This window comes from Callorhinchus milii, unplaced genomic scaffold (assembly GCF_018977255.1).
Source record: "Callorhinchus milii isolate IMCB2004 unplaced genomic scaffold, IMCB_Cmil_1.0 Scaffold3, whole genome shotgun sequence".
Taxonomy (NCBI): Eukaryota; Metazoa; Chordata; class Chondrichthyes; order Chimaeriformes; family Callorhinchidae; genus Callorhinchus; species Callorhinchus milii.
This window is the reverse complement of record NW_024704744.1, coordinates 15,723,067-15,775,572: the sequence shown is the minus strand read 5'-3', so window position 1 is coordinate 15,775,572 and position 52,506 is coordinate 15,723,067. Positions and strand designations below refer to the sequence as shown.

The window sequence follows — 52,506 nt, the reverse complement described above, 5'->3', positions numbered from 1 at the left end:
AACAGGAATAGATAGTGTACAACCTTGAGAAGGTTTTCAGTTGAAAATACTTGAAAACAGTTTGTTCAGGTGTCAGCCCAGGGACTGAGTACATTATAATCTGGAAAAAAACCTGCTAATTCCAGTCAACCTATTATAGCAACCCACCTCCTTCAGTTTTTTCCTATTTAATAAAAATAATTATTGTATTTGATACAGCACCTTATGCATTGAAACACCTCTCAGTGCTTCACAGTTTTCCTTAAACTGCAATGACTGTATGTTTAGGTGAATGCAGCTGCTAGTTAGTGCACAACAATGTCCTAGAATTGTGTGTCAGTCTGTCTTTGTGATAGCACTCTTGCCTCTGAGTCAGAAAGTTTTGGGTTCAAGCCACTTTGCAATGCAGTCCTGGGAGGTGGGGGTGTTGCATTATCGGAGGTACTGTCCTTCGGATGAGTAGATAAATCTGTCTGCCTAGATTCATGAGGCGTACAAACTGGCACAGACTGGTTGGGCCCAGTGGCGTGATTCCATATTGTAAATTCTTTGTAATCTGTATTGAAACAGCCATAAAGTGAATGACCAATTATTTTTATCAAGGAGTTTGTTGGCCAGGCTTGCTGTGGATTCCCTGTGTTCTGCCACCATTGGTGGCCAAGCCTTCAGATTTTATGCCCCTAACTTCGGGAATTCTCGCTGTCTCCCCTCTGTCTCACTGTCTGCTTTTAATCCCACCTTAATACCTACCACTTTGAATGCACCTATGCCTAACTTCCCACTTCCCAAACCTCTGCTCAGCATCCAAACCAGATTTGTAACTGGATGTTACACTATGTCAAAGGCACTATATAAATACAAGTTCTGGTTAAAGCACAGTGCACCAATATGTTATGTTTTGTATCCTAGCAAAACATTTTTATATGCCAGATAATAATAATCACTGCATTTGATATAGCGCCTTATCACGTCTTTGAGACGTCTTAAAGCGCTTCACAGAATATACTGCAATGTGTTGTGACTATATTTTGTGGATATCATAAACAAATTACCTCTGTAAACATTTTCGCTTTTGATTGAAACAGTTATATAGGATAACTGAACGTAATTAATTCAATTAGGATACATTGATTGTAGCATTGAGTATGTTATAGTAGCCCAGGGTTGTAGCCTGTTGGTTGATTAACATTGAAGCATTAATGCTTGTTTTCATGGAGTGGAACGAAGGTGGGCCAAGTGGTGTGTTTCCTCCCACTCATCATAATAATAATAATAATAATTACAATCCTTGCATTCTATATAGTAGCGCCTTTCAAGTAAGGAGAACAACAACAACAAAATTACATTTGTATAGCGCATTTCACATCGGGAGGACGTCCCAAGGTGCTGAACAGAGTTATGGACCCAAGCTGAGGGTCAGGGTGGGGGAGGGTGGAGGGAGGAAGCAGGGAGATCAAAAGCACGGTCGAAGAGGAGGGTCTTGAGGTGGGTCTTGAAAGGGGCGAGGGAGGTGGCAAGAGAGGGATTGCGGGATGGAGTTCCAGAGGGTGGGTGCAGAGTGGCGGAAGGCCTACCTGCAGATAGTGGGGCGAGCAAGATGGGGGACGTGAAGCAGCCCAGAGCCCACTGAGCGGAGGGAGCAAACAGGATGGTAAGGGGTTAGGAGGTCTGAGAGGTAGGGGGGAGCAGGACCATGGAGGGCTTTAAAGGTGAGGACCAGGATCTTGAACTGTATCCTCTGTGTGATGGGAAGCCAGTGGAGTTGGGTAACGATGGGGATAATAGAGTCGAGGAGCCTAATACTGGAGAGGATATGGGCTGCAGAGTTCTGGATGATCTGCAGCCTGTGGAGGGAGGAGTTGTGGAGGCCGACAAGCAGTGAGTTTGCATAGTCGAGCCTCGATGTAATGAAGGCGTGTATGAAGGTTTCGGCGGCCTACGGTGTGAGACAGTGGCGGAGCCGGGCGATGTTGCGGTGGTGGGGGAAGGCAGGGCAGGTCATGATGCAGATGTGGGATAGAATGGGTAGTTGAGGGTCAAACAAGACCCCAAGGTTCGGGACTGGCTTAGCGAGGTGGGGTGTGCAACCATGGATGGTGATGCTGTCAGCGCCTGAGGTGAGGACGCGCTGACGGAAGCCAATCAGGAGAGCCTCGGACTTGTTGACGTTCAACTGAGAAAATTAGCTCTTATCCAGGACGTCCCAAAGCCATTCAGAGGAATTCCTCTAAAGTGTAAATACTGCAAATAATCTGAAACTGGAAAAAAACCCTTCTACCCGGTCCCCCAAATAAAATTGGTCATTGACTTCATGGTTGTTTGCGGGACATTGCTGTGTGCAAATTGCCTGCCACGTTCACCTACAAATTCAGTCACTACCCTTTACAGTAAATCCTCTGAGGCACTTTAAGAAGATTTAATAGTGTAATGAGTACACTATCAAATGCAGGGATTATTTTATTTTTCACCAAGGAAATTCAATTGCCTTTCCTTTCCCAATTATAGTGCAAGCTAAGTAATGTGACACCACCCCAACGTCTGTTCATGCTATTCCACTTGCTGGCAGACAGCTATCAATTTTCACCCACAGCGGTTATAATAAAATAATACAGGAAGTTTTGTAGACTGCTGGAGGATTCAAAGGCTGAGCGATCTGCAACACCACATGAATCTGTGGAATTTAAGTTCCTGCAAAGATGTTGAAAGTTGTACCACATCTTAAGTCATTGGAAAAAGGCCATGAGGAAAGAACACTTAGTTGGTTAACATAACCGACTGCAGAGTTAATTTTGGAACAGGTTTGGCTCTGAGCCCTTGGTGGTTTAAGCATTCCTTATTGGAGCAAGAGACAATTTTCTTTCAATTGTAAATTTAGAAAGGTTTTAGATGTAAATTTCACAATTGTAGCTCATCTGCCGGTTCTGTTGTTTGTCTGAAACACCGTTTAAAAATATCAAATTAGTAATTTTTGGCAATTGATCCATTCTGTATTAACTGAATAATTCTGTGTAGATAGGGAGATGCAAAACATTCTGCAAATATAATTGAGACCTAATTATTTAGGGAGTATAAGATTAAATGTTTCAAGGTGTGGCTTGGTGCAGAAGGAATTACCAGGGAATTCAGGGAAAAGTTATCCAGAAGATATGAATTACATGTAAATAAAGAAAAAGTTAATATTTAATCTGAATTAGATGCTTATTCACATTCTCTTTTCATATTTTTACTCCCAGATTCACCTTCCAAAGTTAAAACTAAAACAATACACATGTTAAGCATTTCATCCTTCTCTTCATTTTCAACAAAAAGATTATCACCTTAAGTGTGTTGCGATGTATCCAGGACTTTTTAGTTAATCAAAGGTCTAATGGTAAAGCAAGTGGTCTGGGATCTACTTCTGGAAACAAACCAATGAAAGTAAGTGAAATTCGGTCTTGCTCTCAGTGGATACTTCAACTCTAATTAGTCTCATTCTCTGTCTTACTTAGTCTTTTTAATGTGGAAGAGAAAAGCATTTGAAGATAGATGAATTCTGGCTGAAAGTATTGGAAATAAAGTCTGTGAACTAGAGGTACCAATTAGAATGAAGTGATATAATGTTAAATCTTTGACAGAAACTTGGTATCAGCTGGATAACTGCAGAATTTTAAAGACTGCAAGAAGTTAAAAGTAAATTTGAATTGTACTGTCAAGTGTAGTGACTTTTAAAGACACTCATTTGTGCATAGCAAGGTCTCACAAACATGAGGTGAATGACCAGTTTCATCTGGATAAACTCTTTTTTCAAGTAAAGTTATGGGGTCTTTTAATAATCACTGGCGACAGGGAAATAAGACCTTGTTTGAATATCTCACCTGAAGGATGCCATCCTTTCACAAGGCAGCATTCCTGGGATGTGGATCAAAGATTGAGCTGAGAGAGTCAGAATAGATTTAAGGGCAGGTCACGTTGAGCAAACTTATTTCCATTTTTGAGGACATCACAGAATACATAAAGGGAATGCAATTAATTTTGTATTCATGAATTTTCAGAAGGCATTTATTGATAAGGCATAACTGATTCACAAAGGATGATGAGTGGACTTAGTTATCAGGTTTAGGCTTGAGAGCTTGTCTATTTTCATTTGAACAGAGATAATGCAGGAATCTAATACAACTCTTCAAAATCCTGCAAGATTATGAGTATAGATAGCAAAGAGTATTCCCCCTGCTTGGAAAATCAGTATCCAGAAGATTAAAGTCATGATTGTCACTGGAAGAGTTAAGGGGAGGTTAGAATAAACTAATTAATGCAAGGGTCGAATGTCTCCTTACAAGATTCTATTTAGATTCATATTCTAACATTTCAAAGGGAATTGAATGAACATTTGAAGAGGAAGAGAATAAAGGGTAACCGGTGTGGGAAATTAAATTAGAGTTGTTCACTGGATGAACTAGCACCATTTGAGATTGATGTGCCTCCTTTTATTATGCAAGTTCTATAAATTTATGATTCTTATTTCCCATAAGGTTATTCTAAATGTAATTGTTGATGGCCGCATCAATTGTAGTACATGTCAACGTGAAAGGCCCTATACAAATGTAATTTTGTTGTTGTTGTTAATGCAGTAGTTGTTCCTATCCAGAAAAGTATTGTTTCGACACACAATTACAGTTTATAAAACATACACAATCCATTCACTCATTACCTTGGCTCCTGTCATCTTACAACCCAAAGAAGTGTAACTTATCTTTGTGTGAGCTCCCACCAAAAAAAACTACCAAAACACAGAGTTGGATGAGAGTTGAGTCCGTCGAGAGTTAGGGCTGAGACCTTTTTAACAACAACAAGATTACATTTGTATAGTGCCTTTCACGTCGGGACGACGTCCCAAGGCGCTGGACATTGTACAGCATTAACCTAATTTAGTAGCATAATGGAGGCAAAGCTGATGCCTGTTTTGTGCAGAAGTGCATGATCTAGGAGTTTCTGGCCTTTTCAAGCACCAGGGACAACCACACAGTGTGAAGTATGCCTGACTGTGTTCACCCAAACTCAAAAGTTGTTGAGCTTGAGCAGCTGGACACACTGTCACAAAGGGGAGGCTGAGGGTCTCCTGGACCACACACTCCAGCAAGTGGTCACCCCACATGCACAGTGAGGAAGGGAGGTGGGTGACTTGGAGTCAGAAGAGCAGACAGAAGATAGGGTGAGAATCCACTGAGGACGTTGTCCTAGTAAACAGATATTAGGAATTGAATATCTATGAAAAGGACAGCAGAAGGCAGCAATGAGCATTGCCTCAGCACCATGGAGCAAATTACTGCCAAGAGGGGTGTGATGGTGATAGGAGACTTCAAAATCAGGGGAATAGACAAGTGATTCTGTAGTCAAAATCGTAAGTACCAAATGGTGCCTTGCCTGGAGTTCTGGAGCAGAATTGACCAGTATGGAATGGAAGAGCTTCACCTGAACAAGGCCGGCACCAAATTCCTTGCTGGGAAAATAAGTAGGGCTCCAACAGGGTATTTAAACTCATATGTCAGCTGGGAGGGAAGAAACACGGTGCAAAACCGAGGGAATGGAGAGGCAGGGACTTGCAGTAAACAAAATAACCTTGAATTATGTGGAGTTTCAATACCAGCACGGACTGGTTGGGGCGAATGGCCTGTTTCTATGTGGTACAATCTTTGTAAATCTTTGTACCATATCCTAAGCTCCAAAAGACTCCCAAGATTAAACAAAATTGGCAACTGAAGCACCTCTAATCATTCAGTTGTTCGTCTGTGATAAACCTAATCTTAATCCAAACAGCACAGTGCTCAGTCCTGTGAAGATACCCTTTCGTTACTACAAGGACGGTTGATATATTCAAAAACAATTAGCCTTGGTTCAAACCTACCTAAGGTGGCACATAGAATGCTTTCTTTCCAATGAAGAGTTTCATTGGACAGAATCAATTTATTGTTTGAAAAATAAAATTTGCCTCCTTCAGTTTTCTCCTGTCACTCCTTTACTCAGTGTGTTTTTGACTTTCCTCCCCTGCCCCCTTTCTACTGGAAAAATGTTCCATGGGCAGTGGGCACCTCCCCCAATACATTATGTTATGCCATTATTCAAGTGTGAGCCTTCACTGTGAGCGATAACAAGATAAGCAAGCGGTTGTCTCTGGAGTAGCAAGAACATGGTTTATTTAAAACCGTCAGAGTGTTGGGAAATCTACAACTATCTTTGCCCTCAAGGCCTAATGCTGCCCATAAGACTCTTGAAATGGATAAAAATAATTTGTTGTAGCACCTTATATCAAAACAATTCAAAGTACTTCAAAGTTTTTCTCTGTGAAGTGCAGTGACTGTGCATCTATAGGCAAAGTCCCACAAATAGCCAGAAAGTGAATGACAAGCTTTGTTAGGGGGATTTTTTGGCCGGACACCGAGAGAAACTTATTTCTCTTTTCGAATAGTGCCATAGGATCTTTGGCCTCCGCCTGAATAGGAAGACGGGACCTTGGTTTACAATCTCATTCAGAGGACAATCCCTTTGACAATGCAGCTTGAACCCACATCTGACTCAGTGAGTTGTGACTCAATAAGTCTCAGTAAGTGCTACCAACTGAGCCAGTCTGACACCTAGAGCTAATGGCTAAATTAACCAAGATATTGTCTACTCGTCAATGACAATACAAGTCATAGGTGAAACAAGATGAGATCAGAATGATTTTTCTTTTATTCAGGGGATTTGAAAGAGGGCTGTTGCTATGAAATGGGCTTCACTGGAAAGCACCGAATCTGTTGGCTAAGGATTCTCCCACATTGCAGTGGGAGAAGGACGTATTATTCCAAACATTCCACAGAATAGTTATGGCTTCTGTTAAATTTTTGTGCCTCTTCTCCCTAAGGACAAAGCATTTCCTGACAACTATTGCCCCTTTAAATGGAGCACTGCTGATACGCTGGTGGTAGGTTGTTGAAACATTGCCAAAAGACAAGTGACCTTGCAACTCCAAACTCATGGCTCTCACTCACACATGAGCCACGTCACTCACAGCAATCAGAAATGTGTCTGTAACAAAGTAGCACAATGACTTGAACTTGGTACTTTGGATCTGTGAAGGGGTAATGGTTCCAAGTCATACCATGCAATGAAATAAAATGCTCACAGCGAGGTCTTGAAATCTGAAATGAACCAAGAAAATGCTGGAAACACTTAACGCCCAGTTGTCTATAATTTGATCCAAGATTTAACCAGCAGGGTGTCTTAGAACTGCAGCCTTCCTATTGCTGGTATGGCTGTTCAAAATCCTCGTCCTCGCTATCAAGGCCCTCCATGGCCTTACTCCTTCCTACCTCTGCGACTTACTGACTCCATATCAACCTGTTCACTCCCTCTACTCATCAGGCAGTGGCCTGCCTACGTCCCCCATTCAGCCTGCCCCACCATCGGCAGTCAGGCCTTCAGCCTTTCTGCCCCCACTCATTGGAACTCCATCCCACAGTCCCTTCGTCTCCCTCCCTCCCTCGCCTCCTTCAAGACGTGTCTCAAAACCCTCCTCTTCAACTGCACCTTCGGCTGTCCTCCACCCTCCCTGATCCCAACCCCCAGCTCGGATCCAAATCCCTGACTTTCCAGTGCTGTGGGATATCCTTTTGATGTGAAAGGCGCGATACAAATGTAATTTTGTATTGTACAGTGTGGCTGAAAGTAAAAGGAATTTTTGGAGGCACCATAACTCAACCTGCTTTGCCTTTGGGTGACATTCCTGGCCAATGGCAATGCTCCTGCCAGCTAAATGCCGTCATCAACGGCAAAACAAGCCATCACCATGTCACACGTTCAAATGCTATGCACATTTATGCGTATTTTACATAATGTGTCACAATCACCACATGTGGGAATCTGGTGGCCCTTTTCTCAGACTACTCTCCATCTAACTTGGTAGCAGAAGCAGGAGAGTTGCAGAAAGCAAGATCATCTGACATCTAGACACAGCATTTGATCTCCATTTCCAACAACTATAAAAAAATTACATTTATACAGCACCTTCCATGTCAGATGGATGTCCTAAGGCACTAGATAGCTAACGGTTTGCAACCTAGCTGGGGGTTGGGATTAAGAGGAATGTGGGGGGGGGGGGGGGACATTGAGAGGGTGGCCATCATATAGGTAGGTCAAGCCGGTAAAGGCTAAAAATCTCCAAAGTATTATCTACTTAAGTGTGATGCAATGGCTGCTTTACTAGACCCATTGTGTAGGGCCAAACATTTGAAAATAAAAAGCTAGCTGCACAAAGAGCAATGTTCAACTGTTAGAAACCCTAACTTGACTGACTTTCAATGCAGCCCAGGCTAATCCAGCATTATATTAAAAAAAGAGTTAACGTTTCCAGCGTGACTTTCATACCCAAATGATAACTGATCTTTCAGATGCTGAGTAACCTTTTGTATACTGCCACTCCTGTTTGTATTTCAGATTTTCAGCATTCACAGCTTTTCTTTGTCCCTCTGAGAATCCGTGTTAGTTTAGCTGAGCTGCACTATTCAAAATAATCAGATATTGCAAGGGGAACGGGATGGGGTCGGAAGGGAGAGTAAAAGGATAGTAGGCTCATCTGAACATATTTTAAATCTCTCAGGTAGCCACAACCCACAAACTTCGGAAAATATTAGCCTTCAAAATGTCTAGACACCAGTTTATAAATTAAAATCAACTCTTGGATTTTCAGATGTTTCAGGGTTTAAATTGCTCTGGTTTCATCAGGATTTAACATGCTGGATTAGCAGAAAGTGATGCCGAAAGCAAACAGTCTTTGCTGCTGAGTACAGGGGCTTTTCAAAGCTCTTGGCCTGTCTTTGTTCAAACCTGTTGAAACCAGTAATGGGCAAGAAGTTGTGCTGAAATAAATTATTTGATTCTAAGGGCTCATTGTTTGATGGCACTAAAAGGAGAGGCAGCAATTTCATCCTGTATGTCTTATAACTTTGTTTGTTTTCTTCTTTTGAAATGTGAAATGGAAACTCGCCACCAATCCGCCTGAAACAGTGTGAGGCAGCAATTAACCAGACAAACCGGAGGTTTGGCTACACTGCCAAGTCAGTTGCATTCAGATCCCTGGAAGTTATAATCAAGCTGGATGATGCTTTGTCACGCACGTAGAGTACTAGTCACCATGACAAACAAAGGGTACGGCAGGGCCGAGAGTCAGTGCAGAGGAAAGCAAGACGATGTGCTCCAGTGTTAGAGGAATGAGCCATGAGCAATAAGCTAGGGCTTTTCAGTCTTGAATGGTGACAACTCAGAGGACCTTATAAAGATGTGCAAAATTTTAAATGGGATCGAAAAAGTAAACTCAGAATAATATTTTCAGATGCACCAAGACAGTAGAAAATGACATAGGTTTAGAGTTGCAAAGGGCAATTTCAGGACAGACCAGGAAGGTTTCCTTCACTCGGAGGGTAATTAACACCTGGAGTAGATTGCCAGAAAGGGTGGTTGAATTTTATTTATATGCCTTCAAATCAAAACTTGGCTTTATTTAGAGTAAAAACTATGCTTTTTAATATAAGGCAAGGCTGTGATAATGCAGTCGCAATGATATAAGCAGTGTGAACAAGTGGCCGACATCCAGGTAGTCAGATCACCGCTCCCGTCACTACCTGTGTGTTGTGCCTTTGTGCAGAAAACCTCCTGTCACTACTTACGTTGTCCTAGTGGAACGTCCTCCTGATATGAAAGGCACTACAGTATACAAATTTAATTTGTTGTTGTGAAGTAGTATTAGTGGCATTTCCTGAGCGCAGTGTGCACACACAGCACACAGGAAATGTCTAATGTCTTCAAAGACCAGTGCCAACTACCCCTTCCCCTTTTCTCAGCAGGCTTCTGCAAACCTGCAGTTGCAGCAAGGTGATCCTCATGGTTGAGATTGGCGGCCGAGTCAGACTCTACCACTCTAGTTAAGCGCTCTGAGAAGCTACCCTGCGGAGAGAGCGCTATTATAAGTGCAAATTATTGTTGTTGGTGGTCAGTTCAGCAAAGACTTGAAATTAAAACAAGGAACTTCTTCTCATTACAGTACTGTACACTGACCCCACAGTAAGATGATTTTGGTAAGCCCCTATTATTAGAAATATCGAGTATATGACTAAATATAGATATATATACCCAACAACAACAACTTGCACTTGTATAGCGCCCTCAACACTCTCCCAACAGTGGCGGAGCCTGACTCCAAGCTGGGGGGGAGGCGGGAGGTGGCCGTAAGCACGGATGAAGGCGGGACTTGAAAAGGGGAAGAGAGGGGGCAAGATGGAGGGATTGCGGAAGAGTGTTCCAGAGTTTTGGGGTGTAGTGGTTGAAAGCGTGACCTCCGATGGTGGGGCGGAGGGTGCGAGGATCAATCAGGAGGCCGGTGCTAGTCGAGCGGAAGCGCCGGGTGGTGGATTGGGGAGTGAGGAGGTTGGAGAGGTAGGGAGGTGCCAGGGAGTGAATGGATTTGAACACAAGTGTGAGGATCTTGAAGTCGATCCATTCGGTGATGGGGAGCCAGTGGAGCCTGGCCATATTATGGGAAGCAGTCCAATTGGACTGCAAAATGGTCAAAAAAATATTTCCTGATGCAAGGAGGTTTGGGCCAAAAGACAAATTTTTGCATTTGAGAGACTTGTAAAAAGGGGCAAAAAAGAACAATTGAGATGAATCGTACAGGCTTGTACACAGAGGTTTTATCATCTGTACACAGTGGGGCCTTATATTTCCCAATATATCAGGTGCCAAGCCTGAACTATCAAGCACTTTGAGATGTTCTGATGTGAAAGGTGCTATACAATGTAAATTTGTATTGTATATGTATTGTACACTAATAACAGCAATGTTTTTTTATAAGCAAACTATAGATTAAACCCTATGTGGATGAGTGATAGATACTGTATTGTTATTTTACAAAAGTAAAGTTAGAAAGGATAATGAAATTAGCTGCCTACTGCACATCATAACACATTTAATAATCAAGCAGAAACCAAGGTGTAAATTACAATATAGTAAGTTAATTAATTAACAATACCAAGTTAATCAATTAACAACCGTATACGAACGCCTCTCTCCAGCTCCTGTTTGTCCCTCTGTCATGTGTATGGCTGATGGAGCTCTGACCATTAGTAATTATTCCTTGCAATTTTGTAAGCCCCGAGCTTGTGTGAGTATGTACTAAGCATATTACCTTGGAGCCAGTTCAGCTCCAAGTAGACCTTGCTCACCTCCCTCACCAAGGAGGATATCAATTGATGTTCAAAAAACACCAACAATCTAATTTCCCCTGCACAACCGTCTGTTGGTGAAATGAGCTAAACATTTTCAAAATATTTCCTGTCTGTGTTCATGCATTTAAATGTAAACAGGAACCACTATAGATTGATTCAAGCCTTGTTTAATAAATTCACAGAAGTTTTGGTCATGCCATAAACTAGAACAGAAGTTGATAGGAGTCAATTGTGTGAAGCGTTTGAGATAATAATAATAATAATAATCCTTGCATTTGATATAGCGCTTTTCACGTCGGGAGGATGTCCCAAAGCGCTTCACAGAAAACACTGTAAAGTGAATTGACTGTATATTTGTGGGCGAACGCGGCAGCCAATTGCGCACAGCAGTGTCCCACAAACAGTCGTAGATTGAAAATCACCAATTTATTATTGTTTTTGGCTTTGGAGGGATTATTATTAGAAGTGTGGAGTAAGGAAATTGGCCAAGGTTTCGCCCTGCCTGGAATTGAACTCAGGTCTCTGCTTGCAAAGCGAGTGCTCTAACCACTGAGCTACAGGACTCCGACGTCCTCCGATGTCTTCCCAACATAAAAGGCACTACATAAATGCAAATTATTATTGTTGTTCTGCTAGAGATGTCTGTTCAAATTGAGCTCCATGTAGAAGCCAAGTTGGATTGAGATGTTGGGAATTTTTTAGTTGAGCATATGTGAGGTATCTAGGATTGCAATTTTATAGGAGCAGGTGGAGGTGGAGGGACGTAATCAAATCCAACATAATCCAGGACGTTCCTGGTAATTGCTGTCACCTAGTGAGAACTCAAATCTGTGTTTGTCAGATGTCAAATGACCAACTAGTGACTATCCTCCTTGGGAGAAAGACAAGAGGCCTATTCCTTGGAATTGAGCTGGCAGTTCTCCAGGGCACTATTGATGACAGACCAGATAATCTGGATTTTCAATCAGTGGGAGCAGGAGATTCTTCTCATTCATCTCATGTTATTCATGAAAGCCAAAACCCTACGGTTAGATCAGTCCGAGCTGAATAAACATCAGGATGCTTGCCAGAGAATACTCTCAAAGTCAAGCTATGTGTTTTTTGCTGGTTACATTCCAGCAGTACCTCAACACACATTCTGGGGTCCCCAAACTTTGGCACTTGTCAACTTGTGCCTAATACTCAATGGAATTAAGTAAACAGTGCAGTTTCCATGGAAAAAGTGCATATTCCATTCCAGATGCAGAAACATATTGTAAGTAGCAGACATAAGTGGAACTTTCAGTCTGGCTTGGGTACTCTTAAGCAAAGTGCTGAGTTTGCACATGTGTCAGACACCCAGCTGACCCCAAAAAACAAGATCAGCTTTTAGACACATTTACACACAATCAACGAAGAAACCATTATCTACACTGTTTTCATTTGTATGCTCCTTGGTCGGGGAGGTAAGCGAGGTCTACTTGGAGCTGAATTGGTTCTAAGGTGACATACCAGGCAATGGAATGTCGGAATCGAGTCAGGTCTCTGTGGCGGTCTCAATAGTCCGGTTCCTGAACCAGGCGGATCCACAGTACTCCAGGGCACTGCTGACGGCCGTACAGCCAGCCTGGCTCATCGGCTGATCCAGGAAGGGTAGACCATCACTGGGGGCAGGATGTTATTCCACTCATTTCCTGTTAACCCTGCAATGAAAAAGCCCCTAACAGGTAGGTTGGTCCCAGCTGGAGAAGCAATGGGAAAGCTTGCCTTGCAGCAATATCACTCTATAACAACCACAATAACAAAATTACATTTATAGAGTGCCTTTCATGTCGAGAGGACGTCCCAAGGCGCTGGACAGTCAAGGGTCAGGACCCGAGCATGAAGGAGGGGTAGGGTAGGATGAGGGACCCGAGGTGGGAGGCCGACCGAAGGCACGATTGAAAAGAAGGCTCGAGGCCAGTCTTGAAGGAGGCGAGGGAGGAAGCGAGGCGAAGCGACTGTGGGATGGAGTTCCAGAGTGTGGGGGCAGAGAGGCTGAAAGCCCGGCCACCGATGGTAGGGCAGGTCAGGCGGAAAACATGGAGCAGGCCAGAGCCCACTGAACGGAGGGAGTGGACAAGCTGGTAGGGAGTCAGCGGGTCAGAGAGGTAGAAGGGGCCAAGGCCATGGTTGGCCTTGAAAGTGAAGACGAGAATCTTGAATTCGATCCTCTGGGGGACGGGGAGCCAGTGGAGTCGGGCGAGGGTGGGAGTAATGGGATCACGGAGCCTGATGCACGAGAGTACACGAGCTGCAGAGTTTTGGATGATCTGTAGCTTGTGAAGGGAAAAGTTGGGAAGGCCAATGAGGAGGGAGTTTCCGTAATTGAGCCTTGATGTGACGAATGGTGAGGAGTGAGGGGTGAGGCAGTGGCGGAGTCTGGCAATGTTGCAGAGATGGCAGGGCCGGTCATGGCACAGATGTGGGGGAGAAAGGACAGTTCAGGGTCAAACAAGAGGTTCCTGACTGGCTTAGTGAGGCTGCGTGCAGAGACTGAATGCTGCCAGAGCCCGAGGTGCGGAGGCACTGGCACGAGCCAATCAGGAGGGTCTCGGGTTTTTGCTGAAGTTGAGTGGAGAAAGTTGTCCCTCGTCCAGGACTTGATGTCGGACAGGCAGTCTGTCAGGACGCCAGTAGTCCTGGAGTTGAGGGTGGAGGCAGAGAGATAGAGTTGGGTGTCATCCGCATACATGTGGAAATTTACCCCATGTCTGCAGATGATGTCACCAAGGGGGAGCATGTAGAGGGAGAAGAGGAGGGGACCGAGGACAGAGCCCTGAGGGACACCGCAATTGAGACAAAGTGAAGACGGTCTAAAAGGTAGGACCTGAACCAGTCAAGGACAGAACCTCAGACAAAGGGAGAAACAATTAGTTCCACTTGTAACTACTGGACTAAGATTATCAAAAAAAATTGCAGTGGTTTGGAGATACTTGTACACAGAGGGGTATTAGGACATGGAATCCCCTATAACATTAATAAAAATCCTAACATATGATATAGCGCCTTATCACATCATTGTGATGTCTCAAAGCTCTTGACAAGATATACTGCAAAGAGGATTGAGTGTTTATTTTGTGGGGAAAACAAAGGTGGAACGTCTCAAAGCTCTTCACAGGAGATACTATAAAGAGGATTAACTGTGTATTTTGTGGGCAAAACAAACGATCAAACTCAGTGGTTGAAGTAGAATCCCTAATACAGTATCTGTAAAGAGACCATGGTTATAGTATAAGCCTTCAGTATAGGGCTACCTTGGTTAGACTGGGAACCTCTGCTACCTTTGCTGGAAAGAGTATTTGGATAGACAGCAAATCTTGAATAATGTTAGAAATTCAAGTCATTCACAGTTAAAAGCTGAAATATTTCAGTGGATTTTTTTTGTTATTTTGAATTCCTTGGAGTATTTTGCATAGATTTGGCATTGAATCATGTCACTATTAAATTTAAGGAAACTCATTCAAAAAACACTTGCAATTACTGTATCTGTCCTTACATTCAGATGGAGACTAGAGGGGTTTGTGCATATTATTGTAGAATGGTTTAGAATCTGTTTTTAAAGTCCTGTTATGGGCAGTCTATTTCAGGGGACATCTTGAGCCGTATTGCTTTCATACAGTATTATCTGTCCTTTGGATAAGGCATTAAATCAAGGTGCCATCTGCCTGTTCAGTTGGATGTTAAAGTTCCCATAGCACCATTGAAAAGGACAAGGACGTTTCTCATGATGCACTGGCCAACAATACCCCAGATATAACCCAGATCAGTCTTGTCTGTGGGATACGCCTGTGCGCAAATGGACAAATACACAGTGACACCACTTCACTGTAAAATGCTGTGAAACTCTTTGAGACGATAATAATAATCCTTACATTTGATATAGAACCATTCATGTCAGGAGGCTGTATCAAAACTTTTCACAGGATTTACTGATGAGGAGTCACTGTACAAAGTGGGTGAATGCTCACAAGGGCGTTATGTCAAATACAAGGATTATTACATTATTTATTGCAAAATGGACCTGAATGTACATCAGTATGGTAGCAAATATCAAGACACGCCCTGATCAGTACACACAGCAATCATTTTGCTACATTATAATGGTATCTTTACAAATGTTTGCTGCTTATAATTGATAAGAAACCAGATTGTAGTTTATGAGTGAGTCATTGCTGATCTGATTAGGATTCATGGGGCCTCTGATTTGCAATTTGAATAAAGCATTGTTTTATAATGGTTTTAAACACTTGTGACCAAAAGAGTAAAATGTGAATTATTATGGCTCAGTCACAAGTTAGGGAAGAGAACTTCATCAACATAATTAGACAAGCTTAGGCTCTTCAGTCTTGAAAGGAGATGACTCAGAGGGGACCTCATAGAGGTGCATACAATTTTAAATGGGATTGAAAAAGTAAACCCTGATCAATACTTTAGGATGAAACAAGACAGTAGAAAAATTGCTCAGTTAGTAAAAACACTGACTAGTATGAACGGGCATTTCAATCCCAGATTAATAATAATAATAATCCTTGAATTTGATACAGCGCTTTATAGCGTCTTTGAGATGTCTCAAAGCACTTCATAGAATATAATGTAAAGTGAATTGATTGTATATTTTGTGGCTGAAATACGACAGCAATTGCACAGAGCCGTGTCCCACAAACATTCGTGGATTGAGAGACCATATCTTTTTTTTAAATTTCAATTAGATTAGTATGTAGCTGAAACATACGGACTAGTAAAGTACTATTTTGATTCCCAATCTGTGCTGATTTGCTGGTTTAGGTAGCAACAATAATAATAAAGTCGATTACAGAATATCTTGGTTTAGGGAGAGGAAAAATAAATTGGGCTCAGTTTGATTTCACCAGTTCCCTTCCCCTATTGTTATGTAGCCACTTGGCAAGGTACGAGAGGGCTATCAGTACGTGTGAAACCGTAAGCAAGTGTCAGTGCCTTCAGGAGGGGAGATAGGAGAGAAAGAAGAATTTTAAAAAGGTAAGGAGCCTCCTTCTGTGATGTAAAATTCAACAACAACATCTTGCATTTACATTAAACTCATTCCTCCCGACATGAAATGTAATTTCTTGTTATTGTTGTTGTTTATATAGTGCCCTTCCTGCCGGTAGTGTCTTGGAGTGCTTAGCAGTGGTGTGGATTGACGTCACAAAGGAGATGGTGGGGAGGTGACCAAAGGCACTCTCAAAGAGGAAAGTCTTCCAGTGTGAATTGAGGATGGCCATACAGTGGACAAAATGGAGGGATTGAGGCAGGGAGTTCCAGAGATTTGGGGAATTGTGGCTGAAACCAGGTCTGCCAATTGTGGAGCAGAGGGGACCAAGAAAGTGCAGGAGTCCTGAGTCAGCTGAGGGAAGGCAGCTGGTAGAGGAGTGGGGCATGAGCAGAGAGGTAGAGAAGTGCTAATTCTAGTGATTCTAACTCAATCAGACATTAATAATAATAATCCTCACATTGTAAATACAATGAAACAAATTACTATCATTACAACCTGTTATTTTTCAAGACAAATGATAAATAATGGACTTTAGTATGCAATCATTTCTAAAAAGATTCCCTAATAAGGAAACCAGATGTACATCATGCCAACCCACAGGAACTAGGCTCTGGCACAATCTTTCAGTGCTGTTATCGAAAGGATTCTCCATTGAGATTTAATATGAAGAAATCACCACATGGTACACAACAATAATTCGTAAGTGGGGTCCACTCAGCTCCTGTTAACTCTGCAAACCAAAGCCCTAAAGTGTTAGGTGGTCTTAGCTGGACAGCCAGCGAGAAGTTTCCCAGACAGTGCTCTTAACAGTAAGCTATGTGGTTTCAGTCGGTTAAACTCCAGCAGAACCCCAATTTACACTCTGCAGGCCTCAAGTCTTGGCTCTTGCTAACCTGTGCTTAATGTTTTGTGGAATTAAGTAAGTGTATCCCACTGAGGAGATTGCACATTCCAGACATAAGGAAGTGCCATGTGTAGATGGCATGCATGACACACAGATGTGGACATCGGTCTGATTGGATACCTTTAAGAATTGTGCTGGGTTTCCACATGTGTCAGACACCCAGCCAACTCCCACCCTGAGCTTAGCAAAGAAAACATCTGGAAGGATTCCATCCAGACTCCATGCTGCCACGTGAACTGTTTTTTAGTGGTTCTGCAGAAATAACCCTCATCGGAGACATCTGTATCCGCCAAATTCCTATGGCAGTATACAATATACACTGATTAGATGGTGTACTGTACAGCATTGCGCGACAAAAGACATAGTTGTATCCCAATTTAGACTTTAGATCAGACTCAATTCAAATATATATGAATATTCAAAGTTAACTTTTATAGAAACAGGAGATGCTGGATCCATTCACATCTTCAAGACTGAGGTGGATAGATATTTGTTAGGTCACAGGGTATTAAGGGATACAGGGCAAAGGCGGGTAATTGGATTTGAGGTACAGATGAGCCATGATCTTATAGAACGTTGGAACAGGCTCAAGGGGCTGAATGGCCTACTCCTGTTTAAACTTTTCCCACTGTGATCTATTATCAGAAACCAAGCACATTGCTGCCTCTATAAAACCGTTACTATATTGGATTAAAAAAATCAAATAAATCACTGCCCCGGGTTAAAAATCTACAAAATATTTAAAATTACACAGTTTGAGGTTTCTGTAGTGTTGAAAAAATGTTAAAGCTGTGTAAAAGTAATCATTGGGTTCTATTTTACACAAATTGCTAAGAATAGCAATAGTTTTGCTACAAATTTAAATATAATCCCCTCCAATTCAGCCTTCCTTCACCTATCTCTCTCTCTCTCTCTCTCTCTCAACCCGGATGGAAATGACAAGGAAACTTCAGTTTCCAAAGAAACACACCTCTGAGTTATTAAAAGATCCCTAATATGAACTAAATTGGATCTCAACTGAATGCCGAATCTGTGCAGTAAAGAGGACTGGGAATAAACTGTAAGGAAAGGGATAACCTTGATCTCTTTCAGGATCATGGCCCAGTGGCTCTGGATCTGCCTGACTCACTTGGTAGCACTGTAATCTCTGTGTCAGAACGTTTGAAGATGTGTCAGAACTTGCAACTCATATAGCCTATGACGACACTCCAATGCAGTGTTGAGAGTCTGCTGTATTGTTGGAGGTGCCGTCCTTTGAATGAGATGTTAAACTGCCTGTTCAGGTGGATGTTTAAGATCCCACGCTACTATTCATAAAGAGAAGGGAGTTTCTCCCAGTGTCGTGGCCAACAAATACCGCAAATAAAAACTGTTCATTTACTCCATTACTATTTGTGGGACATTGCTGTGCACAAATTGGCTGCCCCATTTTCCTACAATTCACTGCATTTTACATTATAACCTGTGAAGCACTTCCGTGAAAGGTGCTACAGTATATCAGATGTAAGGATTATTTTTATGATTATTATGTGAGTAAAGGTGGTAACTCCTCCGTACTGCGCTAAAAGTTAAGGTTGACAAAGATGTAATCATAGGTATAAAGGTGGAGTAAGTTTTATATAATAGCTTCAATTGTCCTCACACATTTTGGGAAGTTTACTGTATTGACTCCCAGTTTTATCTCTGTATTGTAAGTCATTCGACACTACCAAAATGGTGGTGCAATGACAAACAATTTTATTCGGCCAACAAGTACAAAGTTAACCCGCACAAAGGTGAAAGCAGAAGTTTTACAGAGAAAACTGTATTACCCGGTTCCTCTGGGAAGCGAGTTGACCCTGTTAATTCCTTTACTTGCCTCATTTCCTACCTCAATTCTCAATTTGTTTTACCCATATATGGTCAAGGCATGATCCAATATGCAAAGTTCAAGCGCCAGACATTTTTCCATCAGCAATTCCTCCTTGTTTATTTGTAACTAGATTCTAAGCAGAAGGCTTCTCTGGCTAATTGTGTTTAATTTTTTTTTACCTTGATTGTTTTCTCACAATGCTTCTGGTTAAACACTCTGTTTAAACCCCTTAATTGCTGCTATCTTCTTAATCTAATATTATTTAAATATCTGAAGAATAACACAAGGGCGAAACCTTGGGCAAGTTTCCACTTGAGCCTACTCCACACGCCTAATAATAATCCCTCCAAAAAAACAAAAACAATAATAAATTGGTCATTTTCAGTCTTCGACTGTTTGTGGGACATTGCTGTGCGCAATTGGCTGCTGCGTTCGCCCACAAATATACAGTCAATTCACTTTACAGTATATTCTGTGAAGCGCTTTGAGACGTCTAGAAGACGTGAAAAGCGCTATATCAAATGCAAGGATTATTAAGACTACAGTTCAGCACTGATACAAAACCAGTCAGAGAGATTGGGGTTGACGAGCTCAGTCCCCAAGGAATCCACATTGTTTGGGAAACTGGGATTGACAAAATCAATCCCGGTTTACAGAACCAAAAAAGAACATATATTCTACAATATACAGGATTCCATTCCATGTTCATGTTTCACAAAATGAAATATTCTGTACAGTTGAGAAAGTAATTTCCCCTCCACTTGAGAAATTTGACACAAACTATTCCGAAAGAGATATTTTCTGAGATCCGTGCAAAGGAGCCTTCCAAATAAATGTAATTACATCTGAAGTGAACAGAAAACTTTGTCCAACTTTAAGAGAAAACTTTGTTGAAAGGAAAGATAGCTGTGCCCTCTCCCAACAGTTCAAATAATTGAGAAGGAAGTGAAAGTCCCTTCTCATGCTATCATGCTAGTGGGTAACCAAATAGTGATCATTCTCAAGTTGGGGATGGGGTGGGGGCAGGGTGGAGGGTAATAAGTGGGATCTCTGGGGGTGAATTGGCTCAATCCTCTGTAGCATTCTCAGTAGTAAGTAGCTGAATTCATGTGCTCCAGGGCATTGCTGATGATGAAGGAGAATCATTGAGGGCTCGATTCTTACCACTCAGCTCCAGATAACTCTGCAAGCCAAAGCCCTAATCGTTGGTGTAGTCCTAGATGAACAAGCTGCAAGAATCTGTGAATGTCAGGCTGTGCAACTTTGGCAAGTTATAATAATAATCTTTGCATAGTTTTGATATAGCGCCTTATCACGTCTTCAAGACGTTTCAAAGCACTTCACAGAAAGTGAATTGACTATATATTTTATGGGCGAAATGCAGCAGCCAATTGCACACAGTAGTGTTCCACAAACAGTCATGAATTGAGTGACTAAATTAATATATTTAACATATGTTTTTTTTAAAAAAAGGGATTATTACCCCCGGAAAGCAATCTGCCAATCGACTGACTGGTTTCCTGCTTACTGCTAGATAAACAGAGGTGTGTGGAGTAAGGAAACTTGCCAACGTTTTGCTCTGCACAGGAATCAAACCCAGGTTTCTCTTGCTTCCGAGGCAAGTGCTCTTAAGCACTAAGCTACAGGACTCCACGATTTAGATGCTTAAAAAGCATTCACACGTGCACACGCACGCAGGCATTATGCAGCGTAGTCAATGTGTGGGCCGATTAAGCTGTGAAGGGGTGACATAACATTGCAGCTTTCAGAAAAGCAACCCCACCTCAGATCCAAACCAGGTGCCGTCAGCCGTGATCAGGCCTCGGTTAAACAGCCTAGACAGCTAAAAGTGGGAGTGTTAAGTGCATATTAATTAGTCTCCCCTTTGATATAATAATAATAATAATCCTTGCATTTGATATAGCGCTTTTCACATCTTCGAGACGTCTCAAAGTGCTTCACAGAATATACTGTCAAGTGAATTGACTATATTTTGTGGGCGAAACACAGCAACCAATTGCGCACAAATTATTATTGTCTTTTTCTTAAGGCATATGGAGTAAGGAAACTTGCCCAAGGTTTCGCCCTGCCGGGAATTAAACCCACGTCTCTCACTTGCGACATAAGTGCTCTAACCACTGAGCTACAGGACTCCTTGATAAGACAAAGTCTTTCTCCAGCCCAGCCAGGACATGCACTCACTCACCCACGTCAAAACAATCTTTTAGTAACTACCAGGAGAGATCATTTGTTTAATCTCGTCAAAGTATGTCCACAAAACATGCAGTCAATTCACTTTACGGTATATCCTGTGAAACGCATTGAGACGTCTCAACAATCTGATCAGGTGTTATATCAACTGCAAAGATTGTTATTATTATGAAACGGGCATCAGCTTTCCCTCCATTACTCTAATAAATTGTTGACATAGCGTCACCTCAGACCCAACTCACACCACTGCTCCAACTCCCTTCCACTTCAGTCTCTAGAACCTTAACAACATAAAAGAGCATGGAACAAGAAACCGATCCTTACTGACAGCCCAAAATATCTCAGCATGAACATAACACATTCTTGACCCATTTGACGCAAAATAATCTTTAATGTACCGATGTGGAACAAACACTGTTAAGTGACCTACTTTCATTGGTGTAAATGGTCTTTTAGTTACCGTTGTCAGTAATCTCTTGAGCCATAGTGTGAGTGAACAGCAGACTGATTGAGCTTTGACTGTCATGTGAGAAATCACACAATGAAAATCTTTCTTTAGTTGTTCTTAAAGTGCAACAAAAAATCTTGTCTTTGGGAAACCCAAAGTTGTACATCACAGGCAATAACTTCCAAGGTTATAGTCTGGCAGTATGTAGATTGTGATTTTGCAGATCATGAGGCGGATTTAAAGAACTGGAAGCTATCGTGTTCTGTACGTTCCACATGGTCTTTTTAATGTGGTGGTGGATTATCACGATTATCCTTTCAGTAACTTCTGTGAAATTTGTCCCTGTGCGCTTAGAAGAAAAAATGCAATTTAAAAAGTACATATAACATGACATTAATGGTGTAATGTTTAGTTATGCTTTTAAACATTCAACTAACCTGAGGGACTTTCTCCATATCACCAGCCAAAGAACAACGTGAAGACAAACAGAAGCTGCAGCAGAATTAAGCCTGATCTAATCCTGTAATCCTCTCTGAGTACTGGGACCTCAGTTTAACATCTGACACAAAGGACAGCACCTCCGACAATGCAGCACACCCTCAGCGGTGCACTGGAGTGCCAGCCCAGACTGTGAGCTCGAACAAAAAGAGCGGTCATCTTAATCATACCGTTCCATGCTTCCAATGGTGGGGGCCCTTATGCAAAGCAAAATTTTGTCTTGCAGCTGGAATTACCATTCAAACATTTAAAAACAAATTATCAATTCTATACACACATACACACATATGTCACATATATTCAAAAAATAAACACTGAGGATTTCTAAGATCAATAAATGAAACAAGAAACTATAACAGAGAAAGAGAAATTGCCATATTATTACATTTTTTAATAAAGATAGAGCCCTATATGGTATGTACAAGTGAAAGAACAATTTTATTTGCGGCAAATCGCTTTTCCGGGGGTAATCATTTCTTCAAAAACAATTAAATGATAAAAATTTGGTCAGTCAATCCATGACTGTTTGTGGTACACTGCTGTGCGCAATTGGCTGCCGCATTTCACCCACAAAATATATAGTCACTACACTTTACAGTAAATTCTGTGAAGCGCTTTGAGACGTCTCGAAGACATGATAAGGCGCTATATCAAATGCAAGGATTATTATTATTGTCTGTTCTTACTGTAACCAGGGTGGCTAGAAGTTAAAATACAGTATGTAGCCCAAAGTGAAACAAATATAACAACAACAACTTGGAATTATATACGCCCTCCACGCCAGACGGCATCTCAGAGCTCTTCAGAGTAACAGATCCCGGGGCCGAGCCAGGGGGAGGGGGAAGAAGGTGACCAAAGGCTCGGTCGAAAAGAAAGGTCTTCAGCCGAGATCTAAAAATAGGAAGAGAGGGGCGAGACGAAGGGAGTGAGGAAGAGAGTTCCAGAGCCTCGGGGCATAGTGGCCGAACGCACGGCCGCCGATGGTGGAGCGGAGGATTCGGGGGATAAGGAGGAGGCCAGACCCAGTGGAGCGAAGGCAACGTGCACTTTTGTGAGAAGAGAGGTCGGAGAGGTAGGAGGGTGCTGAGGAATGGAGGGATTTGAAGACAAGAATGAGGATCTTGAAGTCGATCCTCTTTGGGACAGGCAGCCAGTGCAGTCTGGCAAGGACTGGGGTAATCGGGGAGAGGAGTTTGGTGCGGGTAAGAATGCGGGCGGCAGAGTTTTGGATGACCTGGATTTTGTGAATGGTAGTGGAGGGGAGACCGGCGAGGAGGGCATTTGAGTAGTCCAGCCGAGAGGTGACAAAAGCATGGACCAGGGTTTCAGCGGCTTTTGGAGTGAGGTATTGGCGGAGACGGGCGATGGTCAGAGGTGGAAGAAAGCGGTGCTGGTGAGGGACCGGATATGGGGGAGGAAGGATAATTGGGAGTCGAACCTGACGCCGAGGTTGCGTACGGGTTCGGAGAGTTTTAGGGGGAGGTTGGGTAGGTGGAGGAGGTGAGAACCATGTGATTTTAGACGTTGACGAGTGCCAAAGAGTATGGCTTCCATCTTGGCAACATTTAGCTGAAGGAAATTTGCGCTCATCCAGCTCCTGATGTCTGACAGGCAGGCTGACAGAACATCAGGGACTGGGGGTCACAAAGTGAGGTGGAAAAATAGAGTTGAGTGTCGTCCGCATACATGTGGAAGTGTACTCCATGTCTGTGGATGACATCCCCAAGAGGGAGCATATAGATTAGGAAGAGGAAGGGGCCAAGGAGAGTAGGTAACCGGGTGAGAGCAGGAGGAAAAGCTGTTTGTGCAGATGTACTGCTGGTGGTTCATGAGGTCGGACTCGAACCAGGCGAGAGCGGTCCCACTGAGATGGATGACGGAGGAAAGGCGGTGGAGGAGGATGACATGATCAACTGTGTCGAAAGCGGCGGAGAGGTCCAGGAGGACAAGGAGGCAGAGGGAGCCCTGGTCACAGAAAGAGAGGATGTTGTTTGTGACTTTCACAAGTGCCGTCTCTGTACTGTGGGCGGAAACCGGACTGGAGGGGTTCGAAGAGGGAGTGGGAGGAGAGGTGTGCGCGGAGTTGATTGGCAACAACGCATTCTAGGACTTTGGCGAGGAAGGACAAGTTTGAATTAGAGCAGTAGTGGCCGGGGTTTGAGGGATCTCGGGAGGGTTTTTTGAGGAGGAGGGGTGATGACAGCAGTTTTGAGGGGGGCAGGGACTGATCCGGAGGAGAGGGACTGGTTGATGAGATCAGCCGGTAGTGGGCAGAGGAGGGGGAGCCGGGTGACCAGCGAGTTGGTGGGGAGGGGCTCGAGGCAGCAGCAGGTGGTGGGTTTCATTGAAGTGATGGTGGGTGAGAGGGAGGAAGGAGAGATGGGGAGGAAGGAATGTAGGATGGGGTTCGTGGTAGGAGCTGCTGATGGGGAGGATGAGGGGGACGGAGAGGGGGTGGTGGTGGGTGACAAGAGGCAGGAGGATGAGGTTGCCTGGCGGATGCTATGTATTTTGGTTGAAAAGAAGTCCGTGACCTCCTCGCACTTGGCATTAGATGTGAAAATTGAGGAGGCCTGAGGGGGGGGGTCACGGAGGAGGTGGAAAAAAGGACTTTGGGATTGTTTTTTGCCTCCAAGATGATGCTGGAGCAGAAGGCCATTTTCGCATGCGTCAAAGAACGGCGGTAGCTGTGGAGCTGCTCGAACCACAGTTGGCGGTGAACTGTCAGACCCGGTTTCTGCCATCTGCGCTCGAGCAGCCGGGTTTGGGTTTTTAGGCGGCGGAGATGATTGTTATACCGGGGGATCGGGTGGGTTTGGAGGTGGTCCTGGATTTCAGGGGGACGAGAGGGTTGAAGGTGGAGGAGCCCAAAATAGCGCTATATTATGCGTTGCTACGAATGAATGAGCAGCAGAGTGGCCAATTGATGTTATTGCTTTTAAAACTGTGTACAAGAAGGTATGGGGAGAGGGGTGTGGGGTGTGGGGTGTGGGCGGTGGTGGGGGTGTGGGGGGTGGGGGGGTGGGGGGGGGGGGGTTGCAGGTTTAAATTTAAAAAAATTAGGCACCCGTTTGTCTGGGGGCACAGTGCAAGGAAAACCCGCCCAATTGGGCGTGAACCCGCCCCACATTACCTGCGCGTGACCTGCAACGGTCGGGCGGGGCGGGCGGGGCGGGTGGCTGGGAGTGAGCACGTGGGTTCGTTCAGGTGACGTGTCGAACGGTCCAATCGGGGAGGCGTCAATCAGAGTGAGGCACCGCCTCCGCCTCCGCAAACCCCACCCCCCCCTCCCTCCCTCCCTCCCTCCCACGCGACGCACGCACGCACACGCCCCAGGGGCTCGGCTTGGCTCGGCCGCTCTCGCGCTGACAGACAAGAGCAAACCGATCAGGACCGGTTTGGGCTGGAGTCGTCACTAGGCGACCCGGCCTCCTTCTATAAAAGGGGCGGCCCGCGGCTGACTTGGCTTTATTCTCTTCTGCTGACAGACGGTGCGCGATCTGATCGGGACGGAAGGCTTGAATTTTTTTTTCCCCAACACAGACGGGTTTTACTCGATGGACAAAGACTTCGTAAATGTTTTATAAGGTACTTTTCCGGCTCAGACGCTCTCCCAGCGGCGTTGGCGTATTTTTTAATCAAAAAAAATTTCTCTCTCTCTATATCTATATATACGTGTGTGTTGACGAAGAAATAACCCAACGTGAAATGTGTGTGTGGTTCTTTTAAAACCAACTGCCGGTTTATCTCTCGGTAAAAACCGGCCGCGTGGCGTGAGGGTGGGGGGGTTGAGGTTTTATTTTGTGAGAGTGCTTTGCGTGGCGAGTGTGTCATTTATTTTATTTGAGTTTCCTCCCCCCCCCCCCCCGCCCACCACCGAAAGAAAGGAAGGGAACAGGTCTCGGGGAAGGTTCGGCGGTCGGGTGTGAATTGCCGAGTTTTTGTATAAAATTTTGTGTGGACGTTGGCACCTCGGGGTGGGTAGAAGAGAGGAATGATGAGGAATGAATCCAGAGCAAAGCGTGTGGCGGGGAGAGAAATGTCATGTAAAATGATGATAAATTGTCCAGCGGGGAATGGGAATGGAGGGGGAGAGGAGGGGAAGGAGGGTTTGTTAAGTTGCGGCGGGAAGACATTTTCCTCCTCTTTCCCCCCCCACCCCCCCCTCCGCCTTCTCCTGGAGCCGGACCGGCAGGTCACCCCACCCCGCAGCCCCACCGGGCGTCAGTCAGTCAGTCAGTCAGGGTTGTTATCCCCCGCTCTCCTCCACACCGGTGCCGCCGGTCAACCGTTAGCGCCCGTCCCTCCCCGTTCCTCTTCCCCTTCCCCTCTCCCCCGCCCTCCACCCCCATTGGGCGGGCAGCCCGGCCCCTGGCGCGCCGCTGCCTCTCATTCGCCGATCCGCGCGTCCGTCAAGCCGTGCGCCGCCGCTGATTGGCCGCGCGGCCCGGAATTGTGAGGAGGCGGTGCATGTGCCAACCCGCCCCCCGCGGGGGGGGGGGAGGCTGTGCGATGCTTCCGTTCCTGATGGCCGTGGGAGACCCTGTAACCCCGGGCAGGGAGGATGGTCGTTTCACAACGACGGTTTGCGCGACATTTTGTGAGTTACTTCCCGATGACTTGTTGGCGTGTGTGTGAGTGAGTGTGGCGCTGGGCGCACTTGGCTGCCGCGTTTCGCCCACAAAGTACGATCGATCCGCTTTGCCACGTATCTCTGCGGTAGCGCTTTGAGACGCCTCAACGGTGGGATAGGGCGCTGGGTCGAATGCGAGGCTTTACAGTCCCCACAGCGATTTACAGTCGATTCATTTTACAGTATTCTGTAAAGCGCTTTTGAGACGCCTCGAAAGGCGCTATATCAAATGCAGGGATTATTATTTGTAGCTTCCTGCTGTGGCTATAATACAGGCAGCGAGCCATACAGGGTGGTTTGTGTTTGATGGTAGTTTTCCTTCTGGTAGTCACCTGTCCCTAACACTTTTTTTTAAAAAAAACTTCTTTTGCAGAACAATCAAATCAGAAAATTGTACAACGGCTACTCAGAGGGCCTTCGATTTTTGCTGTATCTTAAAGTATTTTCCTTTGTTGGAGAGCCACCTTGGAGACGCAGCTGACTTCTGCTTTTGAGCTGAGATTTCATCTCTTACTTGGCCATGTATGTAAATTTAATTAAGTGTTGATATTGTATTCATCATGTTTCAGATATCAAGCTGATGATTCACTTTCCATTTTCAGTTTGTTGCATATCGCAAATTCTTAATTCATCAAGCTTCCTAAGGATATCAAAATGAATGTCTTTACCGATGATGACTTTGAATTTGCCTTCCTGGAAGAAGGATTCAATGCTAGAGATATTCTGGAGAGAAAAATAAATGAAGTTTCTCTTTCAGTAAGTATTTTTAGTGTTGCTTGGTGTAAGTTTTTTTTTCTTGCATAAAGAAATAGCTTCCAAATTTAGATATATTCCTTTTGGTTCTAGGATGACAAAGATGCTTTTTATGTTGCTGATTTGGGTGACATTGTGAAGAAGCATTTGCGCTGGCATCGAGCCCTTCCTCGAATCACTCCTTTTTATGCTGTTAAATGCAATGATGAGAAAGCAGTGGTGATGACTCTTGCTGCTATGGGTGCGGGATTTGACTGTGCCAGCAAGGTATGATTGTATTCTGACCAATATTTGCATAATTTTTTACATTTCTCTTTAAATGTGTGCTAATAAGTATCTCATCATTCTGCACAGAATGAAATTCAAATGGTGCAGAGCCTTGGCATTCCTGTTGAGAAAATAATCTATGCCAATCCATGCAAACAAGCATCTCAAATCAAGTATGCTGCAGCTCATGGTGTACAGTTGATGACATTTGATAGTGAAGTGGAGCTGGTGAAAGTAGCACGGTGTCATCCAGAAGCAAAGTAAGTTGTTCGGTTGTTAAACTTTTGCCTTGTTAGGCTGGTGTGTAAGGAAATATCATGTCATTGCATTACAAGATCTTTAAAATTTAAGTTTATTTGGGAATGTCAATAATAATAATCGTTGCGTTTGATATAGCACCTTATTACGTCTTTGAGACATCTCAAAAGTACTCACAGAATATCCTGTAAAGTGAATTGGCTGTATATTTTGTGGGTGAAATGCAATAGCCATTTGTGCCCAGCAGTGTCCCACAAACAGTTGTGGATTGAATTACTGGAATATTTTTTTAAAAAGAATTATTGCCCCCTGAAAAGTGATTTGCCATTTGTCTAACAACCGAGTTCCTACTTACTGCTAGGTAAACTGAAATGTGTGGAGTAAGAAAACTTACCCAATGTTCCACCCTGCCGGTAATCAAACCTAGATCCTCTTGCTTGCAAGGCGATTGCTCTAACCATTACGCTACAGGGCTCCACTGAAGAGTAGAAAGTTAAAATAACTAGTTTTGTATTTTAACAAGTTATTTGTGAGAAGGTTCAAAGTTTTTCCAATCCCTGTATAATGTTTTTGACTTGTGCCCTAAGTCCTGGACATGCACATGTCCAATCTGAGCAAGTTTTATTGTCTTAAATACAACAACAACAACAAGATTCCATTTATAAAGCGCCTTTCACGTCAGGAGGACGTCCCAAGGCGCTGCACAGTTGGGTCATGACCCGAGCAGGGGGGAAATGGTCAGGGTGAGGGAGGGAGGGGAGGGAGCGAGGAGGGGGGAAATGATCAGGGTGAGGGGAGGGAAGGGAGGGAGCGAGGAGTGGGAAGAGAGTCGAGAGGGGAGCTGAAGGCACGGTCAAAGAGAAAGGTTTTGAGACCGACCTTGAAGGAGGAAAGGGAGGAAGCAAGGCGAAGGCACTGGGGGATGGAGTTCCAGAGCCTGGGGGCTGAGAGGCTGAAGGCCCGACCACCGATGGTGGGCGGGGACGTGGAGCAGACCGGAGCCAGAGGAACGGAGGGTACGGGCAGGTAAGTAGGGGATAGTAGGTTGGAGAGGTAGGAGGGAGCAAGGCCGTGAATGGCCTTGTAGGTGAGGATGAGGATCTTGAAATCAATCCTCTGGGGGATGGGGAGCCAGTGGAGGCGAGCGAGGGTGGGAGTGATGTGGTCCCGAAGTCTGGTGCGGGACAGAACGCGAGCTGCAGAGTTCTGAATGACCTGCAGCTTGTGGAGGGAGGTGGCGGGAAGGCCGGCGAGGAGAGAGTTCCCGTAGTCCAGCCTTGAGGTGACAAAGGCGTGAACCAGGGTTTCAGCAGCGTGAGGGGTGAGGTAATGGCGTAGTCTGGCGATATTCCGGAGGTGATGGAAGGCGGTGCCAGTTGTGGTGCGGATGTGAGGGAGAAAGGACAGCTCAGGGTCGAACAAAAATATACTGTTGACTCGTAATGTTAATTTGGCAAATTCACGTAAATGTAACTTGCTTTTCTATAATATGCAGAAGTTGTAGAGATTTTTAATCTTCAGCCACTTGTTACTTTGCCTTTTTCACAGGAGACCATTTCTATTATTTGGCATTTACAAGACTTTGATGCAGTGGCCATTTGTTTACAATTTAAATAAAGTGGAACATTCACTAAGATAGGTTGTATTTTAAGGAATGAAATCTATGTTCCCTGAAACGTTGAATAGGGCAGGTATATAACCTTTTTCAAAATATACTTAAGCAGTTCAGTAAAGTGTAGATTGCAGGGTTCTTCCAGTGCAAAATAAAACCGACTGTAAAGTGAATGAGGGACATTTTTGTACTCCAGTATAATGAATACAAGATGTACATAATGAATACAGGAGCAGCTCCTGAGAGTTTGGCCAATCGGGGTAGTCTTTTGGGGTCTCATCAGTTTTTAAAAGAATGTAATATGCATAATACTACTAAGCCAGTTTTGTTTAGGAGTCCTGTAGAGTGTTGGTTAGAGCACTCGCCTTGCAAGCAAGAGGACTTGGGTTCGATTCATGGACATTAGAGAAATTTCCTTAATCCGTATATCTCTGTTTACTTAGCAGTAAGTAGGAACCCAGATAGTTTTCGATTGGTGGATTGCTTTTCCGGTGTGTTATCTGGCAGATCTTAATTCCAGGATGTTTCATGTGCAGGTTTTTCACATTCTAGGTTGCCTGTGGTGGTTCAGCTACTGGATATTGGATTCTCCTTTAAACCGTTTCATTGACATCTTAGAGCTAACGTCAAATCCTGACGTAAAATGCATCCAACTCTTCCTCTGTCCTAGGCTGGTTGTGCGCATTGCTACTGATGACTCCAAAGCTGTCTGCCGCTTGAGTGTGAAGTTTGGAGCAACACTTAAGACCTGTAGGTTACTTCTTGAACGTGCCAAAGAGCTGAAAATTGACGTTATTGGAGTAAGGTTAGTAGATCTGTACATTGTAACCGTACATAGATTGTATTGTTTATGCTCATTTTGATTTTAAGATTTTGGAAACGCATTACAAACTTGCATTATATAACCTTCATATCGGGAGGGCGTCCAAGGTGCTTGACAGCTCTAGCTTGGCATCGAGTTGAGGGTGGGAGTCGGGAGGGAGAATATGGTGGGGGGTGGAGAAGGCTGACCAAAGGCAGTTAAAAAGAAAAGTTTTGAGATGGATCTTGAAAGCTGTGAAGGAGGGGCCAAATCAGTTTGAAATGACTCAAAAGGTGTGTAGAAGTTTGGTTTGATATGTGGAAAGAGTATAGAAGTCTTAGTTCTTCCCAATAGTTTGACCAACTAGCAGATAGTTAAGAAATGTAAATGGGGCTGGCAACTATGAATATTGAACCTTGATTGAGAGTTATAACATTTTTGCAAGTTTATAAATTCAGATTTGACTCATTTAACCAGTATCAGAATATTTATTACCTACCAATTTGATTTCTTGCTACGAGTTCTTCAGGATTGCTTTTCCCTCCCCACTCGCACTTTCAGTTGGTAGGCCCTGATATAGTGAAATGACAACTAATGACTCTTACAGTCTGTGTTTAAATGGGTAAATTGGATCCAGGCTACTTATCTCGCAGGCTGTAGTAATAATGATAATAATCCTTGCATTTGATATAGCGCTTTTCACGTCTTCTCGACATCTCAAAGTGGCTCACAGGATAGACTGTAAAGTGAATTGACTGTGTGTGTGTGTGTGTATATATATATATATATAGACTGTATATAGGCTGTAATGCCTCTTGCTAGGTAATCATGTTTGTCCCTCTTTCTGCATATAGAATATTCATTTCTTCAGCAGATTTGTCTTAGACTAATTGGTTTCCTTTTTACAAAGCTTTCACGTGGGAAGCGGCTGTACTGATGCCCAGATATTTACCCAGACCATTGCTGATGCTCGTCTGGTCTTCGATATGGGGGTAGGTATTTCCATCACTTTGAATATTAAATGTATGAGCTGAATTACTTCAGTGTGCAAATGTCATCCATTGCTATTCATTTCTGAATTTTTGTTTTGTTCAAGATTTTAAAACTAGCTATTGAATTTACAAAAGTTCATACCCAAGTTGGATTTGGATGCAGCATATTTTATTTAACGGGTTAATATGGAATAAGTAGTCTCTTCCAGTACTGATGCAGTTCTTGGTTTTAGGCAGAATATGGCTTCAACATGCACCTGCTTGATATTGGTGGTGGCTTCCCTGGTTCTGATGATGGAAAATTCAAATTTGAAGAGGTAAGAAGTGAGTGAGTGATGCTTGTCTTAACACAAATTTTGCTTTGAAAATTGCAAGTGATCAACTGTAATGTACTTTTTTTTTTTAGTTTGCTGCTGTTATCAACCCTGCACTTGACAGATATTTCCCGGCTGATTCTGGTATCAAAGTCATTTCTGAGCCTGGTCGTTTCTACGTGGCATCTGCCTTTACATTGGCTGTCAATATTATTGCTAAGAAGCTTGTCTTTAATGAACAGGCCGGCTCTGATGGTAGGTATTAAGTAGTTATGTGACATGCTCTCCTTTTGGTCAAATTATTTTGAGGTTGTTTTGAAACCAGCATTTTGAGCTTGTTGTGTTGAAGATTAAGTGCATCGGTAAAATATCCCTAACTTTCCAAGCGAAAGGGTTTTTCTATTGTGCTTGGTCTATTTTTGAAGCCTTTGGGACTTCTTTGGTAAACTGGGTGGCTTTCAGCCACTATGCCCCAAGACTCTGGAGCTCTCTCCCTCAATCCCTCCACCTTTTCCCCCTCCCTACCCACTTTCAAATCCTGCCTAAAGTCCTTTTTGATCTTGTTTACGGTCAGCTCCTTCTTCCCCCTAGCTCAGTATTACTCTGCTACTGTCAAGTGATCCAGGATGCTACCCTGTGTGAAGGGTGCTGCATAAATGCTCGGTTTTGTTGCACAATCTGAAACCCACGTTCCCAGTTTATCTGGAGAGTTTGGGTTTCCGGTTTGTAAGACCCAAGGCTTGGGAACTTCAGGATGTGAGGTTAGGGTACTCCTGGAGTATAACAAACAAATCTTTAATAAAATATAATAATAAAAACCCTTTGGGCTGAGGGCAGTAATAGATTCTGATGTTTTGCAATAAAATAAATGACAAGAATGTGAGGTCACTTATTTGTTCCAGGACTGTAATCAGTCTTCAAGCTAAACTCTGGGGATTTGATAATTGTGCAAGGCATTACATAAAAGTGTTTTAATAGTTCCATACATAGCATTCATGAACTTGGAGCGATGCAGGAACATTCATGAAATAGTGTATGACCTGTGTAGATGAAATGCTATGGTGAAACATAACCTACATGTACTTTTTCTTTAAAGATGAAGAAGATGGTAGTGATGAAGGAACATTTATGTACTATGTAAATGATGGTGTATATGGATCATTCAACTGTATACTCTTTGATCATGCTCATGTCATGCCAGTTCTTCTCAAGGTAAATTTCTTTAATTCTTAATTTCAACAATTTTATTTGTTGCATGTGCAAGGATTCTAACTTCTGTTTTTGTCTTTAGAGGCAAAAATCGGATGAGAAACTGTATTCAAACAGCATCTGGGGCCCAACTTGTGATGGGCTTGATCGTATTGTAGAGTGTTGCAACTTGCCAGAGCTTCAGGTTGGAGACTGGATGGTGTTTGAGAACATGGGTGCTTACACCCTTGCTGCTGCCTCAACATTTAATGGCTTCCAGAGACCCCAGATCCATTACGTTATGTCAAGGCCAACCTGGTAAGAAACTTACATGGAGTTGGAAGAAATTTCTTTCTTGTAACTTTCTATACCATAATAGTTAAGCATAATTATTTTCTAAAGGGGAAGACGTCTGGACTAGAGAATATTATTCAAATATCCTATAGAAAATAAGGATTATTGTAAAAGTATAGATTTACTATCATCCCACATTACCTGGAAGTTTTAAACAGGAGCCATGCGTGATGCTCCGTTGAATTTAGTGTCAGCAGGAATGGTCACCCTCTGACTGGCTAAGGAGTATTTGGTACCCTGTATGAGCCTAGAGATTGTCTCAGCTATTAGACCATGGAGCTAATCTCTGACCCTATGGTCGTCTTTCCTTGCCAAAAATCCAGCCAAACTTCTCGCAGTGTGGTTTAGTTTTCCATTTTAGAAAATATTACTAACTTCCTCTTGGCTGGCATTGACCACTGCCCTGTGTGAGCAGTCCATATCGAACCTGGATTCTCTTGCTGTATTGAAACTAATTGACTTATTGCTCTGTGCAGTCATTAATCTTTCATGCAGTGCAGTTTGCCATCTATTATGGTGTTTCAGAATCTGTTTCAAGTTGCGTCTAACAAGTTATTCTATTTCTAGGCAGTTAATACAGCAAATCAAGGAAGATGTGCATCTCCCTGAAGCTGATTCACATAATGCTGGTGGTACTGTATTGCCATCCTGTGCCTGGGAAAGTGGACAAGAACTTCTTTCATCCTCGTGCACCTCAGCAAGAGTTAGTCTAAACTATTGCATGGAGTTCCTTAACCAGCCAGTTGACAATTAAATTGGGTAACATTTTAAAGTGGATTTCTGGGACCAGTAACTGAAGCAAAAAACTTTTACTTGTATTTAAAGATTAAATCAAAATTTGTGTATGCAACAAAATGGTTGACTAGGAGATGGGATCATTCTATTTGTTCCTATGGAAATCTGTTTACACTTTTATAACATTTTGTATTTTTATTTGAGCCACAAATAAAAGTCGAATTAAAGTCTTGTTGTCTTCAAGTTGCATTTACAAGGATCAATGGTGGAAAATGCAGAATCTTGCAATCTTGAAGAGTAGCATTTTAGTTTTAAAACTTCTGAGGTAATACCAATGTGACAAATTATGTACATATAACACTTTTCACATTCAGAGAACATCTCAAATTGCTTCACAGTGCTGGGTGCGCACCTGAGTTGGGCTGATGTACCTGAAACCCGATGTCCTCCCAATGTGAAAGTTTGCAATTTGTTGTTGGAAAAGAATGATCAAACGACTTGTATAGCATCCCTCACACGGTAGTCTCACAAAGCTTGACAGTGGTAGAGCATGATGCTGAGCCAGGGTAGGTGACTAAGCACAGTTGAAGAGGAAGGTCTTCAAGCATGACCTGAAAAGGAAGGGGCAAGATGGAGGGATAGAGAAGGAGTGTTCCTGAGTGTAGTGGCTGAAAGCGTGGCCACCAATGGTGGAATTGAGAGAATGAGGCTGGAGACAGTCGAATGGAGGCAGTGAGTTGGGGAGTAAACAAGTCAGAGGTGCAGGGGCATGAATAGATTTGATAGAAGTATGAGGATCTTGAAATCAATCAGTTTGGTGATAAGGAGCCAGTGGAGCCTGGTTAGAACTGATGTGATGGGGGTATGTATTTTAGTATGGGTAAGTATGTGAGTGACAGGAGTTTTGGGTCAGCTGGATTTTGTGGATGGTGGAGATAGGGAGGTAAGTGAAGAGGGCATTTGAAAAATCCAGGCTTTTTCAAATGTGCCATGAAATGAATGAACTGGAGGGATTCCAGAGAGCAGGTGCAAAATGTTAAATGCCTGCCTGTTGATACTAGGGGCAGACAGGACATGAAGCGAGTGGATGATTGCTAAGCAAATGGGTGGCCAGGTTGGTAGGAACCTGTGGGAAATTTCCAGCATTGAGGACAATAGCTTTGTAGAAAGCTGTAATCTCAGGCTTGAGCGGTCCAAAATGTAGCTGCTCTATTTGGAAAAGAATGTACCCAATAAATGTGCTTTTTTTGGATAGGCAGTTTTACTCCAATGACTGACAGCATTCTGTAAGTTATGGGAAGTGGAAAGTTGTGTAGTATTTGTATTTCATAAGGTAAATGCAATCATCCAATACGCACAGAATTGCAGGATTGGTAAACTTTTATAATGCTTATAATACCACGAAATGGTTTGTAGTAAATGTGTCTGACAAATATGGCAGCTATGAAGCAATGAACTGACTTGATTTTAATCTGTAATGCCCTTCTAATAGTTATCAAAGTTTAGTTCTGTACTCTGAAGCTAGTGAGGTAGTCCTTGGTTTAATGGTTTATTTGACGGATGACATCTCAACCTGCACTCCTGAGTCCCCTGTAGCCTTTCAAACCCAGTCCACAATTCAACAGATGACTGGGCTAAACTGTCAATTATTAATTTGGTCTGATCCTTGTCATTTTAGTTGATGTTTCATGTTCTGACGTGTCTACTTAACACACTGTTGAAGTACATGGTTAATAGATCTTGACTCCCATTCTAATTGAGTGCAAATATAGCAATACACAGCTTGTGGTGACCTCTGATTTCTCAGTGCAAGAATTAGCTTTAAACTTCTGTCCAGTTTCTCAGTAGTGGCTTGCAGAGTCCGTGCCTAGTGATGCAATGCTGCTGCCATCTGCTGTTTCATTCACAAACAACCAGATTTCCTCAATGTTGTTTTACAGTTCCACTTGTACTTGATTGAGAGAGGTTTAGTTCCAACCCACATTTCTTGCATTAATTACAATTTACGTTAGAAAGAAATGAGTTCCTCTTTGTATTTCATGTTGGGTCTACCTAGGCTGATGTTCTTAAGCGGTGTTAGGGAACAGGGTAAGTATTATTATGAAGGATGCTCCTGATGGAACAGATATGTAGATAATTACAGACATAGCTATGGAAAAAAAATACTTCATTTACATTTTTGTAAAAGGAAATTTAAGGTCTAAAAGTCAAATATAGTAGAAAAATTTAATAATAAATATGGCTTTTACATCAGGATATCTGAAAATGCTTCACCATACAGTCTTTTCACTGTTTTGGCTGTTTTATGGACCAATGCAGCAGCCAATTCACATACAATTTTCCAGAAACTTCCATGAAGCAAATGACCAATTTTATTTGGAGGACTGTTGGCCAGGGCAGCAGGAGAAACTTCCTTCTTTTTGAACAGTACCATGGGATCATTAACATCCACGTGGAAACACGGCACCTCCAACAGCGCTCCCCAGCACTGCATTGGAGTGTCATCTTAGACGATGTGTGTTCCAAGTCCTATCATGGGGCTTGAGCCCACAACCTGACTCTAGGGATGATTGTGCCACCAACTGAGACAAACTGACATTTACTGCTGTCGTACCACACCAGCATTGGAATTGAAGATGTCAAATACCTTCAAGCTGTTTTTCTTCAAAACAAATGTACCTTTATATCCAGGTATCTGAAGTGCAGGTAACTTTTTCACAAGTAGAAACAGTCTTTCTGTGTGAATGTCTCTCTATCTATATATTTGTGAGTGGCACAATTTTGTAATTGCAACAACAAGAGACTCTGAAATCCATACTGATGGAATCACTTTTATTCTTAGGCTTACATCGCTCTCGGGGCCAGTGTTTTTTGTGATGGTGTAACACGGCCCTGGCGGTTTCCTTGATTCATTGAAAGGAGATCAGATTGTCCAGTTAGACTTATTCAGGGCTGTAGATGCAGCTTTATCTAAGTCACTGCCTAACGTTTCTTATATACTGTCTCCTGCTATTTTGTTCCTGGGATGGTCACTTTAGCCCATTTTCGGTCAGACCCACTATAGTGTGTTCCTCGCGTTGACGAAAGTCCTGATCTTCCCGTATGGAAAGATTGTTCAACCATTGGCTAGGTTCTCCAATCACACATTTCCGAAGGACATGAACTCCTTTTCAAAACAAAGAAAAAGCGTAGGTTTTACAGTGAAGTAGAAGCAGCTGAAGTATTGCTAAATCTACAACAGACAACCTATAAATGTCAACCGATGTGATACGGCGCTAAATGAAATGCAAGGATCATTGTTATTAAGTTATTCCAAAGCACATTCATGGTATTAGAGGAAGCGTATGTCCTTCACTTATTATGAAGGATGCTCATTTGGGGTTTTGCTGATGCCACAGATTTGCAGATAACTGCAAACGAGGCTACAGGAAACAAATACTTTCTATGTTTGTATTAAGAGAATTTAAGGTCTAATATTCAAAAATATACAGTCCAAATATTTATTGTTCATAATAATACTTACATTTGTTACAACGGCTTTAACATAGGAGCGCTTTTGACTGTTTTAGCAACACAGAATTAGGAGCAGGAGTAGGCCAATCAGCCCCTCGAGCCTGCCCCACCATTCAATAAGATCATGGCTGATCTTCTAACCTAACTCCATTTGCCCGCCTTATCCCCATATCCCTTAATCCCTCTGTCCTTCAGAAATCTATCAATCTCAGTCTTTAATATGTTCAAAGACTGAGCATCTATAGCCTTCCGGGATAGAGAATTCCATAAATTCTCTGCCCTCTGAGTGAAGAAGTGTTTCCTCAACTCTGTTCGAAAGCTCTGTCTTTAATCTTAAGACTGATGCCTAGTTCTAGATTCTCCTATCAGGGGAAACAGTCTCACGCTGTCTATTCTGTCAAGTCCCATAAGAATCTTATATGTTTCTATAAGATCATGGCTGATCTTCTAACCTAACTCCATCTGCCCGCCTTATCCCCATATGCCTTAATCCCTCTATCACCCTTAATTATTCTATATTCTAGAGAATAAAGGCCTAGTTTGCTCAACCTATCCTCACAGGTCAACCCCCTCATCCCAGGCACCAACCTAGTGAATCTACGCTGCACCCCCTCTAAGGCGAGTATGTCCTTCCTCTCAGAAGGAGACCAAAACTGCACACAACAGGTTCGGTCTCACCCAAGGCCTGATACAGTCGCAGCAAGACTTCCCTACTCTCGTATTCGAACCCTTTTGCAGACAACTACAAACATAGCTACAGGAAATAAATACTTTATTTAGATTTTGTATTAAGAGAATTTAAAGTCTAATAGTCAAAAATAATTGCAGAAATATTTATTATTCATAATAATACTTACATTTGGTATAACGCCTTTAACATCAGAAGGACGTCCAAAAGTGCTTTTGACTGTGTTTGGTGGACAAATGTGGACAGAACAATTTTCCAGAAACTTCCATGAAGCGAATGACCAGTCTTATTTGGAGGATTGTTGGCCAGGGCACCAGGAGAAACTTCCTTCTCTTTTTGAATAGTACTGTGGGATCGTTAACATCCACCTGAAAACACAGAGGGGACCTGGGTTTAACGTCTCTGAAACACGGTACCTCCAACAGCGCTCCCCAGCACTGCATTGGAGTGTCATCTTAGACTATGTGTGTTCCAAGTCCTATCATGGGGCTTGAGCCCACAACCTTCTGACTCTGGGGATGATTGTGCCACCAACTGAGATAAACTGACATTTACTGCTGTCGTACCACACCAGCATTGGAACTGAAGATGTCAAATACCTTCAAGCTGTCTTTCTTCAAAACAAATGTACCTTTATATCCAGGCATCTGAAGTGCAGGTAACTTTTTCACAAGTAGAAACAGTCTTTCTGTACATTTCAGGTTCTTCAGTTTTTTCAAATCCACCTCAGATGTAAAGAACATTTTTCCAGAGACTTGTTCCACCTAACAAGAAAGAAGGCAAGAAATGACAATTTCCATTTGTTGACCAGACTTGATGCAAAACAATCTTTTTGGATTTTTGACCGACTATTCCTTTATTAATTCAGTGCATTTTACTCACATTAGAGGTGGACAGTTTCAGACACACTTCCTCCACTCCATGTCTCTGCTGTCTGGCAGTGCAGAAATATTGGGTCCCGGGTGGGAGGCACCTTCCGTCCCGTCAGATCTTCTGTTAAATTGGTTGAGGGAGGTAAGTGTTATAATAGGATGACATGACTGCAGGCGGGAGGGTGGGTGTGGAGGATATTGTAACTGAAAGATCTGTGGGGGTGGGTGGGGAGTATATAGTAACATAAAATAACTGAAAGACGATGGGGACAATTCTCTTGTCCCCGAAGTCTAGCGAAGTCTCAAATCCCACTTGCTCAACCTGGTATAACAGCCCAAACCCGGACCCTCAAGCCTGATGGTCCAAAACCGGCCTCATAGTTTACCGCCAAATTTGTCTCGAGCACCTGTGTTCCTACCATCTCTCCCTCTCTCAGGCAAAATCTGCCTTTTACTTCAAGGACATTCTGGAGGTCAAATAGAAACCCAAAAGTGTTGTTGTCTACCACCAACCTCCTCCGCTCGCCTTCTCAAACACCCTCGATCCTTACCTCGAAGGCAAAGTGCGAAGAGATCCTGCATCTTCATATGGTCCCAGACTGCTGGGCAGTGGTGAAGCACGATGCCAAGACGAGGTGACCGTATCCACAGTCAAAGAGGAAGGTCTTCAGACGCCACCTGAAGATGGGGAATGATGGGGCAAGGCAGAGGGATTCAGGGAGCGGCTAGCGGCCGAAAGCGTTGCAACCGATGGTGGAACGGAGGCCACGAGGGACAAGCAGGAGGCCGGAGCTAGTCAAGCGGAGGCAACTGGTAGTGGGTTAGGGAGTAAGCTGGTCAGAATGGTAGGGAGGTGCCAGGGCATGAAGGAATTTGAAGACGATCGTGAGGATATTGAAATCGATCCGTTTACCAACACAAAGCCCATCACCTCCTCAAAAGACCTTGAACCTTCCGGCCCATTTCTAACTTGCCTTTCCTTGCTAACTAACTTCTGGAATACGATGTTACAAATTAATCGCTCACACCTCTCCCTCTACTCCCTTCTCGATCTCCTCCAGTCTGGGTTCCGCCCTGCTCACAGCCCAGAGACAGGACGTCAAAGTCACTGATGACCTTGGAACGTCTTCCCGACGTGAAAGGCTCCGTAGAAATGTAATTTGGTGTTGTAAATTTTGTAATGACGTCCTCTCTCTGTCTGTGACTACAGCTCCCACTGCCCCCTTATTCTCCTGGACCCCTCTGCTGCCTTCGATCACGCTATCCTGCCACCACGCACAGTCACCATCCTTGCTCTGACCTTCTCACCCTCCCAGGCCTATCCTTAAGACTTACCAAACCTGTTGTTAACCTGGGACCCAGGTTCAACCCCCGAGCTGTCCTTCCTCCCCACATCCGGTCCCTAACCAAGGACACCACTTTCCTCCACCAAAGTTACATTACCTTCCTCCAACCTTAACTCACACTGAACGCATCCAAAACACTCGTCCACACCTTTGTTACTCCCGCCTCGACTATTACAATGCCCTTTCTCACAAGTCACCGCAGCTCCACAATCCCCTAACTGCAACTAGAACATAACATAATGAATGCAAGCTGAAAGGTCCATCTAGTTCGCCTTCCACCTTCCTGGTGGTCGCACACACATATGAACCGAACTACCTATGTACAATGTCTCATATTATTTACTAAATTTCCTAAAAAACTGATCGATATCTCCGCTGCCCATATTCCCACCCGCACTAAACTCCGTACCACCAGCACACCAATCATCGCCAGACACCACTAACTCCCTATCACAGAACGGATCCATTTCAAGATTCTCTCTCTCGTTTACAATTCCCTTCATGCCCTGTGGGCACCTCCCTACCTTTCTGAGCTGCTTTCTCCCCAACCCACCACCTGCTGCCTCGACTGGCTCCGTGTGGCGTCCTGATTGTGCGTCCTGTCCTCCGCTCCACCATGGGTGGCCGCGCTCAGCCACTAAGCCCCGAAAACTCTGGGGCCTCTCCTCTCCCCCTCCGCGGTGCCCTCTCATTCCCCTCTTTTCAGTCGCGCCTGAAGACCTTCCTCCTCAACCGTGTTTACGGTCCCTCAACCACTCAGCTCGGGTTCAGGCTCCACCACTGCTAATGTCTGAGACACTGATGATGAAAGAGAGTTAACACTCAAGTAGTTGATGTTGACGTAACTGACAGCGCTGGGGGTGCGGGGGGTTATATACTCACTGACAGCCCAGAGCATCATAACCCTTTGTCATCGTCACAACAACCGGGAGTGACAAAATGCTGTGATTGTTTGAAATTTGACGGTAAAACTGTCACTTCTGGTGCCAGAAAACGCCTCCTTTTATGGTCAAGTGAGTGAGTGAGTGAGTGAGTGAGTGAGGGATTGATGAAGATTATTTCCCTCCCGCCCTCCCTCTCTCTCTCTCTAACTCCATGTTGTGCCATTTGCGAGTTGGTCTGATTGCAGTAAATGCCCAATCACACAGCTCCGCAGTCAGCGAGCGAGCGCCGCCTGTACTGTCCTGTCTCGCGGCCCCTCAATCCCCGGCGACCCTGGGGTTGGGGCGTTTTTATTTTGATTTTTTGCGTTTCTGGCCCCCGGGCCGCTCGCCGACGTCACTGTGGGTGGACAGGTTCCTCACGCGCATGCGCGGTGCAGCTCAAGTGGCAAAGTGCCTTCATTCCGAGGCTCCACTGTTGAGAGTCTGTGTCTCTCTGTGTTTTTTGGGGAGTCTCTGTGTGAGTGTGTGTTTCTGTGTTTGTGAGTGATTGTGTCTCTGTGTATATGTCAGTGTCTGTGTGTGTTTCTATGTCTTTGTCAGTGTTTGTCTCTATCTTTGTATTTCTGAGTGTATCTTGGAGTCCTGTAGCTCAGTGGTTAGAGCACTCGCTTTGCAAGTGAGAGACCTGAGTTCAATTCCAGGCAGAGGGCGAAACCTTGGGCAAGTTTTCTTACTCCACACGCCTAATAATAATCCCTCCAAAAAACCAAAAACAATAATAAATTGGTCATTTTCAATCTACGACTGTTTGTGGGACATTGCTGTGCGCAATTGGCTGCCGCGTTGGTCCACAAATATACAGTAAATTCACTTTACAGTGTGTTCTGTGAAGCGCTTTTGGACGTCCTCCCGACGTGAAAAGCGCTACATCAAATGCAAGGATATTATTATTATTATTATCGCCATATGAGTGCATCTCTCTACTTGTATTTGTGAGTGTCGCTATGTGTGTGTCTGTCTCTCTCTTTGTGTTTGTGAATGTTTGTGTGAATATGTCTCTCTATCTATATATTTGTGAGTGGCACAATTTTGTAACTGCAACAACAAGAGACTCTGAAATCCATTCTGATGGAATCACTTTTATTCTTAGGCTTACATCGCTCTCGGGGTCAATGTTTTTTGTGATGGTGTAACACGGCCCTGGCGGTTTCCTTGATTCATTGAAAGGAGATCAGATTGTCCAGTTAGACTTATTCAGGGCTGTAGATCCAGCTTTATCTAAGTCACTGCCTAACTTTTGTCTTGTATCCTTTCTCCCGTTATTTTGTTCCTGGGATGGTCACTTTAGCCCATTTTCGGTCAGACCCACTATAGTGTGTTCCTCGCGTTGACGAAAGTCCTGATGATCTTCCCATATGGAAAGATTGTTCAACCATTGGCTAGGTTCTCCAATCACACATTTCCGAAGGACATGAACTCCTTTTCAAAACAAAAAAAAAGCGTAGGTTTTACAGTGAAGTAGAAGCAGCTGAAGTATTGCTAAATCTACAACAGACAACCTATAAATGTCAACCGGTGTGATACGGCGCTAAATGAAACGCAAGGATCATTGTTATAAAGTTATTCCAAAGCACATTCATGGTATTAGAGGAAGCGTATGTCCTTCACTTATTATGAAGGATGCTCATTTGGGGTTTTGCTGATGCCACAGATTTGCAGATAACTGCAAACAAAGCTACAGGAAACAAATACTTTACATTTTTGTATTAAGAGAATTTAAGGTCTAATATTCAAAAATATTTAGTCCAAATATTTATTGTTCATAATAATACTTACATTTGTTACAGCGGCTTTAACATAGGAGCGCTTTTGACTGTGTTTTAGCAACACAGAATTAGGAGCAGGAGTAGGCCAATCGGCCCCTCGAGCCTGCCCCACCATTCAATAAGATCATGGCTGATCTTCTAATCTAACTCCATCTGCCCGCCTTATCCCCATATCCCTTAATCCCTCTATCACCCCTAATTATTCTATATTCTAGAGAATAAAGGCCTAGTTTGCTCAACCTATCCTCACAGGTCAACCCCCTCATCCCAGGCACCAACCTAGTGAATCTACGCTGCACCCCCTCTAAGGCGAGTATGTCCTTTCTCTCAGAAGGAGACCAAAACTGCACACAATAGGTTTGGTCTCACCCAAGGTCCTGTGCAGTTGCACCAAGAGTTCCCTACTCTTGTATTCAAACCCTTTTGCAGACAACTACAAACATAGCTACAGGAAATAAATACTTTATTTAGATTTTGTATTAAGAGAATTTAAAGTCTAATAGTCAAAAATAATTGCAGAAATATTTATTATTCATAATAATACTTACATTTGGTATAACGCCTTTAACATCAGGAGGACGTCCAAAAGTGCTTTTGACTGTTTTTGGTGGACAAATGTGGACATAACAATTTTCCAGAAACTTCCATGAAGCGAATGACCAGTCTTATTTGCCAGGGCACCAGGAGAAACTTCCTTCTCTTTTTGAATAGTACCGTGGGATCGTTATCATCCACCTGAAAACACAGAGGGGACCTGGGTTTAACGTCTCTGAAACACGGTACCTCCAACAACGCTCCCCAGCACTGCATTGGAGTGTCATTTTAGACGATGTGTGTTCCAAGTCCTATCATGGGGCTTGAGCCCACAACCTTCTGACTCTGGGGATGATTGTGCCACCAACTGAGATAAACTGACATTTACTGCTGTCGTACCACACCAGCATTGGAACTGAAGATGTCAAATACCTTCAAGCTGTCTTTCTTCAAAACAAATGTACCTTTATATCCAGGCATCTGAAGTGCAGGTAACTTTTTCACAAGTAGAAACAATCTTTCTGTACATTTCAGGTTCTTCAGTTTTTTCAAATCCACCTCAGATGTAAAGAACATTTTTCCAGAGACTTGTTCCACCTAACAAGAAAGAAGGCAAGAAATGACAATTTCCATTTGTTGACCAGACTTGATGCAAAACAATCTTTTTGGATTTTTGACCGACTATTCCTTTATTAATTCAGTGCATTTTACTCACATTAGAGGTGGACAGTTTCAGACACACTTCCTCCACTCCATGTCTCTGCTGTCTGGCAGTGCAGAAATATTGGGTCCCGGGTGGGAGGCACCTTCCGTCCCGTCAGATCTTCTGTTAAATTGGTTGAGGGAGGTAAGTGTTATAATAGGATGACATGACTGCAGGCGGGAGGGTGGGTGTGGAGGATATTGTAACTGAAAGATCTGTGGGGGTGGGTGGAGAGTACATAGTAACATAAAATAACTGAAAGACGATGGGGACAATTCTCTTGTCCCTGAAGTCTAGCGAAGTCTCAAATCCCACTTGCTCAACCTGGTATAACAGCCCAAACCCGGACCCTCGAGCCTGATGGTCCAAAACCGGCCTCATAGTTTACCGCCAAATTTGTCTCGAGCACCTGTGTTCCTACCATCTCTCCCTCTCTCTGGCAAAATCTGCCTTTTACTTCAAGGACATTCTGGATAGAAACCCAAAAGTGTTGTTGTCTACCACCAACCTCCTCCGCTCGCCTTCTCAAACACCCTCGATCCTTACCTCGAAGGCAAAGTGCGAAGAGATCCTGCATCTTCATATGATCCCAGACTGCTGGGCAGTGGTGAAGCACGATGCCAAGACGAGGTGACCGTATCCACAGTCAAAGAGGAAGGTCTTCAGACGCCACCTGAAGATGGGGAATGATGGGGCAAGGCAGAGGGATTCAGGGAGCGGCTAGCGGCCGAAAGCGTTGCAACCGATGGTGGAACGGAGGCCACGAGGGACAAGCAGGAGGCCGGAGCTAGTCAAGCGGAGGCAACTGGTAGTGGGTTAGGGAGTAAGCTGGTCAGAATGGTAGGGAGGTGCCAGGGCATGAAGGAATTTGAAGACGATCGTGAGGATATTGAAATCGATCCGTTTACCAACACAAAGCCCATCACCTCCTCAAAAGACCTTGAACCTTCCGGCCCATTTCTAACTTGCCTTTCCTTGCTAACTAACTTCTGGAATACGATGTTACAAATTAATCGCTCACACCTCTCCCTCTACTCCCTTCTCGATCTCCTCCAGTCTGGGTTCCGCCCTGCTCACAGCCCAGAGACAGGACGTCAAAGTCACTGATGACCTTGGAACGTCTTCCCGACGTGAAAGGCTCCGTAGAAATGTAATTTGGTGTTGTAAATTTTGTAATGACGTCCTCTCTCTGTCTGTGACTACAGCTTCCACTGACCCCTTGTCCTCCTGGACCCCTCTGCTGCCTTCGATCACGCTATCCTGCCACCACGCACAGTCACCATCCTTGCTCTGACCTTCTCACCCTCCCAGGCCTATCCTTAAGACTTACCAAACCTGTTGTTAACCTGGGACCCAGGTTCAACCCCCGAGCTGTCCTTCCTCCCCACATCCGGTCCCTAACCAAGGACACCACTTTCCTCCACCAAAGTTACATTACCTTCCTCCAACCTTAACTCACACTGAACGCATCCAAAACACTCGTCCACACCTTTGTTACTCCCGCCTCGACTATTACAATGCCCTTCTCACAAGTCACCGCAGCTCCACAATCCCCTAACTGCAACTAGAACATAACTTAATGAATGCAAGCTGAAAGGTCCATCTAGTTCGCCTTCCACCTTCCTGGTGGTCGCACACACATATGAACCGAACTACCTATGTACAATGTCTCATATTATTTACTAAATTTCCTAAAAAACTGATCGATATCTCCGCTGCCCATATTCCCACCCGCACTAAACTCCGTACCACCAGCACACCAATCATCGCCAGACACCACTAACTCCCTATCACAGAACGGATCCATTTCAAGATTCTCTCTCTCGTTTACAATTCCCTTCATGCCCTGTGGGCACCTCCCTACCTTTCTGAGCTGCTTTCTCCCCAACCCACCACCTGCTGCCTCGACTGGCTCCGTGTGGCGTCCTGATTGTGCGTCCTGTCCTCCGCTCCACCATGGGTGGCCGCGCTCAGCCACTAAGCCCCGAAAACTCTGGGGCCTCTCCTCTCCCCCTCCGCGGTGCCCTCTCATTCCCCTCTTTTCAGTCGCGCCTGAAGACCTTCCTCCTCAACCGTGTTTACGGTCCCTCAACCACTCAGCTCGGGTTCAGGCTCCACCACTGCTAATGTCTGAGACACTGATGATGAAAGAGAGTTAACACTCAAGTAGTTGATGTTGACGTAACTGACAGCGCTGGGGGTGCGGGGGGTTATATACTCACTGACAGCCCAGAGCATCATAACCCTTTGTCATCGTCACAACAACCGGGAGTGACAAAATGCTGTGATTGTTTGAAATTTGACGGTAAAACTGTCACTTCTGGTGCCAGAAAACGCCTCCTTTTATGGTCAAGTGAGTGAGTGAGTGAGTGAGGGATTGATGAAGATTATTTCCCTCCCTCCCTCCTTCTCTCTCTCTCTAACTCCATGTTGTGCCATTTGCGAGTTGGTCTGATTGCAGTAAATGCCCAATCACACAGCTCCGCAGTCAGCGAGCGAGCGCCGCCTGTACTGTCCTGTCTCGCGGCCCCTCAATCCCCGGCGACCCCGGGGTTGGGGCGTTTTTATTTAGATTTTTTGCGTTTCTGGCCCCCGGGCCGCTCGCCGACGTCACTGTGGGTGGACAGGTTCCTCACGCGCATGCGCGGTGCAGCTCAAGTGGCAAAGTGCCTTCATTCCGAGGCTTCACTGTTGAGAGTCTGTGTCTCTGTGTGTTTTTTGGGGAGTCTCTGTGTGAGTGTGTGTTTCTGTGTTTGTGAGTGAATGTGTCTCTGTGTATATGTCAGTGTCTGTGTGTGTTTCTATATCTTTGTCAGTGTTTGTCTCTATCTTTGTATTTCTGAGTGTATCGTGGAGTCCTGTAGCTCAGTGGTTAGAGCACTCGCTTTGCAAGCGAGAGACCTGAGTTCAACTCCAGGCAGGTCAGGGCGAAACCTTGGGCAAGTTTCCTTACTCCACACGCCTAATAATAATCCCTCCAAAAAACCCAAAACAATAATAAATTGGTCATTTTCAATCTACAACTGTTTGTGGGACATTGCTGTGCGCAATCGGCTGCCGCGTTGGTCCACAAATATGCAGTCAATTCACTTTACAGTGTGTTCTGTGAAGCGCTTTGAGACGTCCTCCCGACGTGAAAAGCGCTATATCAAATGCAAGGATTATTATTATTATTATTATCGCCATATGAGTGCATCTCTCTACTTGTATTTGTGAGTGTCGCTATGTGTGTGTCTGTCTCTCTCTTTGTGTTTGTGAATGTCTGTGTGAATATGTCTCTCTATCTATATATTTGTGAGTGGCACAATTTTGTAACTGCAACAACAAGAGACTCTGAAATCCATTCTGATGGAATCACTTTTATTCTGAGGCTTACATCGCTCTCGGGGTCAATGTTTTTTGTGATGGTGTAACACGGCCCTGGCGGTTTCCTTGATTCATTGAAAGGAGATCAGATTGTCCAGTTAGACTTTTATTCAGGGCTGTAGATGCAGCTTTATCTAAGTCACTGCCTAACTTTTGTCTTATATCCTTTCTCCCACTATTTTGTTCCTGGGATGGTCACTTTAGCCCATTTTCGGTCAGACCCACTATAGTGTGTTCCTCGCGTTGACGAAAGTCCTGATGATCTTCCCGTATGGAAAGATTGTTCAACCATTGGCTAGGTTCTCCAATCACACATTTCCGAAGGACATGAACTCCTTTTCAAAACAAAAAAAAAGCGTAGGTTTTACAGTGAAGTAGAAGCAGCTGAAGTATTGCTAAATCTACAACAGACAACCTATAAATGTCAACCGGTGTGATACGGCGCTAAATGAAACGCAAGGATCATTGTTATAAAGTTATTCCAAAGCACATTCATGGTATTAGAGGAAGCGTATGTCCTTCACTTATTATGAAGGATGCTCATTTGGGGTTTTGTTGATGCAACAGATTTGCAGATAACTGCAAACAAAGCTACAGGAAACAAATATTTTACATTTTTGTATTAAGACATTTTTGTATTAAGAGAATTTAAGGTCTAATATTCAAAAATATATAAAGTACAAATATTTATTGTTCATAATAATACTTACATTTGTTACAACTGCTTTAATGTTGGAGCGCTTTTGACTGTGTTTTAGCAACACAGAATTAGGAGCAGGAGTAGGCCAATCGGCCCCTCGAGCCTACCCCACCATTCAATAAGATCATGGCTGATCTTCTAATCTAACTCCATTTGCCCGCCTTATCCCCATATCCCTTAATCCCTCTATCACCCCTAATTATTCTATATTCTAGAGAATAAAGGCCTAGTTTGCTCAACCTATCCTCACAGGTCAACCCCCTCATCCCAGGCACCAACCTAGTGAATCTACGCTGCACCCCCTCTAAGGCGAGTATGTCCTTCCTCTCAGAAGGAGACCAAAACTGCACACAATAGGTTCGGTCTCACCCAAGGCCGTATACAGTTGCAGCAAGACTTCCCTACTCTCGTATTCGAACCCTTTTGCAGACAACTACAAACATAGCTACAGGAAATAAATACTTTATTTAGATTTTGTATTAAGAGAATTTAAAGTCTAATAGTCAAAAATAATTGCAGAAATATTTATTATTCATAATAATACTTACATTTGGTATAACGCCTTTAACATCAGGAGGACGTCCAAAAGTGCTTTTGACTGTGTTTGGTGGACAAATGTGGACATAACAATTTTCCAGAAACTTCCATGAAGCGAATGACCAGTCTTATTTGGAGGATTGTTGGCCAGGGCACCAGGAGAAACTTCCTTCTCTTTTTGAATAGTACCGTGAGATCGTTAACATCCACCTGAAAACACAGAGGGGACCTGGGTTTAACGTCTCTGAAACACGGTACCTCCAACAGCGCTCCCCAGCACTGCATTGGAGTGTCATTTTAGACGATGTGTGTTCCAAGTCCTATCATGGGGCTTGAGCCCACAACCTTCTGACTCTGGGGATGATTGTGCCACCAACTGAGATAAACTGACATTTACTGCTGTCGTACCACACCAGCATTGGAACTGAAGATGTCAAATACCTTCAAGCTGTCTTTCTTCAAAACAAATGTACCTTTATATCCAGGCATCTGAAGTGCAGGTAACTTTTTCACAAGTAGAAACAGTCTTTCTGTACATTTCAGGTTCTTCAGTTTTTTCAAATCCACCTCAGATGTAAAGAACATTTTTCCAGAGACTTGTTCCACCTAACAAGAAAGAAGGCAAGAAATGACAATTTCCATTTGTTGACCAGACTTGAGGCAAAACAATCTTTTTGGATTTTTGACCGACTACTCCTTTATTAATTCAGTGCATTTTACTCACATTAGAGGTGGACAGTTTCAGACACACTTCCTCCACTCCATGTCTCTGCTGTCTGGCAGTGCAGAAATATTGGGTCCCGGGTGGGAGGCACCTTCCGTCCCGTCAGATCTTCTGTTAAATTGGTTGAGGGAGGTAAGTGTTATAATAGGATGACATGACTGCAGGCGGGAGGGTGGGTGTGGAGGATATTGTAACTGAAAGATCTGTGGGGGTGGGTGGGGAGTATATAGTAACATAAAATAACTGAAAGACGATGGGGACAATTCTCTTGTCCCCGAAGTCTAGCGAAGTCTCAAATCCCACTTGCTCAACCTGGTATAACAGCCCAAACCCGGACCCTCAAGCCTGATGGTCCAAAACCGGCCTCATAGTTTACCGCCAAATTTGTCTCGAGCACCTGTGTTCCTACCATCTCTCCCTCTCTCAGGCAAAATCTGCCTTTTACTTCAAGGACATTCTGGAGGTCAAATAGAAACCCAAAAGCGTTGTTGTCTACCACCAACCTCCTCCGCTCGCCTTCTCAAGCACCCTCGATCCTTACCTCGAAGGCAAAGTGCGAAGAGATCCTGCATCTTCATATGATCCCAGACTGCTGGGCAGTGGTGAAGCACGATGCCAAGACGAGGTGACCGTATCCACAGTCAAAGAGGAAGGTCTTCAGACGCCACCTGAAGATGGGGAATGATGGGGCAAGGCAGAGGGATTCAGGGAGCGGCTAGCGGCCGAAAGCGTTGCAACCGATGGTGGAACGGAGGCCACGAGGGACAAGCAGGAGGCCGGAGCTAGTCAAGCGGAGGCAACTGGTAGTGGGTTAGGGAGTAAGCTGGTCAGAATGGTAGGGAGGTGCCAGGGCATGAAGGAATTTGAAGACGATCGTGAGGATATTGAAATCGATCCGTTTACCAACACAAAGCCCATCACCTCCTCAAAAGACCTTGAACCTTCCGGCCCATTTCTAACTTGCCTTTCCTTGCTAACTAACTTCTGGAATACGATGTTACAAATTAATCGCTCACACCTCTCCCTCTACTCCCTTCTCGATCTCCTCCAGTCTGGGTTCCGCCCTGCTCACAGCCCAGAGACAGGACGTCAAAGTCACTGATGACCTTGGAACGTCTTCCCGACGTGAAAGGCTCCGTAGAAATGTAATTTGGTGTTGTAAATTTTGTAATGACGTCCTCTCTCTGTCTGTGACTACAGCTCCCACTGCCCCCTTATTCTCCTGGACCCCTCTGCTGCCTTCGATCACGCTATCCTGCCACCACGCACAGTCACCATCCTTGCTCTGACCTTCTCACCCTCCCAGGCCTATCCTTAAGACTTACTTACCAGCCTGTCATTAACCTGGGCCCCAAGTTCAACCCCCGAGCTGTCCTTCCTCCCCACATCCGGTCCCTAACCAAGGACACCACTTTCCTCCACCAAAGTTACATTACCTTCCTCCAACCTTAATTCACACTGAACGCATCCAAAACACTCGTCCACACCTTTGTTACTCCCGCCTCGACTATTACAATGCCCTTCTCACAAGTCACCGCAGCTCCACAATCCCCTAACTGCAACTAGAACATAACTTAATGAATGCAAGCTGAAAGGTCCATCTAGTTCGCCTTCCACCTTCCTGGCGGTCGCACACACATATGAACCGAACTACCTATGTACAATGTCTCATATTATTTACTAAATTTCCTAAAAAACTGATCGATATCTCCGCTGCCCATATTCCCACCCGCACTAAACTCCGTACCACCACAGCACACCAATCATCGCCAGACACCACTAACTCCCTATCACAGAACGGATCCATTTCAAGATTCTCTCTCTCGTTTACAATTCCCTTCATGCCCTGTGGGCACCTCCCTACCTTTCTGAGCTGCTTTCTCCCCAACCCACCACCTGCTGCCTCGACTGGCTCCGTGTGGCGTCCTGATTGTGCGTCCTGTCCTCCGCTCCACCATGGGTGGCCGCGCTCAGCCACTAAGCCCCGAAAACTCTGGGGCCTCTCCTCTCCCCCTCCGCGGTGCCCTCTCATTCCCCTCTTTTCAGTCGCGCCTGAAGACCTTCCTCCTCAACCGTGTTTACGGTCCCTCAACCACTCAGCTCGGGTTCAGGCTCCACCACTGCTAATGTCTGAGACACTGATGATGAAAGAGAGTTAACACTCAAGTAGTTGATGTTGACGTAACTGACAGCGCTGGGGGTGCGGGGGGTTATATACTCACTGACAGCCCAGAGCATCATAACCCTTTGTCATCGTCACAACAACCGGGAGTGACAAAATGCTGTGATTGTTTGAAATTTGACGGTAAAACTGTCACTTCTGGTGCCAGAAAACGCCTCCTTTTATGGTCAAGTGAGTGAGTGAGTGAGTGAGTGAGGGATTGATGAAGATTATTTCCCTCCCTCCCGCCCTCCCTCTCTCTCTCTCTAACTCCATGTTGTGCCATTTGCGAGTTGGTCTGATTGCAGTAAATGCCCAATCACACAGCTCCGCAGTCAGCGAGCGAGCGCCGCCTGTACTGTCCTGTCTCGCGGCCCCTCAATCCCCGGCGACCCCGGGGTTGGGGCGTTTTTATTTTGATTTTTTGCGTTTCTGGCCCCCGGGCCGCTCGCCGACGTCACTGTGGGTGGACAGGTTCCTCACGCGCATGCGCGGTGCAGCTCAAGTGGCAAAGTGCCTTCATTCCGAGGCTTCACTGTTGAGAGTCTGTGTCTCTGTGTGTTTTTTGGGGAGTCTCTGTGTG

The 52,506-nt window shown here is 44.2% G+C and overlaps 1 protein-coding gene across 1 annotated transcript; it reads left to right on the top strand.

Moving 5' to 3' along the window:
• The first annotated feature begins 25,626 nt into the window (after positions 1 to 25,626).
• odc1 (ornithine decarboxylase 1) lies at positions 25,627 to 34,293 on the top strand. The gene is given in 12 exon segments (NM_001292635.1): positions 25,627 to 25,749; positions 27,168 to 27,316; positions 27,397 to 27,550; positions 27,641 to 27,814; positions 27,902 to 28,074; positions 30,355 to 30,489; positions 31,397 to 31,478; positions 31,712 to 31,795; positions 31,885 to 32,047; positions 32,889 to 33,004; positions 33,084 to 33,298; positions 33,902 to 34,293. Coding segments are annotated over 10 exon segments (1,431 nt in total). The 5' UTR covers positions 25,627 to 25,749; positions 27,168 to 27,316; positions 27,397 to 27,448; the 3' UTR covers positions 34,089 to 34,293.
• Positions 34,294 to 52,506: the final 18,213 nt, after the last annotated feature.